The 53,552-nt window shown below is 44.4% G+C and overlaps 2 protein-coding genes and 1 pseudogene across 2 annotated transcripts; 1 reads left to right on the forward strand and 2 right to left on the reverse strand.

The window, feature by feature from the left end:
- The first annotated feature begins 305 nt into the window (after positions 1 to 305).
- Itgae (integrin subunit alpha E) lies at positions 306 to 52,882 on the forward strand. The gene is made up of 31 exons (XM_077110630.1): positions 306 to 318; positions 5,197 to 5,317; positions 16,433 to 16,515; positions 17,671 to 17,738; positions 18,115 to 18,232; positions 18,462 to 18,605; positions 19,010 to 19,125; positions 19,693 to 19,844; positions 20,695 to 20,848; positions 21,761 to 21,911; positions 22,378 to 22,445; positions 23,329 to 23,464; positions 23,847 to 23,989; positions 24,276 to 24,416; positions 25,050 to 25,274; positions 26,325 to 26,455; positions 27,434 to 27,564; positions 28,830 to 28,993; positions 30,272 to 30,400; positions 33,426 to 33,499; positions 36,840 to 36,972; positions 38,630 to 38,728; positions 39,553 to 39,632; positions 40,316 to 40,390; positions 40,930 to 40,993; positions 41,076 to 41,183; positions 44,541 to 44,594; positions 44,880 to 44,975; positions 46,455 to 46,550; positions 51,251 to 51,361; positions 52,605 to 52,882. Exons 1-31 carry the CDS (start codon positions 306 to 308, stop codon positions 52,698 to 52,700), a joined length of 3,474 nt encoding a protein of 1,157 aa, XP_076966745.1. The 3' UTR covers positions 52,701 to 52,882.
- On the reverse strand, positions 14,162 to 14,733 carry LOC143642260 (mediator of RNA polymerase II transcription subunit 28 pseudogene; annotated as a pseudogene).
- On the reverse strand, positions 42,063 to 44,351 carry Haspin (histone H3 associated protein kinase). Its single transcript, XM_077110514.1, has one exon. It carries the CDS (start codon positions 44,349 to 44,351, stop codon positions 42,063 to 42,065), a length of 2,289 nt encoding a protein of 762 aa, XP_076966629.1.
- Positions 52,883 to 53,552: the final 670 nt, after the last annotated feature.

Here is a 53,552-nt window from a genome sequence, read left to right on the forward strand (position 1 = left end):
TGACAGCATGTGAGGGGGCTTGTGGTGGAGCGTGGGTGAAGCTGTGACAGACCCTCACCTGTGGTTACAGCTCTGTACCCTCAGCATCCACATGCTGGGCCTCCACACAGCCCTGGGTCACAGAGACAGATACTGAAGTGAGGTGACAACTCAAGGTCCTTCAGTGACTCTATGCAGAGCAAGAATTTGAACTCAGGACTGAACGACTTCTAGGGCCTGTGCTATTTTAACTGAGTCTCAGTGGAAAGAGTGAGGGAAAGGATTGTGTGACCTAGGGGCAGGCCAAGCAAAAAGTCAGGGGCCCCATGGTGGAGCAGGGTGAGTGGCTCTGGGCAGACATAGGCACCAGATGGTTATCAGGGAAAGTTCAGCAAATATGTTGACTCCACCATCACTCACTCACACACACACACACACACAGAGGTTCTCATGCCATTCTCCTCCACAGTGTTCTTACCAACCTAGTCACCATCTCTAAGCTAGGGCTCTATCCTAGCAGTGAGTGGCAGAGCAACAGGAACCTGAGCCCAGCAGGGGCAGTGCCCAGCTCCTCCAGGCACTTTTGTGATCTCCTCACTTTGTTTACCAACTCCCCAATGCTTCCAGCTTTGGAATCAGGCAACCCTGGGCCCCAGATACAAATATTTAATTTACTGATGCTCGACCTCTTTGAGCCTCAGCATGTAGCATGGTGCCTGGGAGATAGCAGGTACTCTGGTAGGATGGCTGTGATTGTCTCTGCTCATTTCTTCCCTATTCCCACCCCTTCAAGACCTCTCCCTTGAGCACAGCAAAAATGAGGGTGTGGTTGATGTGGAACATGAGTATCTGGACCATTTTGACATTTTCAGGACAGCTGTTCTGGGTCTGGCCCTGTGCTCAGCTGGGCTCTACAGTTGGGGGTTGTGATGGATGATTCAGGCTTATGGGAGACAGATTTAATCACAGTCACTCTGATCAAGACAGGACAGCCAGAAACACCACAGGGCGCTGACTGGGCTCAGGGACCAGTGAGCTCCTCTGCTAGGGTCACCATTGGCTCCTTGCTCCTGGCTGACTAGGGTCTCAAAGGCTAGGCTGTCAGAGGGGTGAGACTGATGAGAAAGACATGTGAATGGAGGGAACAGCTTGGGCAGAGGAGGTAGGAAGTGTGCAGGTAGCAGGTCCAGAGTATGCCAGGCTGAGAATACACTAGGTGGGGTGCCTCAGATGCCCAAGTGACACACTGGACTATTCTCAAGTCAGGCCTCAGTTGTAGACAGTAAAGGAACAGGGGAGGCCCTGCACTCACACTTGTAGCAAGCTGGGAATTCCCACATATAACACAGTGCTCCACCTGAAAGAGGCCAAGGAGACTGTCCCAACCCCTACCAGACATCTTCCCTCTAAGCTCTGGAGGACTGTGCCACCCTCTTCCTGACCTGGGAGTTCTTGGCCTGGAACCCTGAGGGTCTACAAGTAGGCTTCAGAGGTCCACTCATCCAGGCCAACCAAGTGTAGACCACTGAGCCAGGCCCTGGGAGAGCACAGTGAGCTAGGCAGTTGCACATCTTTGCCCTTGTGGAAGTCATTGTCTGGGGGAGGAGACACTCAAAATAATAAGTAAACAAGAGAAGAGCAAAGTCAATCCAGATTATGGTAAATGGTCAGTGCTTGTGGGGAATAGAGTGGCCCACTGGAGTTTGGAGGCAAGGAAGCCCTGTGCCAGGAGTTGAGCAATGAGAATGAGGAGGGAGCCACCTGGGGAAGCAGTCTGAGGGAAGAGCACTTCCAGCTAAGGGAAGATATTTTACCGGGCAAGGGAAGAATGACTTCCCTTCAGCCTTCTGGGTTCTTTGGGCTACCAATACCAATTGAACTGACATAGGGCAGCTTAACAAGAGAAAACAGATAAAAAGGATCAGAAGCAGTGTCAGGTGAGTAGCATCCTGAGCTACAGAAAGAAATAGGGGCTTAGGAATTTGGGGGGTGGAGACATGCTTTGTGGGAGGGTCCAGGAGGAACTGAGTGGTGAATAAAGTTGGTCTTGGTTTACAGATAATATCTCTCAGGTAATGAAAGTAATCTCTTCCTGTAGATTACTAATGTGTGTGTGTGTGTGTGTGTGTGTGTGTGTGTGTGTGTGAGAAAGAGAGAGACAGACAGACAGACAGGCACTGGGGTTTGAACCCAGAAGTGTTTTACCACTGAGCTATATCCCCAGCCCTTTTATTATTTTTTATTTTGAGATAGGGCTCACTGCATTGCTGAGGGTCTTGCTAAGTTACTGAGGCCTCGAATTTGAGGTCCTCCTGCTTCAGCCTCCTGGTTTTTGGGATTCCAGGTCTGTGCCACCACACCCAGTTAGGTTTCCTTTACGAATAAAATTTCTCTTACAACAGGACAGCTTTTCAGAATTACTCACTCCTCAATTTTTTTCAGAATAACCAGCTCAAACTATGCCAAAGAAATAAATTTTGGGGTGACACTTTCTTGTCTCCTCCAGTCATATCTTGGGCGGGGGTATGTCTTGAGCCCTTTGGTCTACATAAGGGGATGGGAAGGGCTCTGATGCTTGCCTCAGATTCTCAAAGGTATCCCTGACCCCCAAACAGGTATGTTATGTTCTACTTTGGGGCAATGGCAGGGAGAGCATGAATTGCAGCTCTGGGAAATAGGATTTGGGGTCTGTTCAGTGTTCTCACTAAGAAGAAATCCAGGGAAATATTTTCTGGCTTGAATAACAGGACTAGTTGTGTTTCACCAGAACAATTTCTTTCTCCAGTTTTGTGGACACTGTGAATGATGCTGACTGATCGTTTTCATCTTTATGTTGGCTTCAAGAAAGCTTATTTCATTCATGTATGAATTTATCCAATGAATAATTTTATTAAGCTTCTCTTGAGTGCCAGTGCTGTGTTTACAGCAAAAAGTGGGGTCATCACAGAAAGTGCCAGCACTGGTCGATATGTATATAAGATGTCAGTTGACCGCCTTCCTGTCTGATTAGATTCTTTTTGTTTGTTTTTTGTTTTGGTACTGGGGATTGAATGCAGGGGCACTCCACCACTGAGCCACATCCCCAGCCCTATTTTGTATTTTATTTAGAGAAAGGGTCTCACTGAGTTGTTTAGCACCTTGTTTATGCTGAGACTGGCTTTGAACTTGCGATCCTCCTGCCTCAATCTCCCAAGCTGCTGGGATTATGGGTGTGTGCCACTGCACTAGGCAGATTCTTTCCTTTTCTTTCTTTTTTTTAATATTTATTTTTTAGTTTTTGGTGGACACAACATCTTTATTTTATTTTTATGTGGTTCTGAGGATCGAACCCAGCGCCCCGCGCATGCCAGGCAAGCGCATTACCGCTTGAGCCACATCCCCAGCCCTTCTTTCCTTTTCTTAAACCACTATTTTCATTCTGTCTTTTTTTTGCCTGCCCCATAATTGTGACTTTTATTTTACCATATTATATATTTTATGAGCCAGCACAAAATTTTCTGGGCAAGGTAGAAGTATAAAGAAAAAGAAATAGAATATAGATGCCTACTGTGATATTGGCAAATATATATTTAGTCTTTGTTTCTCATTTCCTGTCATACAAATCCTAAAGTCCTTGGACTCTCCAAAGTGATACATGGCTTTCTATGTGGTAATGCACGGCTGATAGCAGCCCCTAGGCAGCAGGTTGGGGCTGTTCTTGGGAAAGATGGAGGCAGGATTGGAGGATTGGGACTTTCAGCCCTACCTCCAATCCCCAAGAAGAGAGAGGGACTAAGTTGGGAAGTTGACCACCACTGACCGATGATGTCATCAATCATGCCATAAACTCCAGAAGGACAGGGTTCAGAAAGCTTCCAGGTAGTGGAATACAAGAAGGTTCCTGGTGGTGGTGCAACTGGAGAGGGCTTGGGAGGTCCACACCCCTTCCCCCATACTTGGCTCTATGCATCTCTTTCTCCATGTGTTTTATAATATATTTTATGATAAACCAAGAAATTTACCTGTTTCCCTGAGTTCTGTGAACCACTTTAGGAAATTAATTGAACCCAAGGAGGGGGTCATGGAATGCAGATTTAGATCCAGTTGGTCAAAAGCACAGGTAAAAACAATTTGGGGCTCACTGTTGGGATCAGAAGCATGGTGGAGGGTGGGACAGTCTTGTGGAACTGAGCCCTCATCTTGTGGGATCTGACATGGTCTCCCAGTAGAGGGTATCAGAATTAACCTAAATTAGGATCATCCAGTTGGTATCCATTGCTGAGGGACTTTTGTTTGGTGTGTATGGGAAAACTCCCATGCATCTGGGGTCACAGAAGTATTTTGAGTAGTGAGAATGTAGGAGAAACTGAGTTTTTCCCTCTATCCTCTCACTACTTTGTTTCTTCTCAGGGAGAGGAACTGGAAATTGAGTGATAAGAAACCCAGACCAGCCCTCAGAACCCTTTAAAAGATTGCCACTCCAATCCTTAAATGATTTTCAGTAACAAAATCTTAAGCCTGTGTGAACACAAACAAGACAACTGAAAGAAACCCAATACATTCATCTCCTAGATGACACTATTATCAACATTTCACCATACTTTCTACATTTATTTTGCCCCACCTCCTTTTTTGTTTTATTTTCCAAAATATTTTGAAAACTTTCAACTCATAATGGGATCTGAGGACCAGTAGCAGCATTGGCATCACTGATGAGCTTTTTAGAACAGAATCTCAGCCCTGCTCCCTGACCTCCTCAGTCAGAATCTTCAATTTAATGAGATTCTCAAATGATTCATTCACACGTTAATGGTTCAGGAGCATTACTTTAGAGCAAATCACAAATGAAATATAGTAATGTCATTTCACCCCTCAGTGCATTTCTGAAGAAGAGCATGTTTTCTTACACATAGTGTTCTCATCAACTAATAAAATTAATGATAATTCTTTGGTATCATCTAATATGCTGTCCACATAAAAATTTCCCTGTCTTAAAATGTCTTTTAATGGTTGATTTGTCATATTAAGATTCAAACAAGGAAAAATAAAAGGGGATCAGAGGCTCTTGGTCAGATGCTACCTTCTTCTAGTCTTACTCCCATGGGGGGAAAAACATGGGGGTAGGGGGCTCACTTTTCTCATCTGTGAAAGGGGGGATAATGACACCACAGGATCTGATGAAATAATGGGTGGTAAAGGCCCAGATTCCTTCATCAAATGTTCCTCTTATGCCCATAGGCCAGGTTCTCCTGGAGGCCTTCAATGTGGATGTGACCCGGCCCTGGATCACAGCTGAAAGAGACTCACATTTCGTGCTCAGCTCCCTTCTGCACCAAGACCCTAGCACCAACCGGACCTGGTGAGTAGAAGGGTGAAGACTGGTGGGTTTCTGGGGAGCCTGAGAGGCATCCCAAGATGGTGTCAACACCTCACCCCTGCAGTCTGGACAGAAACTCCCTTCACTTTCGGAAAGATACTCAGCAGAAACAAAAGGTGCAGGAGGAGCCCTGGGCCTAAAGCTGGTCTGTAGAGTCCATAGAGCCCCCATCCCTCTCCTCTTTCAGTCCTCTTTCTGCTCCACTGCTTGGGGGAGGGGAACCTAAAAACTATTTTAGAATAAAGTTCATAATGGCTCTTTTTTTCTTATAAAAGCAACATGTGTTCAACGTAGACAATTTAGTATATTAAAAAGTAACATGTGCTCAACATAGAAAATTTGGAAGGCCACCAAAAAAAGTTAAAAAAAAAATAAAGAAAGAAACTGAAACTATGAGGCCCAAGAACTAGTGATTAAGAGGCAGGCTATGATGTGCTGGACCCAGTGTCACATCTCTACTATAATCCCAGCAACCGGGGAGGCTGCCAGGAAGATTGAAAGTTTGAAGCCAGCCTCTGCAACTTGGAAAGACCCTGTCTCAAAATAAAATAATAAAAGGACTGGGGATGTAACTCAGTGATAATGCTCCCTGGGTTCAATCCCCAGTACCAGAAAAAAGACAAGAAAAAATCTGACAGCACTGTGCAGTAAGGATGTGGTGAAACAGGGTTGTAGGGGGGTGTACCTTGGTTTCACCACCTTGGAGAGCAATTTTGCCATATCTGGTAAAATCGGGGATGCACGTAGCCTTTGACTCAGCAGTTGTATCCCAGATACCAACCTTAGAGACACTCCCATTAAAAAAAAATTTACACACACACACACACACACACATTTTTAATGTGGTTCTTGGAATTAAACCCAGGGCCTCATACATTTTAAGTATATGCTCTGCCCTAGCCCATAATGTGTGTGTGTGTGTGTGTGTGTGTGTGTGTGCGCGCGCGTGTGTGTGTGTACAGGGTCAGAGTGCTGGGGATTGAACCCAGGGCCTTGTAAATGTTCTACTGCTCAGCTAGACCCCCAGCTCTTACAAATTGTTGATTGTACATTGCTAGTAATAGTGAAAGACTAGACAGGTTCATCATTGGGAAAATGGAAAAATAATATATGAATTATATGAAGCAGTTCTAAAAGCAGGTTAAATGAGTGAAATTAGTACTTTGGTGATTAACGCAGATCAACCTCAAGACATACTGTGAGATGACAAAGGGTAGGTTGTGGAATTAAATACGCAATAGTCATTTACTCAGCAAATATCTGTGGAACACCTACTAATGTGCCAAGCCTTAGGGATGCAGTGAGCCCAGCAAACAAAACCCCCAAGGCTTGGGGAGCTTACATGTTGGCAGGACATAAATAGGTCAAATATGTCTTCTATTATGTGGTTATAATGATGGTATGCTAGGGTAGGATTATATTTAAGAGAAGCTTCCTGTTGTTACCAAAATGGCTTTTATAGCTGTGTTGTTTTAAAGCAGGATCTGATTGTGATTCATATTGTTGTTGTGTCTTTCTAATCTATTTTTAAAGCAGTCCTTTCTTGCCTCCCCCAACTTTTCTTTTTCCCTACAATGATTATTGTTTTTTTCTGTGCTTGTCCTACCACGAAGCCAGGCTTAGGTCCAGCCCCAGGCTTCTTTCTGTCCACTTTCACCATTTAGTTTCTAGTCATTGGTCAAGTGTTGGCTTTAAACATAGCTCATATGAGCCTATGGTCTAGACAGATTTTGGCTAGAGCCATGTGAGGCACTCAGGGTTCTGCAAAATAGAGCAGCTCTGCTTGGTGGAGGTTGAGTGGGCAGTAGAAGCTCCTATAGCAGCCTCATAGGCCCTGGGACATGGGCTATGACCCTGACAATCAGGTAGGCTTAGTCCTTTTCTGGTCCCTAGTTTCTTTTTACAGTGAACAGTCTGGTGTAATCTTGCTTATATTGTCAATAGTGAGTTTCTGTTGTTTATAACCAAGAACTTTAACTGCAATATCAATATTAACATTGGAAATAGTCCATGTCTATTTTGGTAAGAATGGATTATAAATCATAAAATCATTACCATAAATTAAACTTTTTCTATGCTGGTCCAACCTCCATTCCTATAATAATAAAACTATGATGTTAAGGGCTGGGCTTGAGCCTGGAGCTGGGCCTGAGGCTTGCTTGGTGGATTTAATCTATAGGTTTAAGTGATAAAGGAAGGTGCCATTCATTCTTTTATTCCTTCACTCCTTCAGCAAAGATCTATATTCAGGGTCAGCATAGGGGGATGAGATAGTGGAGACATGGCCACTGTTCTCATGGGACTACCAGGCTCCTGAGGGAAACAGACAAGTTGGACAATGGCAAGGATAATGACAGCTCTGGTGGGGGCATCCAGGGTACTCAGGAACATAGAGACAGCTGTGTTCTTCAATACCTAAAACAAGACTCAGGAGATGAGTAGAAGTTCATGTGAGAAAGGATGGAAAAGGAAAGTTCAGTCAAAGAGAACAGGCTGAGCAAGATGAAGGACTGAGAAAACTTCATGTGGCTGAGGCTGAGAGTGAGGAGAATCTGATGGGAGAGGTGGGTGGTGCTTTGTCACCAGGCACAGAGGGTTTGAAGGAGCTAGAAGGGTACTAAGCAGGGATGGATAGTGAGAAGATTGTCAGGGAGATTTGGGCTGTGGGAAAATGAATTAAAAGCCTATGTTTACGGTGTTTTGTTTAGGTGAAATTTGATTGACATATGCCATGTGCAAAAAATGCACACATCAAAAGCATGCAAGCTCATCTTACTAAGCTGCCTGTGCAAGCAAAGTCCAGATCTAAAGGACTGTGGCAGCCTGTAGAAGCCTCTGGAAGCCCCATGGTCAATTACAGACATATCCCCTGCCAATAGTAGCCTCCTCCTGACTCTTGTCTCTGTAGTTTAGTTCTGCCTGGTTTTGAACTTGATATAAATGAAGCATACAATATGTGCTCTGTCTGGCTCCTCTCACTCAGCATAAGGTCTGTGAATCTCATTCATGGTATTGCCTGAGGCTATAACTCTCATACCCTTTGCTAGATTTTTCCATTGTGTGAACAGTACTAATGGTGGGCATGTGGGTAGTTTCCTTGCATACTTCCATTTGACGGATGGGTGTACTTATTTTCATTGGGCCCATGAGTAGTATTGCTGGACCGTGGATATGCATTAATTCAGCACTGAGTTTTCCAAACTGTTTGTAATTCATCAGAGTCCAAGTTATCTGTGACCACCTCTTGTTCACCTATCACTACTCCAGTGGATCCTCCCCAGAATGTTCCCTACCCCAGAACCCCAAAGGCCCATGTAGATGAGGGGTGTCTGTTTGAAGTTCCTGGTACAGAGGGCTCAAAGCTTGCTCAGGGGTGGAGGAGAACTCAGTGGGGCTCATGAAACCTCCCAGAACACGTACTTAAGCAGAGGGGGCTCACGGGTTTTCACATGCTGGGGAGGAGGATGTGGTAGAGGCACTTCTGAGTTCCTGCCACAGATGATAGTCCACGAGACCACGGGCAGGAAATGCACTGGTTGGCCAGTTGGGCCTTATAGAACAGGCTGCCTCATCCTGCCTTTTGCACGTCTTTTCCCCATGATGATCACTGGGTTTTTTCTGTACTTGCCCTACCACCAAATGAATTAAAAGTCTATGTTTACCTAAAAGTCAATTTTTTTTCAGTAAAATTTTTTTATTGGTTGTTCAAAACATTACAAAGCTCATGATATATCATCTTTCATACATTTGACTCAATTGGGTTATGAACTCCCATTTTTACCCCAAATACATATTGCAGAATCACATCGGTTACACACTCACATTTTTACATAATGGCATATTAGTGACTGTTGTATTCTGCTACCTTTCCTATCCCCTACTATCCTCCCTCCCCTCCCCTCCCCTAAAAGTCAATTTTACCTAAACAAAATTTTACCACCTACCACCAACTCCCTCACATTGTTTCTCTCTAAAATATAACAGACCAGGGCTGGCAGCACCCTGGGCTTCGGCTGCTGCAAGGGATATGGAGTGGGACATAGAGCAGGCCTCCCCACTGCCCCAGAGACTTGGGAACGGACCCCAAGAAAGATAGGTTAGATATGCCAGAAGGCAGGGGATAGACAAGGGGTGCCGGGGCTATAGCCAGCCCTCAATGGAATAGGGTCCCTGTAGCTGTTAGTGGATGGCTGATCCTCTGTCACTGCTGGTCAGTCAGTGTTTAGTGGATTTATCAGTCACTGGGGATCACTGGTCATGGGGGAAAAATGGGATGGGGAGCAGAGGCAGCTCAGACTGGGCCTCAAATCATGCTATTGAATGACTGTGACAGAAAGGGCAATCTTTGGGATCTGCAGTGTGCAGCTTGCATAGCTGTACATGGTAGTCTATTGGGAACTCAGTTTAAATGGGAATAGAGGACAGGAATGAGAAGGGAGGCTAGTAGTCAGGGCTACCTACTGGCCTTGGAGGGGATCAAGTTTCACCTTCCTTTAGGAGGGCTTCCTAAGTAACTGGTGTCTGGGTGATTCTTCTGCAGGAGAAGGAAGTGGAAGGCAGAAAAAACAGCTTGGCCAAGGCCTGAAGAGGAGAGAGCTCAACTGGTCCAGGGCTGTATATGGCCCATGTTCTGAACCCACCTGTTGTGGGGAGCAGGGGAAAAAGTGCTGGGCCAGGGCTGAGGCTTAGGCTGGGGAGAAGTCTGGGGAGAGCAGCAGGGCTGCTGAGGGTGACCTAATTTGGGGGCTCAGCTGCACCCGGCCTTTCTCCCCCTCTGTTGTTGCCTGGGCTGTCATTCACGTCATTCAACAAAGATCTACTGAGCCCCTGCTCTGTGCCAGGCCTTGGGAATTACAAGGTGAATGAGTTAGAGACAATCCTTAGGGAACTCCCTGGTTAGTGGGGAAACATGGAATAAACAGGTAATGAAGTAAACCAGATAAGATTAGGTGGCAACAGGTTCTGAGGAGGAAATAAAATGGGGTAATGTAGCAGTTAGCAGGGCTGTGAGGTGGGGCTGGCTAGAGAAAACATTTATGAGGAGAGACCATTAAGAAAGGCACAGGAATGAGAACAAACCAAACTAGTGAAGAGTGGAAGGTTCTGGGCAAAGGGAATAGCAAGGCAATGGGCCTGAGGCAGGAAAGGACCAGAGGCTGTCTAGGGGACAGGGGAGGCCTGGAAGGCAGGGAGGGTCTAGACTGTAAAGCTTGTGGGCTGTGCTAGAGGTTTTGACCATTTTTAAAAGTGTGTGGGTGTAGAGAGTGGTGATAGTGAATGGGAGAGCAGTGTCTGAAATTGAGGTCCCTGATGATTTCATGGCTGTGACATGCTTGGTGCCTGGGGAAGTTTCTGTGAAAAGGTACAGGATGCCTAGTTTCTATGGTAATGCCCTCCATGAGGAGGCCCTGTGCTACAGTCTTATCAGCCTGGACCTTGATCTCAGGCACACAGCTCCTGGGAATAAAGGAACTCTTTTGCTAGATAACCACAATGTTTCACCAGCTCTGTTGCTCCTGAACCTGCCTGCATAACAGTAACTTTAAACAATGGACTTTCTTGAGAGCTGCACAATCTCCTAACATCGCACATTGCAACTGTAAAATGTAACTGAGGAATAAACTGCATAATTTTGCTAACTCTGTAACTTTCATGAATACAAAGAATAATACTTGTATAGTCTTTAATCTAATTTATGAGACAAATATAATAAATATTGTTGGCATAATTCTTTAGACCTGCTTTTCCATCAGAAAGCAGTGTTCCACCCAATCCCAGCTATTATCTTAAAAAATCTGCATATGTGAGTCTTTATTTTTCTAATTGACCCTCGATGGAACCTGCTAGTTTGACTGTGCTGGTCTCAGGCAGTTGGTGGCCTGTATGGATCCAAACACAGGGGAACTAGCAGGTTCAATTGAGGGTCAATTAGTTCTGGAGGTCGTAAATCTGACACAGGTCCTACTGGGATAAAATCAAGATGTCAACAGGACCACATTCCCTCTGGAAGGTCTAGGAAGTGTTTTCTTGCCTTGTACAGCTTCTAGACACTACCCATATCCTTGGTTCATGGTCCCTTTCGCCAGCCTTACGTCCTGTAATATCACATATTCAGACCTTTTTTTTTAATATTGAAAAATCAATATTTATTTGACAGATAATTTCTGAATTAATATAAAGAAATGACAATAACTTGTATATACATTCATTCAAAACATTTTCATTAAGCACCAAGTAGAATAGTTTCTGATCTTGAGCTATGTCCCCAGCCCTATTTTGTATTTTATTTAGAGACAGGATCTCACTGAGTTGTTTAGCACCTGGGTTGTTTTTTTTTTTTTTTTTTTTTTTTGTAGGTCACAATACCTTTATTTATTTATCTTTTTTTAAAAAAAATTTTAGATGAGTAGATCTTTATTTTATTCATTTACTTATACATGGTGCTGAGAATCAAACCCAGTGCCTCACACATGCTAGGTAAGCGCTCTACCACTGAGCCCCAGCCCCAGGCCCTATTTATTTATCCTTTTTAAAAAATTTTTATTTTATTTTTTTTCATCTTTCATACATTTGATTCAAGTGAGTTATGAACTTCCATTTTTAACCCAAATACAAATTGCAGAATCACATCAGTTACACATTCACAATGTTTACATAATGCCATATTAGTGACTGTTGTATTATGCTGCCTTTCCTATCCCCACTATCCCCCCTCCCCTCCCCTCCCATCTTCCCTCTCTACCTCATCTGTTGTTGTTCAGTTCTCTCCCTTACCCCCCCTTTCCCCTCACAACCTCTTATATGTGATTTCATATAATAATGAGGGTTTCCTTCTGTTTCCATGCAATTTCCCTTCTCTCTCCCTTTCCCTCCCACCACTCATCTCAGTTTAATGTTAATCTTTTCCTCATGCTCTTCCCCCCTGCTCAGTTCTTAGTTGCTCTCCTTAAATCAAAGAAGACATTTGGCATTTGTTTTATAAGGATTGGCTAGCTTCACTTAGCATAATCTGCTCTAATGCCATCCATTTCCCTGCAAATTCCATGATTTTGCCATTTTTTAGTGCTGCATAATACTCCATTATGTATAGATGCCACATTTTTTTTATCCATTCATCTATTGAAGGGCATCTAAGTTGGTTCCACAGTCTAGCTATTGTGAATTGTGCTGCTATGATCATTGATATGGCAGTATCCCTATAAAGAAATGACAATAACTTGTATATACATTCATTCAAAACATTTTCATTAAGCACCAAGTAGAATAGTTTCTGATCTTGAGCCATGTCCCCAGCCCTATTTTGTATTTTATTTAGAGACAGGATCTCACTGAGTTGTTTAGCACCTGGTTTTTTTTTTTTTAACTTTTATTTTTTAGGTGTAGATGGACATAACACAATGCCTTTATTTTTATGTGGTGTTGAGGATGGAACCTGGGTCCCGCCCGTGCTAGGCGAGTGCTCTACCGCTGAGCCACAATCCCAGCCCCAGCACCTGGCTTTTGATGAGGCTGGCTTTGAACTTGCAATCCTCCTGCCTCAGCCTCCCGAGCCACTGGGATTACAGGTGTGTGCCATCACACTGGGCATTTATTTACGTTTTTAATCAAGAAATCTAAAGCTGCCAATCAGAGCTTCTAAATGGCATGAGATGACCAAGTTAAAACCCTTATGAGTAAAAAATAACTTTTAAGTTTTGACCTATACACTCCAACCAAGGGGAGATACGCTGGCCTCAGGTTAGTCATCACAGGTCATAGGTCCAGAAGCCAAGAATCATCCTCACAGCTCACAAACAAAATGAGTAATACATATACACAAAGTGAGTACAAAATACATGTTCCTGTATATTCCAGAGCAGTAATGCCTATTTCTCATGAGCATACAATGCAGCAAGGGGCACAAAAAAAGATACCATTCACTAACCCACAAGACAGTGGAAGGAATAAAAGTCCTATGTCCTGGGATGGAGTGGAGGCTTTGTGGACCAGGTGGCATCCAGGCCAGACCAGGAACATGAGTGGATATCGAGGTTCATGGGGAGGGGTTTTCAGGGTTGGAAAGGACAAAATGAACCAAAACACTGCTACAGACCTATTGACTATTCAGAAGACAGAGGAGTGTTTGTACTGGCTGAGGGATATAATCTAAGAGTTGAGGAAAACGGAGAAAAGAAAACCTTTTCTAACAAGAGGGCAAAATACCTTCTCCACAGAGGGTCCACATGCTCTCTGTGGAGATGAAGGAGCTGGGGATCACTCTGCAGGTCACCTCCACCCCAAGAACTAGGCTCTTGGAATCAAATCCACTGACATTTTTCTGACATATTTACAAAATATCTGCACTCTGTACTGCTATGGAAGCATTACAAATGTTGTATTAGATTCCTCTTCTTAAGGTAGTTCAAAGTCTTGAGACAGCAAATATACACATTTTTTTCTCTACTACCATGGATGTGTACTAATCATAAAAGGCCTAAAACCAAATTCCTTCTCCAGATTCTAGGAGTACTTTATTTTTCCCCCTCAGATCATAACAAACTAACAACCGGGGGGAAAAAACTATATATAAACTACATAAAATTTTAAAAACAAGTAAAAAGCCAAGAAAAAAAATCTGTGGCAAACTAATAGTCTAAACATTGCTACAGACAAAAGAAACAAAATGAAACCTCACTTTGTCTACTAAGCATTTTATAAAGTACTCAAATAATTAATAGCTCACAAAAATTGGGGAAATTTTTAGGTGGAGATAAAATTAACACCAACTCATTCTCTGGCAAATAGATGTTCTAAAATGCCATGTTCACACAGAGAGGTCTGGAGGAACTATCTGCAGGAGGCTACCTTGTAGCCTAGACCTCTCTCAGGTCGCTTCAGAGGCGCAGGGATATTGGCAGACGCCTGCTCCAGGTAGGCCAAGGGGCCGAGGGACTTCAGCCAGCTTTTATGCTGCACAATGATGTCCTCCAGCACCTGTTGCCAATGCCTCAGCTTTGTCAAGTACTTTTGCACCAGTGCAACTTTCCGCTGCAACTCATTCCTTAGTTCTGAGACGTCCTCTTTGATAACTTGCTCAGGTTTCTGGACAGATAACTGCAATCTTTTTTGTAGAAAAAAGCATTCTGTCTGTCTTGCGATATCCAGAAATTTCTGGATACACTGATCAACACCTGTTCAAATTTCTTCCTGATCGGTGCCATTGACATAATCCTGACTCAGGAGAGAAGCAAAGAAGCCTCGAATGACGACTCCAACTTGTCCACCAAGGTGCTGCTAGAAGTCCTCGGCACGCCAGGCACTGCCTGAAGAAGCGAAGCCTGGCCGGGAGTCCCAGAGGGGGTTGAGCGGGGGGCGGGCAACGGCTGTCCGGAGAACATACCACCCAGTGGAGCCGCCATGTCTGGGGTGGTGGGTTGCGGCCCACTGCCCTTCAGACCTTTCTCTGACTCTGAGTTTCCTGCTTCCTTCTTAAAAGGGCTAATAGTAGGACTATTAGCCATGTCTACCTGGATAATCCAGGATCATCTTCCCATCTCAAGATCCTTAATTTAATCACATATCCCCATCTCAAAGATCCTTAATTTAATCATGTCTGCAAAGTCCCCATCACTGTGAAAGGAAACCTATCCACAAGTTCTGGTGACTAGCATATGGACAAATTCTGGGGACTAGGATGTGGACATCTGGGAAGCCATTATTCTGCTCACAGAGCCACAGCTGGCTGGTCTAACATCTGTCTGCTGGAGGGACGCTGAGGCCACAGATGTGAAAGTGTGAATTTGAGCATTGATTCAGCACTGAAGCCATGGGGCTGGGAAGGGGTCACCATGGAGAGTGTGATGGTTAGGAAGACAAGGAACAAGTCTCAAGAGTCTGGTGACATTTAGAGGTCAGACAGCAAATAAGCCAGTGAAGGAGTTCCAGAAGGAGAAGTGAGAGAGCAAGGAAATCAGGAAGAAAGAGCATCAGAGAGGAGAGGCCACTTACATCCTGGGCTGCTGAGAGGTTAAGGAAGATGAGGATAGTATCCACCAGATACCGATAACCTTGACAAGAAGTGTAATAGAGGCAGAAATAAGCCTGGGGTAGGTTCACCTGGGTTGGGACACATGCAAAGATGTAGACTTCTTATTCTGTAAACCATGCAAATCTGTGAATATATTTTATAATAAAAACCTTGTATTGTGATAGGAGGTGAGGAAGTAGAGACACCATCTCACTTTTGTTCCTCATCCTGTGCTCTCAGTCTGTCCCCTGCCCCACTGTAACCATATCATGATCTTTCAAAAGCACAGACTAGTCATGTGCTTCCCCTTTATAAAGTCCTCCATGGTTTCCCACTTCTCCCAACAGGAAGACTTTGAACTTGGTTGGATCACTGTTACTAAGCCACGTCTTCTCAGATCCCTTTCCCACCAGCCCTGACTTGCAGCCCTCAGCCTGAGGTGCTCGCCCTCTGTCTCAGGGCAACCCAGCCTTTCCCTGGACTACATGGAAAGTGAGAAGATTTAGTCTGATACTGGACTCTGCCATCTCCCTGTCTGCTTAGGGTGGGGGAAAAATGTAACCAGAATCACATCTCCTGAGGATGGCTTCATCAGGCCCCCACACCTCCAGTGCTGACTGACCTACAGGGGCACTGGCATGTTCTTCTCAGGAAACGCTGTCTCTGAGTACTACCCTTGAGTGGTAACCAGGAAGCCAGCAGTGCCCCCCAAAGAACCAACTGTGTTGCTGGTGGCTTCCTGGCTCCTCCTACCCCCATCCCCATCCCCATCACCAATTCAGTTCCCAAGAGAGAACTGGGTCTTTACCTATCACCAGAAACTCTGTCAGGGTGGACAGCAGGCAGAGAGGGGCTGCATCTAACCATTTCTTGCCCAGAGCTGAACAGAAGTAGAGGCTGAGAAAATACCTTCTCTGTAATACAGAGGCTGATGTCTGGGCTGGGACTCTGCCTGTTACTCCTGGGGTCTGGGCCTTCTCCATCGCCAGATGGACAGGGAGGCTGTGGACCTGGAACAGGAAGACCACGCCTGGTCAGAGAAGGGAGTCCTTAGCTGGCTCAGCCTTGCTGTCTGCCCATCCTTCCTCCAGGCTCCTGATCACCAGCCCTAGAACAGCAGCACCCCTGCATCAGTGTTCCCTCAGCCAGGATGAAATTGTCTGCCAACCAGTAGGTAAGTCAACCCCAACTCCAGGTAATGCTCCCAGATCCCCTTTTCTAGGAGTCCCACTCATTCCAACCCAAACCCTTGCAATCCAATTTCACCTAATCCAGGCCAGTATCTCCACAGTGACCTCCCATCTGGCACCCAGACCCCTTCACACCCAGCCCCAATCACCTGCCCACCTTCCCCCATTCTGTCCTCTATTTACTGAGTGTGCACAGTATGCCCGGTACCCTGCTGAGTGCCTCGTTCACTTTGAATCCTCCAAATCATGCCATTCACAGGAGAGAAAGCTACAGTTCACAGAAGTTAAATTCTTTGGTTGCCAGTATGGCTAAAGTGACACCTCTGTCATTGGTGGTACCACAGATGCAAACCCCACTCTAGTTGATTCCAAACCCCAACCCAACCCAATTCCTCACACCTCCAAGGAATTCAGCCCTCCCACCTGGTCTCACTATGTCCTTCTTTAAGGTCCAGCATGGGGTCTGGCATATAGGATATGTGGTAAGTGCTATTCAAATGAAGCGTGAAGGAAGGAAGGAATGTGATTCTTCATTAACCAGATCTACCGTCCCACCCAATGCAATTTACATCACCCAGGCTCTGACAGACATTGAAGTAGAATCATTGTCTCTGGGAGAGGTGTGGTATTGTACAGACTCAATCTCTGCCAAGATAAGTTCACAGTCCAGCAGGGAGATGGAGGGAGGAGCTTTCACTCCTGCCTCTGGGGTCGTGGGGCAGTAAGATTTCCAGAGTTTTTGAGGTTGGAAGCTTCCCTGGCCCTCATAGATGGTCCTACAGCATCTTGCACACTCGCCTGGTACTGCATATACCCACTAATAGTGCTTTTTTACCTGGACTCCAGACCAGGAGCCCCTTGAGGAAAAGCCCTAGGTCACAATCATTTCTGGATCCCCATCAGCCACAAGGCTGGGTACAGAGCAGACATCAAGGGGTATTTGTGGAGGTAGTAAATGAGGCCAGGGAAAGGCATTGCATCCAGGATATGTCCAGGTCTGTCCTTGGAGCTCTCCACCCCAATTCTAGCCTCTTGGTACTGCTCAGGGTCCCTTACAAAGATGGCCCTGTGCCCTTGGAACTTGGATGTAGGATTGCCTCCCAGCATCTCTACCTTCTTACCTGGTTGAACTATTTCAGAGCATGTCCCCATCCCAAAAGGAAGGTACCATGGAGTGACAGTTGTTCGGAACCACCAGGGTGTTTTGGTGAGTATGCATGAGTGGGAGGATGCAGGGCCCTGAGGAAGCTGGTGCTGACCCCTGTGAGCCACCCTGCTCTTATACCAGTCCTGACTGATGTTCTGTTTTCCTGGTGCATTCCCTGGGCTGTTCATGCTCTGACTACCTATGCTCATACCAGGGCTGACCCAGGTATTCCATGTGGCCTGGCACACCCACCCTGGTGCTAACCTCAGCTTGAACCTCAGCACCAACTCCTCCCCTGTTGAGGGGTGAGCTTGCTGTCTCCGTGTCTCCTGACTGGTTAAGTCACTGAGTTCCACGATGAGGATTATAGTGTGGCTATGACTAGAACACCAGGGGCTCACTCAACCTTTCTTCTCCCTTCTTCTCGTCCCCCCAGATATGTGTTCAAGTTCAGGCCCGGCAACTCCACAGCCTCAGCTCAGAACTCACAGGCACCTGCAGCCTGCTGGCCCCTGACTTGCACCCCCAGGCTCAGGCCTACTTCTCTGACCTTGGTAAAAATTGCATGCTCTCCAGCCTTGGGAAGCTTTAAAGAGATCCTCTCTACTCTCCAATGAGAGGCACCAGCCATAGCAGGGGCAGAGGAGCACTGAGGCCAAGAGTGGGACAAGGCAGGCTCAGGACCCCATGTGAAAGGAATCATCAGGGTGGAGCTGAGTATAAGCTTGCCTCAAGGGAAGATGGAGCCTTCTAATTCTAAGCTCTTTTGTGTGTTTCTTAAAGAAAATCTCCTGGATCCAGAAGAACATGTGGACATAGGGGACTGCTATGGAAACAAAGGAGGCAGCTGGAGGAAGGATAAAAATACAGCCAGGATGCGCAGGGCCCTGGAGGAGCCAGAGGAGGAGGAGGAAGAGGAGGAAGCTGGTAAGAAGAGGCAGATGTGGGGCTCCCAGAGCCAATCCCCAGGCGAGCAGCCTCCTGGGGTGAGATGTGCCCAGGTCTGGGAGATGGAGGGCAGTCACTGTGCTCTACAGACTTGGCTAGTGTCAGCTTTTCTCCCTCCATCTTATGATGGGGAAACTGAGGCCCAGAGTGAGAGTGACAGAAGTGACTCACCCAGCAAGTCAGAAGCAGAGCAGGTTCTAGCTCTCCTTGCCTCTGAGATAAGAGCTTCACTCTCAGAAGGTTCCCTAGCTTCACTCCTGAGCTGAGTCCTCAGGGCTTGATTGAGGTGTGTACCCTACAGGGCAGGACATATGCCCACACTCCTGCCCCTAATCTCACGCCCACTCCACATCTTACCTGACCTGCTGCATTGTCTTGGCCAGGCACTGAGATTGCCATCATCTTGGATGGCTCAGGAAGCATTGATCCCCCAGATTTCCAGAGAGCCAAAGACTTCATCTCCAACATGATGAGGAACTTCTATGAGAAGTGTTTTGAGGTGGGTGTCCCTAAAAGCTGATCTCATGGAGTTTACCACTTATCTATTGCCATGTAGAAAATGACCTCAAAACAACCATCTATGAGCATTTTATTTGCTCATAGTTCTATGGGTCAGATATTTGTGTTGGGCTCAGGTGGGTGGTTCTTCTATGGGTCTGCCTGGTTGCCTGACTGCCTCAGACCTGGATTGTCTGGGCCATGTGTCTTCAGAAGCTCAGCCCAAAATTTTTGTGGCAGTAACATTCCAAGAAGGAAGGACTCAATGCATGAATTTGCTGATGTCCTACTGGTCAAAACAAGTCACACAACCAATCCCAACTCAATATGGAGGGGGTCTACACAGGAACATGAATTCAGGGAGAAATCTGATACACTGGGTTTCATGACTGTCATATGTTCCTCTATACCTACTTGCTTGGTAATTAAAATCTCCTTCTGGGAAGGGGGACAAGGTGGATGAGAGGATTCTTCCAGTGTTTCCAGGGGAAGCCACCTCAGGGATAGGGATGGCCTTGTGCATGGCAACCCTGCCAACATCCTCCGTCCCCTTACCCCTCCCTTCCAGTGCAGCTTTGCCCTGGTGCAATATGGGGCCGTGATCCAGACTGAGTTTGATCTTCGAGACAGCCAGGATGTGATGGCCTCCCTCGCCAGAGTCCAGAAAGTCACTCAAGTGGGGAATGTTACCAAGACCGCATCAGCCATGCAGCACGTCCTGTGAGTAGGATGCCAACTAGCAGCTCCACCAGAGGCTCTGTGTGGCATCATGCCTAGAGAAGTGGCTGCACAAAACTGAGAAGAGGAAGTGAGGTTCTCATTCTTTCCTAGCTGAGGGGATGTAGGATGACATCCCAGGACCATCTTCCAAAACTCTTTCCAAGGACTTCCTCCCATAAGACAGACAGAGTAGAGCACAGTGTTCAGTGGATAGGCTACCCAGATTCAAATCTCAACTCTAGCTTATACTTATATGACCTTGGGCAAGTTGCCTCCTAACCTTTCTGTGCTTCAATGTCCTCACTTTTTTTTTTTTTTTTTTTTGAGTCAGGGTCTTGTTAAATTGCTGAGGCTAGCCTTGAACTTGTGATGTGATTCTTCTGCCTCAGCCTCCTGAGTTGTTGGGATTATGGACTTGTTCCACCACATTTAGCCAATTTCCTTACTTTTAACATGAGGATAATAATAGTCCTTGCCTCATAGGATTTTGTGAGGATTAAATGAATTAAAACACTTACAATGCTCACCACAGTGCCTGGCACATGATAAGTGCTTTGTAAGTACTATCTACCATGTAATAGCAACACTACTGCTGTACACACATAAAAGGGACAAACTCAAGTTGCTGTCTAGCCCCTTTCTGACAGAAGCAGGTGAGGAATAAGGATACCTGGTTGCAGATGCCTTGCTATGTAGCATAAGGGACATCACTCTCCTTCTTTGGGTCTTGGTTCTCCACTTGGGAGGGCTTGTTAAACTTCTCAATTCTGAAACTGATCAGTGAATAGCATCTCCCCTAGAGTGCAGTCATCCCTTTAAAAATGTTCTCTTCATTGACTATCCTACCTAGAGACAAAATCTTCGTCCCAAGCCACGGCTCCAGAAAAAAGGCATCCAAGGTCATGGTGGTACTCACTGATGGTGACATATTTGATGATCCCCTCAACCTCACAACTGTCATCAACTCCCCCAAGATGAAGGGTATTGAGCGTTTTGCCATCGGGGTAAGAGCCAGGAGCCAGGAGGTATTCCTTTCCCCTGAACAGCCTGGGTGGGGAGGAGCCCCTGATAGGGGCTTCTGAAAACAGTGTACCCAAATGCTTTCTATTCTCCAATACTCATTTTCTCCTGGTCCCATGTGCTGTGACCCATTGGGTCTTCCTACAGAGGGCTTATTTCCCAGTGATAGTTACAGCTCCCTGGCTGAGTGTGATGGTGATAGCCCAAAGAAGGTTCCTGGAGGAAGTGGTGGGGCTCCATGTCCTGGAGGACCAACAGGAGAAGTTGGCCTAGGGTGTGGGGGGAGCACTCTGCAGGCAGAGGGAACAGCAAGTACTGAGATGAGAAGGAGCCTGGCGTCTTAAGAAAACAAATTCAGCTTGGTAAAACTGGACTTTTGTCCAGTATCACCATTTATCTGAGCTGGTGACCTATGCTGGGTTCACAAAATCTGACTACTTCAGTTACTTAAGAAAACAGCAAAGAAGGCACATAAGCACACAGAAGTACCTTTTCAAAATCCAGGGAGAGCTCTGCAACCTTAGGGGTCTGTGGAAAGAGAGAGACCCACAGGAATTCTTTATTCTTAAATAGAGGACACACAAGGGGAGGTTCCGTGGAACATTCTATCCAAAAAAAGGGCAAAGGGTAGGACTACAAAGGAACAAGGAGGCAGCCCACTCCAGTTGGGCAATGCCCACTCCCAGAGCTGCACCTTTCTATCCGAGCAGAGGCAAGTGCACTTGCATTGCAATAGGGGCAATACCAGTCCAGTACCTCTTTACTCAGGACTTAAAGGTGTGTGCATAGCTCCTGTCTAGGGTGGCCCCTGACAGTCCACAGTGTATGTGTGGGAGAAGAGGTATCAAAAAGGAGATAGATGATAGAACACTTCCTGAGCCAGGGCCTCTTTGCAGGTGGGAAATGCGTTCCAGAATGTTAAGACCGACAGGGAACTGAAGCTGATTGCCTCAGACCCCAAAGAGACCCATGCCTTCAAGGTGACCAACTACACAGCACTGAATGGGCTGCTGAGGAAACTGCAGCAGAACATCATTCACATGGAAGGTGAGGACCCCAGGACCCCCAACCTATGGCAGCCCCCCTCAGCACTCAGCAAGAGGCCCTGTGTTCTAGCCCAGCTCTGTCCCACTTTCCTGAGGGTACCTCAGACCTCTCCTAACACTTCCTGAGCCTCAGGTGTTCATCTCTAAAAAGGCAACACTATCCCCAACCCGCCTCACCTCCCAGAATCTCTATAAACTAAACTGGTGCTGGAGAAACAAGGATGACTTCCCAGGAACTCACAGAATGGGAACACTGAAGTCCAGAAAGAGGGAGTGAGCTTCCCAAACCACTCAACTAGTAGTCATTAAAGCAGGACCCAGGTCTCTATTCTCAGTCCCATGCTCTCCCCATTATACTTAACATCATCCTCCTGGGGGTGGGGATGAGGCCAAGCCAGACTATTCCTTGACATGGTCTCTCCCTTCCCCTGTCACAGCAGTGTCTAACTGGGTTTCTTGTCTTCCAGGCACAGTTGGAGATGCCCTTCACTACCAACTGGCACAGACTGGCTTTAGTGCCCAGATCCTGGATGAGGTTCGTGGCCCTGGGCTTGCCCTTAGATGATGGGCCTCAGCAACATCCAGGGAATTCAGGCTCCCAGCTCACAGTACAAGGCCCCGTGGTGGTGTCTGTGAAGGAGCCATTTAGTATAAAGGTGGACAATTTTGCTCACTCTCCTTCACTGGACTACTGAGATAGACCAAAGGATGGCCATATTTATTACAGGAGGTCATTTTTTGTGTGTGTGTTCAGGGATTGGATTATTCCTCTTAGACATGCAAATAAACCAAGATTTGGCTGGGTGGGCTAACCAATCCCTTGCTTACTTCTCCCACAGATAAAAGATGTAGAAATGGTGGGGACACCATCCTCACCCATGGTGGTGGCACAGTTAGCTCATGCAGTTAGCTCATTTCACATCCACTAAACACAGTGGGCCTCCAGTGTCAGGCCCTGGCTGGGCAAACTGAGGAGGATATAAGCACTCTATTGCTCAGTTATATTTTGTATTTAATTTAATTGACTTATTTTTGGTAGTGGGGATTGAGCCCAGGGTGCTTTATCCCCAACGCTTTTTATTTTGGGAGGGGGTCTTGCTAAGTTGTGGAGGCTGGCTTCAAACTTGCCTCCACCTCCCAGAGTCACTGGGATTATGGGTATTAGCCGCCATGCCCACCAATCATAACTTTTAAAAAATGCTCAACATCTGAGCCCCTGGGGGGGCTTCTGGAGACACAGCAGCCCTGAAAGAGTTATAGATACAAGGCAGAAAACCAGTATTTGCCATCTTACTTTCCTGCCTGCCTCTCTGGCTAGATTACTGCATGCTACCAGTCCCCCTTGTCCCAGCGAGAAGGTTCAGTGCACTGGCCTTTGTGTTCCTCCTGTTAAAATAGTCCCATCCCTGTTCCTGCAGGGACAGGTGCTGCTTGGAGCCGTGGGGGCCTTTAACTGGTCTGGAGGTGCATTACTCTACCATATGCAGAGCCGCAGAGGTCGCTTTCTGAATCAGACGGCGGCAAATTCCAATGTTGCGCAATACGGCTACCTGGGTAAGGGCAGGGTCAAGACTAGGACTCTGAGGCTGCACCCTTGTCTACACAGTATGATTCTTGGTCAGGGTGGGGGTGGGCACTGATCGGTTACTTGGGTCACATGGGGTGGGCCCTGTTTAGGGAACCTGAGGTTTAGAAGTGTGGGTTGAGGCAGGGTAGCCTTGGGTGACTGCCTAAGGAAGGACCAGACTGCTCTATGAATAATAGCAGTAGGTGCCCCTCACACCCCTCACCCCTTACATGTGTGTATGTGTGTGTATCACCTATGTGACCAGTGACTGTGCATAAGTATGCTCGCTGATTGTGAAGGCCTGGCTGGGTAGGAGGGACTCCAGGGATTGGTGGGGACAGCCTATTTACATTCACTTCCCTGCTCCAGGTTACTCAGTAGCAGTGCTACACAAGACCTGTGGTGTCTTCTATGTGGCCGGGGCTCCACGGTACAAACAGCGTGGGGCTGTGTTTGAGCTCCAGAAGGAGAGCAGAGAGGCCACCTTTGTGCCGGTCCTGGAGGGAGAGCAGGTACTTGCTTGGAAAGCCCCCTTCTCCTAGGGAAAGGGATGGGCCCGGCTTGGGCAAAACTCAGGCTCCTGGGTAGGATTCAGTGGCTCTACGTGTCTGCAGGGTGAATCCTCCATTGTTGAGCACTGGGCTACCCACCCAGTCCCCTGTGTTACTATCAAATTAATTTGGAACAACTGCATTTGGGTGATCTGGGAAAAGCATATACAGAAGTCTAGCCTTGCTAAGGGGTGGAGGAGGGACCCCCCCAGCATTTCCCCAGTGCTAAGTTCCTCCTGGGCTGTAGATGGGGTCCTACTTTGGCTCTGAGCTGTGCCCTGTGGACGTCAACATGGATGGGACCACGGACTTCTTGCTGGTGGCTGCTCCATTTTACCACATCCATAAAGAAGAAGGCAGAGTTTACATGTACCGTCTGCATGAGCAGGTGGGAGGGTCTCCATCTCCATGAGTTTGCTGAGGCTGTGGCTACTCAGCCTGGCAAGAGGTAGCAAAGGCTGGGGAGGCCTGGTCCTGCCTGGTAGCAGTGGGTAGTAATGGGGAGGTGTTCAGAGTAAGTGACTGCCAGCTCAGGCAGCTGCTTTACTCCCTATCCCCTACTTTCACATCCTGATAACATCTCTCATAGTTTCAAGTTGACAGGATCATCCATGATCTCCCTGGTTTCTCACAGTAATTATAGGAAGTAGCTGTCATTCCTATTTTACAGATAAGGAAGCTGAGGCTCAGTGAGCCTCAGTGATGTTGAGACTTGCTCAAGTTACCTAGCAAGTAGGTGGGAGAGTGACTGGAATCCAGGCCTTCCAACTGCCAATCCAGTTCTCCTCTGCATGGGAATAGAAGGAGGCAGACTTGAGTTACTGAACTTCAAAGCAGGAGGACCCCAAATTTACCACTGGTTCACTGTGAGATCTTGAGAAGGTCCCTCATTTTTCCAAGTCCAGACTGCTGCTGAAGAATCAGAATCAAGAGGCCCTGTGAGCATGTCCCTGCCAGGTGGCACTGAGGTAGACATCCTTCATTCCTCTCTTGAGGGCTGAGTTACTGGTTTGCTTTGCAGGATGGTTCCTTCTCCTTGGTATGCACGCTGAGTGGGCTTGTTGGATTCACCCATGCCCGCTTTGGCTTTGCCATGGCAACTGTGGGGGATATCAACCAGGATACGTTCACAGATGTGGCCATCGGAGCTCCCTTGGAGGGTTTTGAGGCAGATGATGGTGCCAGCTTTGGCAGTGTGTACATCTACAATGGACACTGGAATGGCCTCTCTGACAAAAAACCACAGGTAACCTGTGGGGCTCTCTCTTGCCTCTTCTCTGGGACTCTGAAGTCCCCCAATAGGATGACCTGAGCCCTAAATCAGGCCCATTCCTAAGTTCAGGACTGGCCTTGGTAGCTGGGAGTACATAGTGAAGGAGAGACCCACCCAGGCCAGGTGAAGGCGGCTCCAGACCAGGGCTTCCCCCAGATCCTTTAGGTGGGAAGAGATTGAGACACTGTCTACTTCCCTGACTTGTATTTCTTTCTTCTTTGCCTTTCCTGACCATTGGCCTGCTTCAGGTACCTACCTCCTCTCTGCCCCTCAACTGGCTCTTGTCCTTCACCCAATTCCTCTCAGGCTCCAGGCTCCGCTGCCATTCAGGCTATATCTTTGATGGGCACTTTCCCCATCTCTAATGGCTTCCTGAGAACCTCACTCTTCATGACCCCCAGGCTTCACTCTCATACACTGTTCAACCAAGGGCTCTCCTGGGTCCTCATACCCCTCCATCCCCATACCAGAAACCTGGCATAATCCCAGGTACTTTGACACCGGTACCTTAGGTGGTGGGGTTAGTCCCTACCTCCTAATGATTCTAGTTCTCTCCCAAATCTAGTTCTTCATTTCTATCCCCATCACCCCAGCCTAGGTCTTATCATCCCTTCCCTAGGCTCAAACCCTAGTAGCTCCTGCCTCCTGCCCATCTCCACCCCATGCCTTTTGTGGTATTTCTAAAATGTAATCCTGATGTCACTTCTTTTAAAAAGCTTTTCTGACGCCCCTAGCCCCTTTCCCCCATCCTCCTTCACTGGCCCTTGGCAGCTTCCTGGAAACTGCTCTTTCTGGATCCCTCATTCTTTTCTCTCCATCTCCACTGTTAAGATCCACCTGCTCTTCAAGGAGCCATTCAAATTCCATTTCCCCTAGGAAACCTGGTTCCCTCTTTCCTTTCCTAGATTGAGGACTCCCTGGGGCAGAGAGGTAGTGATGCTGCTGAATGGAATAGAACATGAGAGGACTTCTCCTTTTCTATTCCCCTTCTCCATTCCACACCTTGTGTTTCTCTCTTCACAGCGGATCAGTGCCTCAGCTGTGGCCCCGAGACTCCGCTACTTCGGCACGTCTGTGGCTGGTGGCTTAGATTTTAGTGGCGATGGCCTCGCTGACATCACCGTGGGCACCTTGGGCCAGGCAGTTGTGCTGCGGTAGGGGTCTGCCCTGCCTTCTGGGGTCCCAGGTCCCACCTCAACCATTTGCCCTGTCCTCTTCATTAAGCCCAGACTTGATTGCTGCTCACCGGCATCTCAAAGTGAACACATCCCAAAATGGAGCTCTTATTCTCAAACACTGTTCCCCCTAGTCCACCCCTCCCTCAGGCTTCCAATCTTAGGGAAGGGCACCATCATTCACACTAAAGTCTAGGACAAAAACCTTGGAGTCACTGTTGATTCCTCTTTTTCTTTCTATCAACAAGCTTTTCCTGGATCTGCCTCCAAAACACCTCCTGGTATAAGGTGCTATCATCTCTCACTGCGTGGACCACTGTGTGGCAGTCTTCCCTGCTTCCTCTCCCTCTTCTCCATTCTCCAAACAGCAGCTGGTCATCCCTTTACTTTGCTGCCTAAGACACTTCAGTGGCTCCCCCCAATTCCTCACCATGGCCTCCAAGGGTCTCTGAGACCCAATCCTGCCCATCCCTCCAATTCCATGTCCCATTATTACCTTCTGTCTCACTAATTATGTACTAGTCATGCTGATCTTTGTGTTTCTCAAACAAATCAGACTCATTTTTGCCATAGGCCTTTTTCACAGTAGCTGTTTTCTGCCTGGAATGTTCTTTTCCCAGATTGTCACTGAGCTGGCTCTTCCTTATTAACAGATCTCCATCTCAATGCCTCCTTATCTGTGAGGCAACCCCTGACCACCTAATCTGAGTAGCCCTCGGTCTCCATCACCTTATCCTGTGTCATTATAGCATTACCAGTATATAATATTTCCTTATTTGTTCCTATTTATTTGCTTGTCTGTTTTCCCACTAGAGCAGGGACTTGTCTCTTTCTCTATTGTATCCTGACTCCAAGCACCCCTGCATAGTAGAGGTATTCATGTGAATGCCCAAATGAGTGCACTGACCCAGAAACCCCAAGGTCTCTTCTCACAGTCCTCTCTGCTGTCTTGTTTAGCTCACTACCTGTGGTTCGGCTGAAGGTGTCCATGAACTTTACCCCCAGTGCACTGCCCATTGGCTTCAACGGCAGTGTGAATGTACATCTGTGTTTTGAAATCAGCTCTCTGACCTCAGAGGCTAAGTCAGGTAACAGGCAGCAGAACAGCCCTGGGTTGTTGTGGCCATTCCTTATTGGCTTTTGTGGAGGGCAGGGAAAGAGGACTGTGGGTAGCGGGTTGGTAGGAGGTTCTGGTGCTTAAGATCCCGTGCTAGATCTTAGCTCCTGTGACATTAAGTTCTATTAAATGAGAATTGCCCCAGGAAGATCTGATGTTCCATCCATACTCAGAGAAGCTTTACTGACTGGATTGGGGAAAGGGGCATTGCTCTTTTTCTCAGAGCTGCTGGTTTGAGTTTCTGAAAGAAGACTCAGAAAGGCAGCTCCATCTCATTCTTCATCTGCTGCTTTCCCCGGCCTCCTCCCAGTGTGTGTTTGTGTGTGTGTGTGTGTGTGTGTGTGTGTGTGTGCATGTATGTTGTTCATTTGTGTCAGGCGCTCTGAGAAGTGCCCTCCCTTTTCTTCTGAGTTATATCTTCTCCTCTTCCCTCATTGTATCCCCCTGGCCAAAAATAATCTGCTGGAGACCTAGCCTCTCTTCCATCCCCTTATCTGTCATTTACTGGAAGATTAATTCTAGAAAGAAAAGGCAGGCATGGTTCCCACAGTCTCTGTGTCTACTGCCAATGCAAGTACTGTTGCTCTCTCAGCAGTAGTCCCCAAGGTTGAAACTCTCAGTAAGAAACCCTGCGATGGCTCCCTACTCCCTGCAGGTCAGAGAGCAGAATCCTGGGTTAGGGCCTCTGATTAAACCTGAGGGTAGAAAATATTAGACCTGTCACTTCCAGGACAGAGTCTGCTGAGGGCTGTGTGCTACTAGGAAGGTATCTTTCCCTCTTTGGTCCCTGGTTTCTATTCTGTACAGTAAAGGAGTTGTTGGCCCAGGGAATCTCTAAGGTGCTTCCAGGCCTGCTATGCTCAGATTTTACTCTGTGATTTCTCCCTCTGTTCTCTATATTCCACCACCTTTTCCCTTCCTCCTCTTCCTCCTCCTCATTTTTTTCCCTTGGTCCCATCCTCCTGGAGAGCCTTCTTCCCTAAGGAAGGCAGACTCAGTCCTAGGAATATGCTGTACCTGGGTATAGGGCTGGAGTGCTGAATGGACCTTCACCAGTTTCCAGGGACAGTGAGAAGAGCATCTTTGAAATAAAGACCCTCAAAGTTGAGCTCCAGGGAATTTCCTGCATGGGATATTGTTCAGGAAGGGTCACAGGATCCTTGGGCAGGCTGGAAGCTCTCTGTCTGGGCCATGTCCATCCCAGCCTCACCAGGAAGATCTGGTCTTCATCCTCAGGCCTCAGAGGGACATGGCTTAAATTCACACTGGACGTGGACATGGAAAAGCCGAGAAAGAGGCTGCAGTGTTCTAACTCGAGGGACTGTCTGAGCCACCTCAGGGAGTGGAGCAATCAGTCCCGTCTTTGTGAGTCCCTCCAGCTCAACCCCGTGGAGGAAGAGGTAAGTGGAGGAAGTAATATGGACATCTAGAAAGGTCTAGGACACTGAGAAAAGCTTTGAGTTTAATGCAGTGCAGGATATGAACCCATACATATGAGGAAGGCAATTAAAACAATTATAAAAGATCAAGAACCACAAAATGGCATGGGAGACGTAGATAATTATACCAGAAGTCCAAATTTTAAAAACCTGGGTTGGGGATGTAGCTCCATGATAGAGCATGTGCTTTGCATGTATGAGGGCCTGGGTTTGATCTCTAGCACTTCAGAAAAGAAAAGAAAAGAAGCGAAGCTTACTAAAATTGAATACCAACTATGTCTCTTTGCTTCCTAGAAGCTGGACTAAAGGGGGAATGTTCTAATTGGTGGTATTTTTCTTGGAAATAAATCAGGAGTGTTTATTATGTCATCTAACCCTCTTTGTAATAACTGTGGGCTGAAGGCCCTCATATGAGTCAACATCAGAAAAACTGATTAATTCCAACTTTTGGAATAGAAATAGAAAGACAGAAATTATCATTCAGAACGATTTTCTCCTTTGCCAGAAGAAAACTATATGTTCTGTATCTCTCTGGAGATATGGAAGAAAATATTTGTCAGGACTTGGAGCTTAACAGGACCTATAAAGGTAATTTACTTTAATAAAAAAACTCATTAATTAAGTTTCTGACTACTATCTTCTTCCAAGGTGATTGTTAATTGGTTTAAGAGTTTCTAGCCTAACTATGGTCTTCTTAAATAAAAGCATAACTACCCTTTCCACCAGGGAGTCAAGCTTGTTTCCTCTCGCATGTTCAAAGTCCTTTTCATGGCCAAGAGGTTCATTTAAACAAAAGAATGGCAAATAGTGTCCTCAGCAATATCTTTATTTTTAGTTTTTACCCAATATGTCCTCTGTGCTGCTTTGGGAAAGATCTATATGTGACCATGACTCTTCCCTCATATGGCTTCCATTTGCTCTCCAAGTAAAGTCTGAGCCAGTTCTTAGTCCCTGGTGAACAGAATCCCTTTGTAACTGGGGTGAGAACCCTGAGGAGCTATGAGACCTGAGGCCATAGCAGATCAATGAAGATTTTCCCCCCAAGCTCTTAGCAACTTTCTTGAAGGAAGTTTCCCTTCAGGCGGGATTATTTGACAGGATTATTTGGCAGATACTTAGGACTTCCGACTCACCACTTTCAACGTTTGTTTCTTAATTGCTACAGCAAAGTTAAAAGTATTCTCCTTGTCACCTTCTCCAAATCCAAATCTAATCCTGCATTCCTTGGTGTCCCTGCAGCTCTGTGAGGAGGACTGCTTCTCCAACATCAGTGTCAAAATCAACTACCAACTCCAGATACCAGTGGGATGGAAGAGCCACTCCCGCCCCATTCTGGAATCCCCTCTGGAGCCCTCAACCATTTTCCAGGTGACTCTGCCTACAACAGCTAGGACCCAACCCTAATAGAGGCCAGCCCACAAAAGCACCTGATATCCTAACTTCAAAGAATGCTAGGTTGGAGGGAGGGTCTTCAGACAGCAGCTGGGTTCCTCACAGATTTGGAAGTGGAGACTAAGATGGTGTTCATTTGCTCAAGGCCTCATTGGTGGGTAACAGGTCTTCAACCCACTTTAAGTTCACAAAAAGCACTCACTATAGATTTAATGAAGCATAGACTACATTAAAATATTGAGATCCTCACTTGATAAAGGTCTCCGAGGATGGTGTGGTGGATATTCCTGAGAGAGGTGGATTGGAACTGTCCTGACCTGAGCTGCAAGAGAGGAAGGCCTTTAGTATACTTGACCCTGCCCAGAGCCTTCAGGCTGAACCTCTGGCCCCACCAAACCCCACTGTCTCCCTTGGTACAGCTAAGAAAAGCAGGTAGTGTCACAGAAACTTTTTTCATGACTAAGAGAAGTCAGAGGAGGCAACAAAGAGTCAAGTTTCCCAATCCTATGAGATCTCACTTAGGCCCTGACTCCCAGGGTGCTCTGCCAATTTCCATTTAGAGAATATAGGAGAATCTTCAGGGATAGAGAAATGTTAAGGTGAACTTTAAAAAATAATAGTTATTGTCAGTTGGGGTGAATTAAGCCTTCAAAAACAAGTCAAAATTAGTTCATGCAGGTACAGAAATCTTCAGGCAATGAGGAATATCTCCAGGTTAATCATAGGGCACTCATGGCTGTCCAGTATTTTGAACAAAACATGCTCTGTGTTAATTAAATCATATAGATTTTTAGCTCTGCTTTTTATCAATACCTAACATATCAGTCATGAGGAATGATAGAAATAAGAAGAGTATCATAATCTGGTGACCATGCCTATTGCTCATCTCCCAGGAAGAGAGATTCCCTATGAGCAAGATTGTCTTCTTAACTTTTTAGGCAAAGGGACTTTATTTTAAATTTATAAAAGTGTACTTATTTTTTGTAGAATTTTAAAAATTTGGTATTGGCAATAAATTAGATGATTCAGAAAAGACTGAGAGAGCTAATGTAATAGAGTTTTGGTGATAAGTATATTACCATTAATTAGGGTAACTAATTTTGAAATATTCAACCTACCAGAAAATTACAAGAATAGTTCAGAGCCAGATATGATGGCATGTACCTGTTGTCCCAGATATTTGGGAAGCTGAGGTGGAAGGATTGCTTGAGCTCAGGGGTTCAAGGCCAGCCTGGGCAACATGGCAAGACAGATTTAAACCAAAACAAAATAAATATCCCTGAGCATTATTCATTGAGAATGAGTTACAGATATGTTATCTCATTATCATGAATGCTTTAGTATATATTTACTAAAAAACAAGGGCATTGTTTTTATTTTTTTTTAATTTTATTTATTTTTTATTATTATTAGTTGTTCAAAAGGGGGTATTGTTTTTAGATAGCACAGTACAAGGATCAAAATCAGGAAATTACTGATAAAATATTATGATCACTATAATTACAAATGTATTCAAATTTTCCAGTTGACTCATTAATGTCCTTTGTAGCAAAAGGAAAAAAGTTCTGGTCTAAGATCATTTATTGCATTTTTGTCATTTATCTTCATCTCTTTTAATGTGGAACAATTTATCTGCCTTCTCTTGTCTTTAATGAACTTAACCATTTTGAAGGGTACAGGCCAGTCATTTTATAGACTGTTCCTTAGTTTGTGTTTGTTTGATATTCCCCCAATAGTTTGATTCAGGTCAAATGTGTCTTTGGTAGGAATATCACAAGAGTAAAGTGTGTCCTTAGAATATCACATCAGGAGGCATGTAATGTTGATTAGTTCCATTACTAGTGCTATTTGCCTTTGTAATTGATAAATATTTATGGTGAGATGCTTTGAGATTATGTACATATCTGTTTAACATCTATTTATCAGTCTTACCTTAGTCATTGCTATGATGGTTTGGGAAAGACATTAAAATTTTTTTTTATTCCATCTATAAAAAGAATAAGGAAAAATTTTCTGGTGCAGGCACATAAATGTTGCTAGAGAATGAGTTCTAGCTGGGTTTAACCCTGTTCCCTTTCACTGAGATTGGATGAAAGAGAACAGGCCACTTGACTATATAAAAAACAAAACAAAAGAACCCTGCATAAAACTGTTGACCCAGTTAGATAGAGCTCCACGCTCTGACTTTTGTAAATTGCATTTCCCTTCTCCAGGAAGTAGAAAGTCTCCTTTCAAGCTCTGGGCTCCCATTCCCACCCCACACCATGGTAACAGTCTGGCAGAAGTCTGCTGTGGTGATTGCTGGTTGCTGGGGACATAAATGCAGAGATTCCCCCAGCTAAGGAGCTGGCTGTGCTTCCTTCATTACAAAAAATAGACCCTGCTACTTTGGAAAATTTTATCTTTCAACTCAAACTGGGGCTTTTTAACCTTGAAGGGTTCTTTTGAACCAAATGTGACTTCCTGAATTAGTTTGTGATGTGTAGGCAAGCTTGCTAGGGAAATAGCTAGTTTACAGAGAAGACCAGCTGTAGGGGAGAGAACCTTTCCAAGGATTGGACCTGGCATTACTTGATTAGGTGGCCCCATTCCTGCCCTGGCTTCTCCTGCCTACATTTGGAAAGGCTAAGGAAGCTTTCCTTCACAGATGTTTCCCTTCCCAAGTGTTTCAAATAGTGAGCTGCTTGAGAGTGTCGCTGCTTCATTCACATGATATGAATGTGATGGGCACACCCACCATTTCACAAAGGTCACCCCATTTTTTACCTTGGCCAGAGGCCTGGATCATGGTGTGCCTGTGTTTCAGGCTAGATCCAGGGACATCAGTCACAACTCTATGGGCACAATCCCAGCTAGCGAACCTTTACCTCCCTCTAACTGTACTTTTCAGAGTAAGCAGGAACGGCAGGTCCAAGCTTCTTAAGGAGAAGATTGTGAAGCAGGGCTGCCAGGGAAGGCAGGGCCTTCCCCACTGATCCTGCCCCTCTCTGTCTGCCTACAGCTGCCCTATGAGAAGAATTGCAAGAATAAACTGTTTTGCATCGTTGAATTACATTTGGTCACCAGCATCTCTCAGTGAGTTGGATCCAGGTGTCATAGTTTCTGCAGTTAACTTCCTTTTACAGATTTACCGGGCAAACTCCTCATGGGGATCCATGGCACACTTCTTCCTCCTTCCCCCAAAGGTCTTTACATTGATTGTTCAGTCACCTTATGAGAGAGACAAGACAGATATTTGTGTTTTTGTTTTATAGATCAGGAAACAGACTTTTAGTAACTGAGAGCCTTGGTCATTTGGTGAACTTGAACCCAGGTCTCTTAACATCCTGGATGATGCTGTGTTCATAACTCAGTATACCCCATTACTAGGGCTACTTTGGCTAGAAGTAACTTCTTTCCTGGCTCACCTCTTGACCAAATTTATTAATTGATTCAATAAGTATTTCTGGAGTGTCTACTCTGTGATATGCATTCTAGGCACTGGGAAACCTTACAACACAGGCAAAAATCCCTGCGCTCCTGATGTTTTTAGGGGGAGAATAATTAAGTAAACTCTAAGTTGATGGTATGTACTATGAAGAAAAATAATGCAGGGAGTGCTTGGTGGGGGTTGGGCTTCAATTTTAATTAGGGTAGTCAGGGAGGGTGGTATTTGGCACTTACAGGAGGAGGAGGTCAGGGAATGAGCTATGTGAGTGCCTGGAAGTAGAGCAACTGCCAGTGCCCTGAGATGGGAGCATGCTCAGCAGGTGGAAGGTAGGACAAGGGCTTGGTGTGATTATAGTGAGGTATGGAAGTGGGATTGGGGAAATGTAAAGGGGTAGGGAGGATCAGTGGGGCTTTAAGGTCCTCAGAAGGGCTTTCACTGTGAACTGGGAGGCCAGAGGAGTTTATGTGTTTATGTGTGTGTATATGTATGTATGTGTATATATATATAAAATACACATATATACATATATATGTAATATGTAATATATTACATATATAAATATATATGTATATACACATATATATTGTGTATGTGCATAATGTAATTTAATAAATTTCATTTTTTTTCCATTACCTCCCCTTTCCCTTTCTGCCTCCCTCCCCACCTCCCTCCTGATGGTTTCCTTCTTTTATTGGTTTCCCTTCTAATTTCATGAGATTCCTCTCACTTTTTTTTTCTTCCTTTTTTCTCTTTAGCTTGCACGTATGAGAGAAAACATAGGACCCTTGACTTTCTTAGTCTGGTTTATTTTGCCATTAGATTAAGCTTATTTTGCTTAACATAATGCTCTCAAGTTCCACCCATTTTCTTACAAATAACATAATTTCAAATCTTCTTTATGTCTGAATAAAATTCCATTGTGTATATATTACCACATTTCTTTATCTATTCATCTGTCGATAGGCACCTAGGCTGGTTCCACAACTTGGCTATTATGAATCGTGCTGGTGTAAACATGGGTGTGTGTTAACATTATAATTAACATAATTCTTGCTGATATGTTGAGAATGGACTGGGGGACCAAAGGAGGAAGCAGGGAGACAATAAGTAAGTACTACTGTAATAATGCAGTTGATAGATGAGGGTGGCTTGCACCCAGGTGATAGCAGAGAAAGTGAGAACATTTGCTGTCAGAGTGGATGTGGGGAGTGAAGAAGAGTAGTCACAGTCTGAGCATCTAGAACTATACCATCTACCATCTTAGCCACTAGTCCCATTGGGTATTTAAATTTAAATTCATGTCCTTCCTGGTTACTAGTGCTGCGTGTGTATCATGATACTGACAGTCAGTTGGCTGGAGGTGGAATCTGTGGGTGGAATCTGTAGGGAAGAATGGTGTTCCTTGAGTCCTGGAAAGCCCCTCATAGACAGTTGTAGTTCTTGAATTTCAGATGTGGACAGCTTAGTGCTGCCCATCACTAAGGACCCAATTCAAGACTTTGGAGTGCTTTGGAATCCGGCCCAACAAGCAGACACAGCTGTTTTCAACAGGGAATTATTTACAGCCAAGAACCATCCACTCAGCCAATTCCTTGTGAAACAGATAAAGCATGCATAGCTTGCCTTGCATCACCCCCTAGTGAAGAAGTCAAGCAATTGCTTCTATTTCAAAAGTTGCTGAGTCTGTCTCAGTGGTTTTGACCTTTCTGCAGACATAGACTCTCAAAAAAATAAAAATAAAAATAAGTAAATAAATAAAAATCTAATGAAAACTATGGGCCCCTCTCCCTAGAAGACTACATGTTCATACATAAATAGTTTCTGGGCCCTCAGAAACTATTTCTGGAACTCAGGTTAAGAAACACTATTAAATATACTGGATGGTTCTTGGCTGTAATTAATTCCCTGTTGAAAACAGCTGTGTCTGTTTTTGGGGCCGGATTCCAAAGCACTCCAAAGTCTTGACTCCTAGAGCTCTCTTATGGACTATAGAACAGTATGTTTGACTAACAATCAGCACCTCTACCTTTAATCCTATACGCACCTCTTCTCATAACTGAACTCATCTTCCTCCATCCTACTTCCTCTTGTGTTCTCTCCCTCAGAGGGTAACATCACTTGGCCAGCCAAGCTGTAAACTTAGAATTCACCCTTGACTACCTCTCTGCTTCCCTTATCTTCTTTGACTCCCCTCTTCCCTTTTTCTGCCTCCAATACTATTGTCTTATTTCAGGCATTTATCACCTGATGGATGAATTTCCACAGAAGATTCTAACTGTCTCTGACTCCTGTCTTTCCCTCCAATCAATCCACAACAACAAAACATATGTTGCATCACTTACCAGATCTGTCTATTTCACCTTTGGACATTTTACATGGTTAAAAAGTGTTTTTGTATGTTACTATACGTCTAGTCAATCTCAATTAAGTTAAAAAGTGTTTTTGTATGTTAGTATATGTCTAGTCAATCTCAATTACTGAGGTTGTTCGGCAGTCTGGACCTCAAAGGTAGAATTATGTGCGTCCTGCTTTCCAGTGCTGAGCAGATCTGTAAATAATTGTGGAATGGATGAATGTGTTCCATGGAGTGCCTTGCCTAGGGTCAAAATGAATTAATTGGTGGTAGAAAGAGGATTTGGATTTGATTTTCCCTACTTCTCTTTGAAGGCTGCTAGACCTCAGGCCAAGTGGCCTCTTTGGGCTTCTGTTTCCTTTTCTATAAAATAGAATAATTGTGCCATTTCACAGGTTTTTATGAGGATTAATTGAGCATGTGAACAGTCCTTGGCACATGGTAAGTGGTAGGCATTATGATCTCACCCAGCAACGAAAATGAGTGTGGCAGTCCAAGTTATGTTGAGGGGATGAAAATCTAGGCTAAATGGCAGTTTATCTGAGAAGGTAGTTAAGGATGTGCTGTCCTATTGCATTCCAAGTTTGTACAGATTAAATAAACTGGCAACATTCTTATCTTTGCGTGTGCAGGCAGGAATTGGTGGTGGGTCTCACCAAGGAGCTGGCCATGAACATTAGCCTAACTAACTCTGGGGAAGATTCCTATATGACAAGGATGGTTTTGAATTATCCCAGAAATTTACAGTTTAAGAGGATACAAAAGGTAACTATAACAGCAGCTTCAGAAACATGCCACTCGACCATTTCCCTTGCCATACACCTGCTTTTCTCTTGCAACCTCCTTACTAGTCTCCCTGCCTCCAGCTTCCTTCTGGTCCATCCAATAAATGATTAGTAACTAGGTGAGTCTTACCCCACCCAATTGTACTAGATTCTTTCTTTGCTTTAAATACCATCAGGGCCTCCATTTTGCTGCACAATTAGCCCTCTCTGCTTGCAGCCTTTCTTAACCAGGGCTTTGAGAGATAAATACCCTAAGGCATTGAGAAAGTAAAAATTAGCTGGGGCTAGGAAAATGAAATTCTGCCCTGCCCTTCACCAAGCTGGGATCACAGATACAAAGCCAGGTACAAAGATACTAGGAAATATTCTTTCTCCCAAGGACACCTACAACTATGAATTATCACAGCACTGAGAAATTTTATTCTCTAAATTTACAGATGGCCAGAAACTTTGCTGTTTGAAATTTAATCAATAACTGTGAAACCATCTTGCTCTTGCCTGGAAGACCTAAGTCATTTAGGGGAAGGGGTACTGGAGATTGAACTCAAGGGCACTTGACCCCTGAACCACATCCCCAGCCCTATTTTGTATTTTATTTAGAGAAAGTGTCTCAATGAGTTGCTTAGTGCCTTGCTTTTGCTGAGGCTGGCTTTGAACTTGTAATCCTCCTGCTTCAGCCTCCTGAGCCACTGGGATTATAGGTGTGTGCCACCACGCCCATCAATCTAAATCATTTTGACAAAGAGCAGTTTCAATTTCCATCTGAGATGTAGAGCTTCAGATAAAGTGTTTCTGGACACAGCTTTTACATCTATATTAATTTACTCATTTCCAAGGAAGTGGTCAAGTCCAGACCCATTGTTGATTGACCCTTTAACTCAGCTTTGATTTGCTTTGAGGCTATGAAAACTGACTTATTTACATTTAACTTGAACTCCATCCATCCTCTGTCTTTTCCTTTGTTGGGTGACATATACCACAGTGTAATTTTGTTCACTGTTGGAACTATGTGTTTTCCCCACTCTTAGGCTATTTGGCAAGGATGGCATCCAGTATATGAAAAATTAAAATTCTCTCTTATGACCTAGAATGGATCTAGTGATATACCATTCGTGGGAGAATTGCTTTCTGTACTCAGTAGTCCAGATGAGGAACCATGGTTGAAAGGCTACATGGCAGTGCTTGAGCCCATGCTGGCCTTCCTCTCCCACCCGCCTACCCCTCTTTCTCCTCCCAGATCCACAGAGCTGGAGCTGCTGCCACAGTCACAGTTGCGGGCACTGTGGCATCTGGGGTTACAGCAAATGATGAAGTTATCAAAATTTTAAAAATCTTTTACACTAGAAGAGATCAAAAAAAGAAAGCAGTGACATTTACATTGGTCCACAGCCCAGTTCATATTATCTCCTTCCTTGTGAGGATAGAGTCCTCCTAGTTGGAATTCATCCTTTCTTTTGCTGTTCTCTGCCTCACTTGCAGAACCAACCCTTAGACCTTTGATTTAAATTTCTTAACTCTACTGCTGAGCCTACCAGTCCTGCTTGTGAGAAAAATAGATCAAGTCTGACTTATTTTGTTATAGCTCCTGGCTGGGTTAATTTTTACTCCTTAAGAAGTATTTCTTTCTGTATTCACAGCCTTCTTCTCCAAACATTCAGTGTGATGACCCTAAGCCAACTGCTTTTGCCCTGGTCATAAGCTGCAAGATTGGTCACCCCATATTCAAGAGGTCATCTGTGAGTCGATTTTTTTTTTTTAAATTATTGATGGACCTTTATTTATTTGTTTATATGTGGTGCTGAGAACTGAACCCAGTGTCTCACACATGCTAGGCAAGGGCTGTACCACTGAGCCACAACCCCAGCCCCCTTTGAGTCTGTTTTGATTGGTTGGCTCTTTGCACAACTCTGGAGTTGGTGATGTTTACATCCCAGTTATAATTGAACCTCTCAGTTGTGGTCTCTATGCTTCTCTTTACTGTACAGTCAATCTGTAGCAGGGCTTACATCTGCTAAGCTTGCTTTGAAAGGAGTCAAAGACAGTGTTGATTAATCCCAGGAAAAGTGTGAAGTTGGGGGGTAGTACGGAAGGGACATCAGACTAGATTATTATTGGTACTGGGGATTGAACCCCGGAGTGGGGGGGTGCTTAACCACTGAGCCACATCCTCAGCACTTTAATATTTTATTGAGACAGGGTCTGGCTAAGTGGCTTAGGGCCTTGCCAAATTGCTGAGGCTGGCTTTGAACTCGCCATCCTTTTGCCTCAGCCTTCCCAGCCTCTGAGATTACAGGCGTGCAATACCCCGAATGGCAGTAGAGATTATTTTTGTGCCATGGGAAATCTCAACTGTAGAAGGGGAATAGGGTAATGCTGCCTGCTCTGCTTACTCTATATTTGCATGGAAGGCTTATATAAAATAATGGATGGAGAGGTACACTGTACTACAAAAATGTAAGAAATTTAAATTGTTTCCTAGGTTGGTTTGTAGTAGGCAGTTAGATTTGAGAATGGTACAGACAAGAATCAAGTGACCATTTTTCCCCCTTTAAAATATTAGGCAAACATTTCAGTAGTTTGGCAGCTAGAGGAGAATGCCTTTCCAAACGAGACAGCAGACATCACTGTGACCATCTCCAAGTAAGTAGTGCCTGTATCAAGCCTATTGAGGCTATGGCCTTGAGGGAATCTCCCTCCCATGTGCATGCTGTGAGAACTGTGACTTCCTTACTGCCAAGGGAGGAGGGAAACCTTAATGAACCCACAGAGGCCTCTGTCCCCCCGCATAGTGATTCGGTTATTATTATTATTTTTAATCAAAGCTATTTAAAGTGTTCTGTTCTTCTCACAAAGTAAAACTATGACATAGTCTGGTTGAATAAGCTTTGGACTCAAGTTCTAGTTCTGGTTTATTTAAATTTGGAGTAACTATTATCTGCAAAGCCTCTAGGTTTAGGGGCAGCATGAAGTATGGTGTTGGGAAGGGGTGATTCTGCTTCCCAGAGGTAATGCCTGGAGACATTTTTGATTGCTATGACTTAGGAGGTGCTACTGTATCTAGTGAATATGAGACCAAGAATGTTGCTAAACATTATACCATGTATAGGACAACACAACAAAAAATTATCTGGTCCAAAATGTCAACAGTATTGATGCTGAGAAATCCTTTTAAAATCAACATTACTCTTAAGTATGATTCGTTTGCATTCTAATTATTTATCTCTAAGCAGCTTTTTTTACCTGATACCCCCACCTTTGTACCCTGACACTGGGAAGCCAGGATACAAAGAAGTTGTGCTGTGAACTAACAGTCTTATTCTCAGTTCCAACCAAAGGTCTTTGGCCAGAAAAACCCACAACCTTCGATTCAGACATGCCTTCATTGCAGTTCTCTCCAAGTAAGTACTCCATGGGGCTAACACCTGTGTGGCTGCCCACAGCGCACAGCTTCAGGCCTTCTCTCTTATGAATGGAACTGGTAATCAGGGTGGATGTGAACATTGTGTTTCTCTGAGATGAATGAAGCTGCTTAGAACCTAGGCTCTAGCACTGATCTCTATGGTACTCACAGTTGGGTTCTAAAAACCCTATGGTGGTCATCAAAGAAGGAGCAGTGCCAGCTGGTCTTACTACAAAAGGGAACTGAGGGTAGGAACTCTGGAGGAAAGACAGGGGCTGTGGTATTGGGAAGCAAAAAGGGCGAAAAGTAAGGCTAATCTGAGGAGTTATAATTAGAAAATGAACCAGCTCAACTATATAGAATGCAAATATTCTACCTCCTCTCAACTACCCTATGACCACTTTACATTTTGATATTTACCTTGGACTCCTCTTAAGGATCTGGTGCCCTCTGTCATAGTGTATCCTATTGAAAACATTCAAGTTCATTCAAAATTAAAAGGGGACTCTGAAGTCTAACAAGTCCTCTCAATTGCAGGCCATCTGTGATGTACATGAACACAAGCCAGGGGCTTTCTGACCACAAAGAATTCCTCTTCAGTGTAAGTGCTTAGTGTTTATTGCAAAGCTACAGGTGGTAAAGCAACCTAAGCTTTGACTTCCTATTCTGATTTTATTTGGCAGATACATGGGGAAAATCTCTTTGGAGCCAAATTCCTGTTGCAAATTTGCATCCCAATCAAATTGCAAGGTCTCAAGATTGTAAGAGTGAAGAATGTGACAAAAACCCAGGTATTCACAGGCAGTTCTTATCACATTTCTTTCCAGAGTGACTATGGATTCTCAAAGATATAAAAACTAGGAGCCTTAGGAGTAAAGTTAGATCTTGTTTAATCTAGTAAAACAAGATTAGCCACAGGAAAACATTAGGAGTGAATTACCAGTTATGTTCAGAAGGAATATCAAGTACTCAGGTCTTAAAGCAGCATTTCAATTTTCCTCTCCTTGAAGAAAAATAAGCAAAAATTCAAACATTTTTGTAACCATGGAGACATTTATTTTCCTTTTGAAAATTGATAAACTCTGCCTCTGCTTCTATGTGATTGGTGAGTGAGACTGATAAATGTGACAATTCTCACACTGCCCCCTATAAACCATCTGTCTTCATTTTCCTTCCCTCCACTCCCTCTTGGTCTTTACTTTGCTATATAGCCTCTTTGTTTTTATTTGACCTCTTATCTGTAATGTGGTTCTCAACACCAGGCTTATTACTTAAAGGAACAGGCTCTGATCACTCTAACAGCTGTTACCTAGGCTTTCTTGAATTTTTGTTTGTTTTTTTGTTCAGATTATATAACAATTTCAAGGCTCAAAAATGAAAATGTGGAATTTACAGAATGGACTCTGCTGACAATTAGAAACAGGACTTATAAATAAGTTATAAATACTTGTTCTTACATGTAGTTTAAGAATAGTTGTTAACAGCAAGTTTAATCAGTTCAACAAATATTTCAGTTTCCACTTGAAAACAAAATTCTTGCTTGAAAAGTTGACTGGAAACATATAAGAATGGAATTCTACTTTACCCTGCTCTGGGATGGAGATTGAGAACAGGACCGAAGGCGTTAAGACCAGGGCTCTCTCAGTTTGGGACAGTAAGACACATTCAGCTCACTTAAATAGACTGTGTTGGCAGAGCAGGTCAGTGGCGGAGGTGAAGTTCAACACTGTCCTATGGAAATGCTGGATCTTTCTCTTTATTTGCTTCATGGCAGTGGTGTTACATTTACTCTTAAAGGTCATTTCATTCAGAATCTTGTCTGTGAGGTAATGTAGCCAGAGCACATTGTTATAAGGGTGATATTCACCCCAGCAGTTGTTGTTCTCCTTCCTCATGAGCCTGTAAATCTCATACTGATAATCACCTTCACCTGTAAATAGTTCTTCATCCATGGAAATGTCACAGAAAACCACAATCCCATCCCGCTCCAAGCGTGACAGGGTGTAGTCAATGATATTGACTTGCAACCCACGGGTAGGAATGGTGCTTGTCTTTCCGTTGAGGGTGTAGCGGAGCTCCTTGTGGCTGGTCTTCTTTAACAGCACATTCCCCCAGTGTAAGTCTCGGTGCTCAAAACGCAGTGATGCTTCTGCCACTGCAAGGGATGCTGTAATCTGGTGTATGATGCTCTTTGCTGTAGCCACAGAGGACAACTTTGTTTTCATTTGCTCTAGGTCGATCCCACCAAACTCAAATTCTAGTACAATGAAGAGCTGACTTTCCTCAAAATAGTCAGGCCGGTCATTTGCAGACTTTTTGGTTGAGTTATAGTGATCCCAGGCTTTGAGGAGCAAGAGAGGGTAAGGCCCTTGAACACAGTGCACAGAGTTCAGCCCAATAAAGCCTTCTGTGCGGTTGTACGCCTCATCAGATAAGAGGCTTAACTCTTTAGAGATGATGATCTCTGGCAGGATTTCCTCAAAGGTTTTCTGATGGGATCCATTGACTAAATCTGATCCTTCAATAGCAATGATTTTTAGGGCTACAGGTTTCCTATCAACAATCATTTGAAACACTTCACCAAACACCCCTTCCCCAATTTTCTCACATCGTTCCAGTTTTTCTGTGGAAAGATAATGGCTAAAGGGGATAGGTCCTTCCTGACCGCATTCCCAAAAAACCTTTTCAGCCTCAGAGGCCTTTTTGTCGGCAACACGAATAATGTTTAAAGGGCTTAGCAAGTGCAAAGAAGAGGAGTGCCGTGGGGACACTAGAGCAGTATTTGTTGTGTTTAAGTCAGGAGGGTTTGAATATTCTGATACAAAAGACCTAGAGGGAGAACTGGAAATGGTATAGATGCTGCTTACCTCTGACACATCAGTCACAATTTTCTTCTTGTGGAAATTGAAGGAGGCCCTGATTTTGGTCCAAGAACAGGACTTTGGTAAATGAGTCAGGTCCTGAGATAGGAATGAATCTTTTCCCATCTTTTGGCTCTTTTTAAATCGGTGGTGATGGAGAGGAGAGGTTTCCCCTGCTTCCTGATGTTTCCTCTTTTGCCTTGGCCTAGTCCTCTTAGGCCTGTTGATTTTCCTAGGTATGATATGGCCTCTGCAACCAGTGGCTTCTTCAGAGTCTATCAGGGTGGCCCTTTGAGACCCTCTCTTTTGAGATGAGTCTCTGCCTGTGACCCTCTTTTTACCTGTGCCCTCCAGTCTGTTTCCCATCACTTGCCTTTTACACTCACGATCCACTGGATATCTCGAGTCCATAAGGCTAGAGAGAGCAGACGTGAGGCTAGTATGAGCTCGGTGGACCATACTAGTGAACGAGATTCCTTCTGTTGCTGTTTCCTGGGAGCGTGGGGGAGATGCTAGGTTCAGGGAGGCTGATGGCAAGTGGAAACCACTTGAGTTTGCAGAGGTTGCATCTGAAGAGGCAGGAGGACCGGTGGAGATGATACTATCCCCTGGCGCTGGCGGTCCGGGGCCAGACGAGGGCCGGGGGCTGATCAGGGAGGCACTGAGGCCCAGCTCGTCGTGGTCCTTGGGCTGGCTGCATTCACTGAAGTCGGGGCTGAGAGGGCCCCCGCGGCTGCTGGGGAAGGGCGGCGGTCGGAGCGGGCAGTAAGGGGTGCTGCACTTCAGCGGAGGCCGTGCTCTCAGCCTCAGGCGTCTTGGGGTCGCGATCAGGGTGGGCTGCTCCTTGGAGACTCCGCCGCCAGGACGCCTCAGCCGTCGGCGGACGGAGCTGCTGGGGAAGTCCGGGTCGTCAGAGTCGTCGGAAGCCTCAGACTGCGACGGGCTGTCGCTGCTGGCGCTGCTGAAGATACCGTTCCGGTTCTGCGGTGGAAACCACTGCGCCGCTGCCCGGCCCGGCCGCCGCCGCGGCCCCCAGCCACCGGCTGCCCCGTACGTTCGGAAGAGTCGGATCTCAGATCTCGGGAGTGACGCCGCCATGGCAGACACCCGCCAAGCAGTTCAAATGCAAACACCGCGAGACTTCCGCGTGGTGCCCTCGCCTGCCCTTTGGGTCCTAGTGCCCGGCGGCACGCGTGCGCATCACACGGGGCCTCACTGGAGTGAGGGGGTAGGTAACCATGGAGCGCTGGTTTGTTGAGTGCGTCCCTGGAATGGCTTTCGTTTCAGGCTTACACTGGGTGTACCGAGAATCAGCCCGCTTGTGTGAGCAATCCATTTCAGGTGAGCGTGATTTCCCCGAGAGGGAGGGATTGAAGCACGTGATAGGGAGAAGCCTGGATGCTACTTTTCCAAGATTCCCTCTGAAAGCACTGCACCGCGGCGGTCAGGGCCCTCCTCCCTCCCCTCACTGGGTTTGCCAGGGTTGGTGCTTTACTTGGGTCAAAGTGAGCGCTCAAACTGCTCACACCCCCTGTTCTGGTACCTTGAAGTATTCTGGACCTGAGCGTTAAAAATTTCACCCTTCCCACGCGTAAAGGGATTAAACTAATGAGATTCTTTTTGCAGCGTGTGGACGAATGGTATTCAGTGAGCTGTAATATCACATCAGATAAAGAGAATGTAACTGTGGCTGCAGAGATATCCTTGAGTCACGCTGAGCAGGTATTTTGAGACCAAAATTCTCCAGATCTGATTATCCAGCTCTAGGCCATCTCCCTTAGAAACAGTAATGGCATTTACATGTCCAGAACAGCACCCTCCCTCCACTTTTTAATCTTTATTTATTTTAATATGTGTGTGTGTTTGTGTGTGTGTGTGTGTGTTTTAGTTGTAGACAGACATAATACCTTTGTTTTATTTTATGTGGTGCTGAGGATGGAACGCAGTGTCTTTACACGTCCCAGGGGAGCACTCTACCACTGAGCCCCAGCCCCAGCCCTCTTTATTTATTTTTTTATGTGGTGCTGAGGGTCGAACCCAGTGCCTCGACACACGCTAGTCAAGCTTCTTACCGCTGAGCTACAACCACAGCCCAAGAACAAGCCTCTTGATGACTTTCTGTCCCAGCCTGCTCCTTAGCCAGTTACTCAGGCTCTTCTTTTTTGTGTGTGGGGGGCCAGGGATTGTCTTGTGCATTCTAGGCAAGCACTCTACCAACTGAGCTATATCCCCAGCCCCCTTGGCTATTCTTAATCCTGTTTCATACTAGGAATTCTAGGAATTATCTGTGACTTGCTCCTTTCCTATACCTCATATCCATTCCACCAGCAAGCTCTATTTCACTTCCAGCATATATCCTAAATTCATTTACTTTCTCCATCTCTACAGCTACGTCACTTGCTGGGGCAATTGCAGTAACTTTGGACCTGTTCTCCTTGCCTCTGCTTTTCCCACACCTATAAATAATTCACTTAACCACTATCCATCCACATTAGATTGTGCTTAAAAAAAAAAAAAAGTGAAGTTTGAACACCCTTAGATTCTGATCCATACCTCCCCCTGACCTCCATGGCCTGCAAGGTACTACATGGTCTGGTCTTGGCTAATTTTTCAACTTTCTCTTCTAGTACTCTCTTTTCTTTCCTGCTGTCCCTTTCTTATAACCCAGCTATTCTGTCCTTTCGAATTTGCCAATATTACTCTGGTTACAGGACCTTTGTACTTGCTGTCTCTTTGCATAACATTGCTCTTCTGTTAAGTTCATGTGGGTGGTTTCTTCTTGTATTTAATACAGATGTTACTTTCTTAGAGAGGCCTTCCCTGATCACTTATTCTGATGTGGGAACTAGTAATCAAGTTTAATATCTTGTAGTGATCCAGATGAGAGCAGTGTGGTATAAAATGAAGAACTGGAAATGAGGGTGGAGAAAAAAAGGAATATATGCAAGAGAGGATTAAAAAAAATTGTTAACTGACTTTGGCTAGGAATAGTGGCATGAGATAGAGGGTAAAGGAAAAGAATTTAAGGATTAATTGCAGATTTCTTGTTTGGTAACCGAATGGATGCTGGGGACATTAATGAGACTAAAGAATACTGGGGATGGTACACATTTAAAGGGAAAGGTGGTGAATGCTGTTCAGAAACAAGGAATCTATGCTTAATATGTTTTGTTTCTCTTCTTCCTCCCCCTCATCTAATAGTTACTAAGAGATGTAACTGAACTGCAGATTTTTGGTGAAATATCTTTCAACAAATCTCTATATGAGGGGCTGAATGCAGAGAACCACAGAACTAAGGTAATCCCTGGCTATTTTCTTGGTAGTGTCCTAGGAGAACTTTGTGTAGCTTTTGAGTCCTTGCACAGCCACTCCCTTGTTACTCTCTTCCTATTTTCAGTTTTATCACTTCTGTTCTTGGCTCTGCTACTAATGCTGCCTTTGTGATCTTGAATGAATCTGTTTCTGCCTCAGTTTTTACCTATCAAATAAGGAATTGAGTAAAAAGGCCTAAGCTGAGGAGGTCTAAGTTGAAATAACTAGCTTAGATCCAACAGCAATGTATACTTTGATTTAAAAATGTGTGCTGCAACCAGCATGGCTGTTAATTCAGAAACCTGAGGGGTGATGGGGAATGAAAAAAAGACAAACACATAAAAAAAAAAGCTAGGGCCAGGTGCCTGGGGCCTGGTAAGGCTTGACTGACATCAGAGCTAGCTAAGCACATTTATTATATAGTTTTTCTCATCAGAAGTTTGTTTGTATGAAAGTTTTAGCAAAGCAGGCAGCCTGAAGGATGCAGCGATACTTGTGTGACATCGAGGTTATGTCTAGAATTTTCTCTACCCCGGGAGTTGGTGTCTGAATCCAAGATTCTAACTAATAGAGCTGTGCACCTTTGCACAAAGCCTCCTTGGGTGGGCATCACCATAGCAACTAGGCCATCTTGGCCTATACCTTTACACAGGAATTTCCAAGCACAGATGCAGCCATGAGGGAATCAGGGACCATGGTTTGGGTCACTGCTCTCTACATACATTGACTTTAAAAAATTTTTTTCCTGAGAAATTATTCTTTGCATATATAAACTATCTTTCTACTGTGTATATCAGGGTTATAGTATTAAATAGTTACAGTACTCATGAATGCATAATTTAAAAAAAATTTTTTTTAGATGTTGATGGACCATTATTGTATTCATTTATTAATATGCCATGCTGAGACTTGAACCCAGAGCCTCACACATGCTAGGCAAGTGCTCTACTGCTGAGCCACAACCCCAGCCCCTGCATAATTTTTAAAATAAGACTTAGATTCAGTACTGGAACTCTTGGAATTTGATTTTCAGAAGTATGACCAGAAATTAAATTGACCTCTGTGGTCTGTGAGTTAAGTGCTCTTGTGTGTGTTACACTGCATTAAAAAAAAAAAAAAGTATTTATTTAATTGTCATCATTTATTGACCTATTTTACTGGCTAGGGCTTTAACAGTGATATACAGTCTGTAAAAACTCAATATAGGGGGGCTGGAGATGTGGCTCAAGCGGTAGCGCGCTCGCCTGGCATGCGTGCGGCCCGGGTTCGATCCTCAGCACCACATACAAACAAAGATGTTGTGTCTGCCGAAAACTAAACAAAAAAACTCAATATAGGCCTGGGGCTATAGCTCAGTGGTAAAGCATGCACCTAGCATATGTGAGGCACTGGGTTCAATCCTAAGCACCACATAAAAATAAACAAATCAAATAAAAGCATGCTGTCCATTTACAACTACAAAAATAAAAAAATACATACTTTAAAAAAAACAATATGTTTTGTATTCTGGCAAATACATGTAAAATTAAAGTTACATTTGTAACTATTTTTAAAAGTACAATTCTGTATCATTTAATATATTCATTATTCACTATGCATACCATCACCAAAATCTAGTTCTAGAAATTATTTGACATGGAAAACAACCAATGCCTATCAGCTGTTATTCCCTTGGTTTTCCTTCAGTAAACCCTGGCATAACACTGCATTTTCATACTTGTTGACTTATGCCAGGACATGCTCCTGGTTTCAGAGATGATGTTATCAATGAGCTTTTGAGTTAGGCATGATTCTTTACTAGAGCAAATGTTCATAGAGTGAGCCTGGATTGCTAAATATAAGTACTCAATTTTCCTTCTTGGAGGAGGGGAAAGGAATAATTCTCTAGATATGTAAGATAAACATTTTCTTTTATTTCAAAGTATTTCTCTCTCTCTCTCTGTCTTTTTTTTTTTTTTTTTTTTTTTTGGTGTGTGTGTGTGAGGCGGTGTCTTGTGTTTCTATGCTACTCTTGAACTCCTGGGCCCAATCAGTTCTCCTGCCTCAGCCTCCTAAGTAGCTGAGACAACAGGCTGTTTTTAAAGTTCTTCCAATACAGAAAATGACATAATAAAAAAACATAAGTGCCTCATTATTGTATTGCCTAGAATTTTAAAAATAAAATAGCAATAAAATCTAATCCTTATAGAAAGGTACCAACTGAAACAAATTTTCCTTTACTTTCTCCTACCCCTAACTCTCTTTCCAAAGAGAATTATTATTAATAGTTCATTATGTGTATATTCTTAATTTACTTATATATTTTTTCCTCTTATTGATGCTTTTATTTCTATAGCATAGATTCCCCAAAATCCTTTTCTTTAAATTCAGTATCCTAAGCAAAATATTAAGTAGTTCCTGCCAATAAGCACCTGACTTACAGTGAATTTATGAGAATAAATAGCTGTGTATCCAGATGCATTTTAGCTACAGATATGGGGAAAAAATTCAGCTAATGTGCCAGAAGGGCATGTACTGTTTATTTAGGAAGGAATGTAGGCCCTGCTTAATGGCCTGCCTCCCTAATCCTTGTGTGTTAGATAATGTCTTTCTTCATGTCCAGCACGAAGTTGCCAATCTCCAAATGCCTAAGGTTGAGTATCCTTTATCCAAAATGCTTGGGACCTCACATATTTCAGATATCAGAAAATTTTGGAATATTTAATAGACTTTACCAGTCATTCATTCCCTAATCTGAAATCCAACATGTTCCAAGTCTGAAACATTTTGAGCAGCAAAAAGATACTCAGAAGTTTTGGATTTTGGGACATATTGGAGTTTGAATTTTTGGATCAGGAATGCTCAATTTGTATTTCACATGATGGAATACAAACTAGGAAGCAAGAGGTCACCAAAAGCATTTTTCTTTATGTGCCTTCCCTTTTCAGAGAGGAAGCTTCTCTAAAAACTCTCAGGAGACATCCCTTTATGTCTTTGTTTGTTTTTAATATTTTTAGGTTTACATGGACTCAATACCTTTATTTTATTTATTTTTCTGTGGTGTTGTTGATAGAACCCAGTGCCTCACATGTGCTAGGCAAGTGCTCTAACACTGAGCCACAAACCCAGGCCCCTTTAAGTTTTATTAGTGAGGACTGGATTTCATCTTAGTCACTGGCAAAAAGAGGATAGTTCTGTTGTGATTATCTTAGATCAGTCTTGATTCCTAAACAACATCTGAACGGAGAAAATGGCTATTGAGTAGGTCACTGTCAACGTTTGCCACAAGGAGAATATCCTGTATCCTGCTTCTCCCTTAACCTCTGCGAAGGTAGCTTTGGGGCCCTTTTGGGAACCTGTGCATTTCAAAGAGGAAAAAGGAAGAAGGCTTTGAAAAATAGGTGTGGTTCTTTTACCCAAATCTGGCCTGATTCTAACACCATCATCTTGGAATTTCCTTGTACTTCCTAAACCCAGGTTATTGAGTTCTGCTACTTTCTGCTTAAAAAAGAAAAAGGGGGGGGGGAAGCCACCTCTTTTTTCTCTCTTACTCTGTTGCTTTGACACTTCCCTACTTTCAAGGCCCAGAACTTAAGCCCTATTAAGTTCAGCTGCCTGTGAGTTAAATAGGGCCTGGAGGATCAATCTTAAGTCAATTGCTTTTAACTTTTTTGGAAAAAGCCTCAAAGGTAAGTTTGTGTGGTTCTGTACTCCATACAGAAATCTCTCTGAATACCCCCAACTTTGCTGTTTAAACATATGCATGAAGGAAATTCATTGTCTTGGACAGGCAGAGGAGTCTTGATGGCCCTCTGGCCCCACTTCAGTCCTGCACCTTGCTGTGGTAACAACCTGGGAGGGCTGGGTCTCAGTCAGGATGCACATACCCCGTGCTTTCTATCTGAGCCCTGTTAATGAGGAGATAAGATACCTGAAATTGAGAGATCCTTTGGAAAAAAAAACTGGGGTAATTTATACTAGAAGAGCCCCACAAGTATTACACATGAATACAATTTTGCATGTATTATCATGTCCCTGAGGAACATATGTCCTCAGTCTAGTGAAGAGCAGATCATTGCCTTTGTCAAATGTTTCTTGTAAGGAGATTATATTGCCAAAGAATTTAAGGGATTTATGCAAGATTAAAAAAAGCTGTGAGGGCTGGGATTGTGGCTCTGTGGTAGAGCACTTGCCTAGCATGTGTAAGGCACTGGGTCTGATCCTCAGCACATGTAAAAAATAAATAAAATAAAGCATTGTGACCATCTACAACCAAAAACACTTTTTAAAAAAGCTGTGAGAACTGAGTTGGAGAGGACTTGGAGATCATTTAAGATAAGTCATCACTTTGAAGATAATTAGTGTGGGACTCAAGGACACATGGAACATGGCTTTGTAGAATCTTGATTTTCTGTCTTGATGCCATGGGACTCTCTTTCCAACTGTTAGAGCATCTTTAACTCAAGGTCACACTCTTCTGACACAGCAGTTTTAGATAAGAGGCTACAGTGGTTTCTTATAAGGTATTTTGGTCGTGAGATGATTTTAGATCATCTTAAAGCTGTATCAGGGGATGTTACTGACAGCACTCTTGATCAGTGCCCAGGATGTTGCCAAGTCCTCATGTTTTCTATTTAAAATAATAAGAACTTGTTTTCCTTCTTTGCTGTACCTGATTTATTGGACCATCTCTTTGTCTTGTCTAGATCACGGTCATCTTCCTAACAAATGAGGAGTACCATTCTTTGCCTCTCATCATTGGAAGCAGTGTTGCTGGCCTTCTGGTTTTGGTTGTGATTATAGTCGTCCTGTTCGAGGTCAGTTCTCATTGTACTCAATAAGGATGAGATAAAGCTGGGTGCAGTGGTGTATGCCTATAAACCCAGTGACTTGGGGGGCTAAGATGGGAGAATCACAAGTTTGAGGCCAGCCTTAGCAACTTAACAAGGTCCTTAGCAATTTAGTGAGACCCTGTCTCAAATTAAAACAAAACAAAACATACAAACAAAAAACGGGGTGGGGTGGGGCTGGAGACGTAGCTCAGTGGTAAAATGCTCCTGTGTTAAATTTTCAGTACCAAAAAAAAGGGGGGGGGAGATAGGACCTGGCTGTGGTGTTGGGCACTGTACCCCCAGGATTGCCAGTACTTACTTAGAGCAGCTACCCTGGCCTTGTGGCCACTTTCTCCTCTTGCTTCAACCTTACACCCCATTTAGGCAAATGAGAAACTTGATTTCTGTGTGAAGGAATAAAGATCTAATTGAAGAGAGATCTTCCTAAAACAGACTGATGATCATTCTCCTTTTTAAATCCTTTCCTTGTCTTCCCTGTTTGAGTGTCTAAATTTTTTAATTGCTGTTCAAGATCCTGTGCTGTCTGGCCTGTACCCTTCTCTTCCCATGCCCAGGTCTTGTTTTCTTCTCCAAGACAAATCGAGCTGTTTAGAAATAGGTGCCCATCTTTCTGCTTGAACACAGACTACTCCTCTTGCCAGGGGTGCTCATTCCCACCTTTTCACTTTGCTTACTCTCTCCCCTGAAACTCAGCTCAGAGATTCCTGGATCCTCTGTGTTGGGCTCCTCTGTGTTGGGCTTTGTGCTTGTCCTATGAGCTCCCTTCTGGAAACCCTTTCACATGGCAGTTGTCACACCATATTGTAATTTTTTCCTTTCCTACTAGATTCTGAGCTTGATGTAGGAGGCTGTACTTGATCTCTTTCTACCCTCAGCATGGTAGGCTGTACTGACTATTACATAAGTAAGATTAGATCCAGTGCAGCCCAAACTGTACAACTTTGTAGAATTAGTTAGAAGAAAGGTTTAAATTCTGGGGGTTCAGAGCGAGATGGGAAGTCAGTTCCAATTGAGGATTGAGCACCAGGAAAGGTAGCATCAAAGAGTCTGGGAGGATTGACTATCAGGGAGAGACTCAGGAGAAGGGAAAGGGAATACAAGTATAAGAAGTAGAGTTGTTTAGGGGCTATGTAGGCAACAACTGGAAGTATGTTTTCAAAAACAGGTATTTTAGGCCTATAATTGGGCTTCCCTTCCTTTGTTTCAGTGTGGCTTTTTTAAAAGAAAATATCAACAACTGAACTTGGAGAGCATAAGGAAGGCCCAGCTGAAATCGGACAGTCTACTCTTGGAAAAAGATTAGGACCTGCTTCCTTGTCCACTGGGAGAGAATAACCAGCTAATTCTTGAACTTCTAGAGACTTGGCATTGTACTGATTACTTTTTCCTTAGGATAATCTAGAGCAGCATTGAACAAATTGTAGAATATTATTTTTTAACCACACATTGTCCCCAAAATGTTTGTGCATTGTACAAAAAGTAAACTTGGGAAACATCTGCTATTAAATAAAGTTGAACTATTTTCTTTATAATAGTGCTTTTAATTTGCAAATATACCTTAAAATAAATATCCCTTTGCAATAAATTTTTATATCTGCTTGGTTTATCTTAAGTGTATAGCTTTAATTGGAGAGCATTGATATGTTTCCAATATTGTTTTCTTCCTTAGAAAAACAACATTTCTCTAACTTGCTGAGGTTTTTAAAAACACTTCTGTTGCAGGGATTTATCATTTTCTTCAAAGAAAGAAGACCTTTATGAAGGTCATTTATGAAAACCTTTATTTCCAGCTATAAATATATATATATATATATATATATATATATATATATATATATATATATATATATATATATATATAGTTTTGTTACTATTATGATAGTGAAAAATATCTTTTTCTTCCCCTGATTAGAGTTTGTCTCTAGAACAGTTGGTTGTTTTGAATATTTATCCAGCCATTTTACTGAGCTGTGTTTTCTAAGTAGCTTTTTAATTGGTTCTCTAGCTTCTGAGACCTAGTATCCAGTTGCAGTTCTGGGGGCACATTGGTCAGGGGGACTGAGGGGTGGTTTCTTCTTTCCAGGGCCTGGGAATGGGTTGAACTAGCCCTACCCAGAGCACTGGCAGATGATCTCAGGCCCTTGGCTTGAGTCTC

This window comes from Callospermophilus lateralis, chromosome 11 (genome assembly GCF_048772815.1).
Source record: "Callospermophilus lateralis isolate mCalLat2 chromosome 11, mCalLat2.hap1, whole genome shotgun sequence".
Classification (NCBI taxonomy): Eukaryota; Metazoa; Chordata; class Mammalia; order Rodentia; family Sciuridae; genus Callospermophilus; species Callospermophilus lateralis.

Bases quoted from the DNA above. Each gene is read 5' to 3' on its own strand.
- Itgae (XM_077110630.1), top strand. The intron at 17,739-18,114 runs GTGAGTATGCAT...TCGTCCCCCCAG, and splicing joins GGAACCACCAGGGTGTTTTG to ATATGTGTTCAAGTTCAGGC. The intron at 40,994-41,075 runs GTAAGTGCTTAG...TTTATTTGGCAG, and splicing joins ACAAAGAATTCCTCTTCAGT to ATACATGGGGAAAATCTCTT.
- Haspin (XM_077110514.1), bottom strand. From the start codon at position 44,351: ATGGCGGCGTCACTCCCGAGATCTGAGATCCGACTCTTCCGAACGTAC.